The 72089-nt window shown below is 38.5% G+C and overlaps 5 protein-coding genes across 5 annotated transcripts in view; all 5 read left to right on the forward strand.

Annotated features, from left to right (window-relative positions):
- The window catches only part of LOC122731836 (olfactory receptor 5B2-like), a 927-nt gene extending 548 nt beyond the window's left edge, over positions 1-379 (forward strand). The window contains exon 1 of the mRNA XM_043972100.1: positions 1-379. This exon is cut by the window's left edge and continues 548 nt beyond it. Within this exon, the coding sequence (XP_043828035.1) occupies positions 1-379 (379 nt within the window).
- Positions 380-10935: 10556 nt separating this feature from the next.
- LOC122731313 (olfactory receptor 5B12-like) lies at positions 10936-11865 on the forward strand. The gene has a single exon (XM_043971342.1). The coding sequence runs from the start codon at positions 10936-10938 to the stop codon at positions 11863-11865; it is 930 nt and encodes a 309-aa protein (XP_043827277.1).
- Positions 11866-21387: 9522 nt separating this feature from the next.
- On the forward strand, positions 21388-22350 carry LOC122731837 (olfactory receptor 10Q1-like). Its single transcript, XM_043972101.1, has one exon. It carries the CDS (start codon positions 21388-21390, stop codon positions 22348-22350), a length of 963 nt encoding a protein of 320 aa, XP_043828036.1.
- A 6859-nt stretch (positions 22351-29209) lies between these two features.
- On the forward strand, positions 29210-36064 carry LOC122732840 (olfactory receptor 10Q1-like). The gene is made up of 2 exons (XM_043973240.1): positions 29210-29234; positions 35103-36064. The coding sequence occupies exons 1-2, from the start codon at positions 29210-29212 to the stop codon at positions 36062-36064; spliced, it is 987 nt and encodes a 328-aa protein (XP_043829175.1).
- A 23593-nt stretch (positions 36065-59657) lies between these two features.
- Positions 59658-60626, forward strand: LOC122731838 (olfactory receptor 10Q1-like). The gene has a single exon (XM_043972103.1). It carries the CDS (start codon positions 59658-59660, stop codon positions 60624-60626), a length of 969 nt encoding a protein of 322 aa, XP_043828038.1.
- Positions 60627-72089: the final 11463 nt, after the last annotated feature.

A 72089-nucleotide genomic window follows, 5' to 3' on the forward strand; every position in this document is an offset into this window, starting at 1 on the left:
GGCTCTCTCCTGCTCTGATATACATTTTAATGAGTTAGTGGTCTTTATCTTAGGGGGGCTCACTGTCTTTTTCATCCTTCTGGTCATCTTGACTTCCTACCTATTTATTTCCATTGCCATCCTGAGGATGCACTCAGCTGAAAGCCGGCGGAAAGCCTTCTCCACCTGTGCTTCCCACCTCACAGCAGTGTCCATATTCTTTGGAACAATCATCTTCATGTACTTACAGCCCAGTTCTAGTCATTCCATGGACACAGACAAAATGGCATCTGTTTTCTATGCCACGGTCATTCCCATGTTGAACCCTCTGGTATACAGCCTGAGGAACAAGGAGGTCAAGAGTGCTTTCAGAAAAGCAACCTGGTGGAGATTTCATTGAGCTTATTCCTGGGGAGAAAATGCATTATAAATCTTCCTTCTCAGGGTTCTAGGCTCCAGGTCAGTCTATTTTCTTAAGTACTAATTTCAGTTCTGCCTTTTCAGAGGCAGCATTGTACTCTGGATTGAATCCTGCTCATAGAGTAAGAGAGCCCTGGATTTGAATACTGACTGTGCTATTTCCAATATTTGTGATGCTCAAAAAGTCCCCAGTGTTAATTTGTGGGGACCTGAGATAGATGGTCTAGTTTGTTTCGGGAGAGGTCATAAGGATGAGATTGGTAATGGTACTGTGGGAATTCAATATTAAGTGAGCTACAGATTTGGGATTGTGACAAGGTTGGTCCAATCGCACTCACTTCTGCCTGCCACTTTTAGTTTTTGGCCCAGAGATTTAAAGTCACTGGTATAGGAAATTCTCAGTGAGAAAATCCCCACTAATGCAGAAAGGTGGCTACTGAGAGGTTAGATGACTTGCCCAGGATAAAAAAGCTTATATGCATTTGAGAAACTGTGAACTTGTATCTTTCTAACTCTGAGAACAGTTATCCACCTAACTAGCCAGGGCAGCTCCTAAAATATGGGTGACTTCTAGCTGAATGGTCCCCTGAGGCTGAAAAAAACAGGATCTCATGCTTAGAGCTACTTTTCTCTAGCCCAACAAATTGATAAAACAGTTCAGTTAGTTAGTTCTCTCTATCTCTGTCTCTCTTCTGACTTTGGCTCTTTCCGTCTGTCTCTATGCCTATGTCTCTGTTTTTGCCCCTCTGTCTCTTTTTCTCTTTCCCTATCTCTCTCTCTTTCTATCTCTCTGTCTCTATCTCTGCCTCTCTTTCTATATATCTGTCTCTTTATGTCTTTTTAATCTTTCTCTGACTTTCTCTCTCTCTACCTTTGACTATTTATGTCTCTGTTTCTCTTTATCCTTGTCTCATATATCCCCACTTATCCTTCCTTTCTACCTTCAAAAGACAGTGACATCCCATCAAGACCTGCATTAAGACTATGTGGTGGGAAATCTGTGCCCATGTATATCCACCAAGCTCTTCTTACACACCAGTAATAGTTAATGGTCATTTACCACAAAACCACATGGCTCCATGTGCTCAGGCTTCTCCAAGAAGACTTCTTGCACTTCCAATTCCAAATAGCCTTCTGCTTTGTGGTTTCCTTTGGAGAGCCCAACCCATAGATGAGTGATTTAATGATCCTCCACCTTGGCTTCAGAGTTGATACCATCTGAGGCAATGGGAAATGTCCTATAGATTGGGAAGAAAGAAGCGGGCATGTGGTAATCCTTTCAGTCCAGGTTGGAGAGTTCTGAATTCTAGCATTCAGCAAGGAGACCCCTTGGAAAGAGGAAGGGATTTCCTTATGGAATTTTCTCCTTGGACTAAGAGTGGGGTCACCTATGTACTTCCTCTAATATGCTACCTAGAGAGAAAAAATCATTGCTCACTTTAGTAAGAAAAAGATTGTCATTGTAGCCTTTACACAGGTTGCTACTTACAGATCAAAGAGTTACTCAAAAAGGAGAGGTAGCATGGGAAGGGAATTGCTTGTGCAACCACCCTCAAAGGATATTTACCATAGAAGTGATTCTAAACCACAGGGTAGTACTAAGAATCTGAAAAAGACTTTGGGTTGTCTGCAAAGAGAAATAGAAAGAATGGCACTAGAATGCACCCAAATGTTGACCTAAGGTCAGTTCCCATCTAGCAAGGCTACACTAAGTGATTTATGTTTTCTCTGTTCACGGTTTCTGTGATTCTTTTACATCTTTTCCATTTTTTTCTGAAGGGAAAATAAGACTGTCATGTCCATTTGATACTTTGAGGCATTACAGGTAGGGAGCCTTTATTTCAATTTGGGCAGCACTTAGAAATGTTTTCTTGAGACTCTTTGAAGATATCTCTTCCAGTGCCTTAACCTCTACTACAACAGAAGTCTCCCTTTTAAAGTTGTGTAATCATTTTCAGTCATGTCCAAGGCTTCATGATCCCACTTGGGATTTCCTTGGCAGAGAAACTGGAGTGGTTTGTCATTTCCTTCTCCAGCTCATTTTATAGACAAGAAAACTAAGGCAAACAGTGTTAAGTGACTTGCCCGGGGTCACGTGGCTAGTAAATGTCTGAGTCCAGATCTAAACTCAGGAAGATGAGTCTTTCTAACTCCAGGCCCACTAATCTATCCACTGTGCCACCTAGATGTCCTCTGGAATAATAGCCTTCATCAAACAAAGTCTGCTATTACTTCTATATGGGGTATATTAATCTGCTCCTTTCCAACCTGCTGACCATCTCTGGCCACCACTACACTTTGCACATTGCATTCTACCATCAGAATATAATCTCCAATAGAACTTTGCATGGCCATTCTGGAAAGAAATTTGGAATTATTCCCCAAAAGTTACCAAGCTGTACATACTTTTTGACCCAGTAATACTAAGGATTTCAAAGAAAGAGGAAAAGGTACTACATGCATGAAAATGTAGCAGTTCTTTCTCTTGTGGCAAAGGACAGCTAACTAAGGTAGCACCAACTGATTGGAGAATAGTTAAACAAATGATCATATATGAATTTAATGGAAAGCTATTGTGCTAAAAAAATGAAGAGTCACTTTCAGAGAAATATGGGAAAATATATACAGACTGAGATAGAGTGAAATAATCAGAATTGGGAGAATAATTTAAAATATAACATCAACCTTATAAAAAGTATATTTTTAGAACACTTAAGATGTCTGATCAATCACTGTTTCAAAGGACTAATGATGAAGCTTGCTAACTACCTCCTGACAGAAAAGTGATATACTAATATGCAGAATGAGACATGCATTTTGGGACACAATAAATATGGGAATTGGTCTCATTTGACTATGTTTATTTATTTGTTATGAGGGTTTTCTTTTTCTTTTTTTCCAGTGGTGGAATGGAAAGAAAAAAATAAATGCTTAATAATTGAAAAATTGCTGTTGTTCTCTCAGTTGTAAAATGGGGATGATTATAGCACATACCTCTCAGGGCCATTGTGAGGGTCAAATGAGGTAGCATATATAAAGCATTTTGCAAAATTTTATATATATATATATATATATATGTGTGTGTGTGTGTGTCTGTCTGTCTGTCTGTGTGTGTGTGTGTGTGTTGGCTATTCATGATGGTGGTGGTGGTGATGATGATGTCTGAGGCTGGATTTTGAGGTCTTCCTGATTCTTTTTTTTTCCAGGCAATGTGGTTTAAGTGACTTGCCCAGGGTCACACAGCTAGTAAGTGTCATGTGTGAGGTTGGATTCAAACTCAGGTCTTTCTGAATCCAGGGCCGGTGCTTTATCCACTGTGCCACCTAGCTGCCCCTCTTCCTGATTCTAAGACCAGCACTCTATCCATCATTCCACACAAATGCCATCCAAATTCCTAGCTATGCCTCCTAAATTTGTGTCAACAGAAATTTTGATAAGTTTGCCATCTATACTTACATGCAATTCAGCACAACCCCCAGGATATCAAACTGCGGCACTCCCTTTGATTCTGCCATCCAAGTATTATCCACCCATCGGTGACTGATCCTAGATCTTTATATTCAACCAGGTCTGGAATAACCTAATTGTGCTATCATTCAGCCTACTTTTTTCCATCTTTTTGACTTTGTCAAATATTTTGCTAAAAAAGTGGGTTAGAATGAAATCTATTATATTACAAGATCTACAGCCCAGTAGATCTATATGTGTAGTTGTCTTTCAGGAAAAATATTCAATAAACCGAAGGAAACACAGTAAAATGGATGAATGGGACAGTCCCAATAAATAGACTTCTGGGTAGACTAAAAATAGTAGTATCAATGATTAAAAGAACATTAGTGGGGCAGCTAGGTGGCGCAGTGGATAGAGCACTGGCCCTGGAGTCAGGAGTACCTGAGTTCAAATCCGGCCTCAGACACTTAACACTTACTAGCTGTGTGACCCTGGGCAAGTCACTTAACCCCAATTGCCTCACTAAAAAAAAAAAAAAAAAAAAAGAACATTAGCTCACATAGTTATTTATTTACAAAACACTTTTTCTTTCCAATAGTCCCATCAAGTAGGTAGGGAAGTTTTTACAATCACCATTTTATAGGCAAGAAAACTCACTTTCAGACAGGTAATGTTACTTCTTAACTTTTCCAAATTTAGCATTACATTTGATTCTCACAACAGCTCATTAAACTATATATATCTTCAAATTATTATTTCTATTTGACTGATAAGTGTACTAAGTGACTTGGCAAAGTCAAGCAATTAGGAAATGGTTGAATCAAAGCCATAAACCCCATATTCTGATTCTTGTGTCCAAGGCATGCTCTACTCCACCTCACTAACAATGAGCTAAGTATTACAAAACCAAGAGTAGAAAATGAGAAAATGGCTGCCCTGGGCAATTAGGATTGGTCCCTATGGTCAGAGCAAATTTTAATGATTTCCCATGTTCATGAATTGTCTGTGGAGTTCCCAAGTGCCTCCCAGGGAATACTGGAAGTCTTAGGAGACTTTACTCAAAAGTCTAAAGCCTTTAAATGACCGCTGTCTTCAGCCAACAACATCTGAACATAGGTTTCTTAGGGCTTGCTGGTGTGGGACCCACCTGAAGTTAGAAATCCCCTGCCATCCCTATAATAGCGGTAGCCAGAGTTGAACTGTCAGGATCTAGGGATCTTCCACTATACTTAAGTGTAAGGATTAGAAGACAGTTTCTCCAATGAAAATATATGCTTCCCAGCATGGAGCCTTCAGTACCAATGCCTATGTATCAAAGTCCCTGGCCAACTTTCTCTTCTGGAGGTTCATCAGTATTTTTCTCTATATCAGGTAGGTTGTAAGAAATAAAAAATTTGAATCCAGTATGTATTGGGAGGAGGGAAAGAGAAGAATGTAGTTGATAGATCTACAGATAGTTGATAGACTAGCAGATAAAGAAATCTGCATCTGAATCTTGCCCCTAATACTCAATAGCTATGTCACCATGAAGAAACCTCAAATAGTCTCTAATAATTAGTTTTCACATGCATAAAATTAGCAGTAAAAATGCCTCTGGTACCTTCTCCGTAGTGTATCCATGAAGCTGAGAGGTGAACAAAGATCAGCAAACTACTTTGTAAACTTTAAAGGGTATGTATAGATATCAATTATTGTTGCCTTCTAGGGTACAATTTTTGAAACCGTTACAAAGGCCCAAGGACAGGATCCTGGGTCGTTGCTTCAGATTCTGCCTTCAAATAGCATCTATCAGTGATTCATCCTCGAATTTGCCTATTCAATTAGGTCTGAAATAACCTAATTAACCTATCATGGAGCCTCTGTTATTTCATCTTTTAGACTTTGTTAACTGTTCTTGTAAAACGAATCTACACAATTTCCTAGACCTACTAGTCTAGTAGAACTTTCCGTGCAAGTATCCTTCAGGAATATGTCCCTCAGCTGAAGGAGACAGGGTAAGATGGATGAAGGAGACACAATTCCACAGGAAAGACCTCAAAGTAGAATAAAATAAAGAACTACAAAATAAAACATAAAACAAATATAAAATAAAATAACTAAAGTATAATAGGAATAGTAATTATTCAAAGCATAGTAGCTCACATATTGAAGGTTTACTACACTTTGTATAGCACTTTTCTCCCAAGAGCATTATAAATTAGGTAAGGAATATACTCTCAGTATTTCACAGATACGGAAACTGAGATTCAGGGAGGTTTGCCACTTCTCTAAGGTTGTATAGCTAATGAGAAGCACCACACTATCTTTTCCATATTCAGTATCACATATGAACCTCACAAAACCTGAAGTCATTCAAAAATAGGAAAAGATTATTATCCCCATGTTACAGATGAGTAAACTGAGACTTAGAGGATTTCAGGACTTGTCAAAGTTAAACTGTTTGGAAGTCATTGAACTAGTGCTAGAAGGCACGTTTTATGATTTCCACGTCAAAGTGCTATCTACTCCACCGTACGTGAGTTAAGATGAAAATGGAAAATAAAGAAAGGATTTCCTTGAGCAGATTTAGCCCCTATGGTCAGAATAATGCTTAATGACTTGTTATCTTTGTGAGTTGGTTATAGAGCTGTTATTAGAAGATGTTATTAAAAGGTTAGTAATTCTACCACCACCTCTAAAGTAGCAGTGACCAGGGGCGAACTGTTAGGATGTAGAGACCTTTGACCATTTAGTAGGACTAGAAGATAGTTTCTCCAACAGGAATATTCAGTCGCAACACCTACATGTCAAAACACTTGATCAACTTTTGGTTTTTTGGAGTCGCATCATGGTTTCAAAAGATCAAATTCTCCAGTGTTTATCTGAGGTTGAGGGGGTCAAGATGTGGCATGAGGTAATATTATGTGAGTTAGACTGTTGAACTTAGATACAGGATACTGGGATTCAAATACTGCCCCAACATTTACTAGCTGGTTACCATAGGCAAGTTCATAATATTATCTGAGACTCAGTTTCTCCATTAGTAAAACAGAACGAATAATGCTTTACAAAGTACTCTGTAAATTCAACAGTACATAATTCCCACTATCTTCTACTATGTCACAGTTTTTCAAACTGATTATCCTGCAATAATCCTAGCATCATTTTCAGGGATAAGGGAATGGGTCAAATCAGCTCCTTAGAGCCTACCTACATTGATAGAAAGTTTGCACCTGGAACAATCAATTGAGAAAGCTCCATTGGAAGTGCTCCTTAATCCAGTCAGAACTTCAACAATAATATTTTCTTTTAAGCTGATTAAGGGAAACCAACGTGCAGAGTCTCATGTCACACAGTCAGTATAGTTTTTTACTATTCTCATTTATACCCACTTTAGGGATTACAAAAGTTTTCCACACACACATGTGGCAAGTCATAAAAATATTAATATCCCCATTTCATACATAAGAAAAATATCAGAAAGATTTAATTCAACTAGTCAATTAATATTTATTAAGTGCCTACTGTGTGCCATGTACTGGATTGCTAAAGAGGGCAGCTAGGTGGTTTAGTGGATAGAGCACTGGGCTTGGAATCAGGAACTCATCTTCCTGAGTTCAAATTTGGCCTCAGACATACACTAAATGTGTGACCCTAGGCAAGTCATTTAACCCCATTTGTTTCGGTTCTCTCATCTGTAAAATGAGTTGGAGAAGAAACTGGCAAAACACTCTAGTATCTTTGCCAAGAAAATCCCCAAAAGGGATCACAGAGAATCAGGCAGTACTGAAAAAATGACAACAAAAAATCCACCGTTATAATATTTTGCATGACAGGTGGCACAGTGGGTAAAGTGCCAGGCCTGGAGTTATGAAGAGGTAAACCCAACTGAAAAATGACTGAACAAAACACAACAAATATATGTGTACCAGACATATATGTGTGTGTGTGTGTATATGTATATATGTATATATATACACACACATACATATATGTATATGTATATATGTGTGTGTATGTTTTCTAAGTGTGTGTATACTGTTCTCTATTCACGTACCTTCCACCCTTGTACAGTCTCTCAACACCTCACTCCACAACTACTGCAATCATCTTCTAGATGGTCTCCCAGTGTCAAATCTTTCTACTTGAATCTATCCTCCCTTTAACTGCTAAAGTGATTTTCCTAAATTGCTCATTTGAACCCATCAACCCTTTCTTTCCTCAATAAACTCCAAAGGCTCCCTATTATTTCCTTTGTGTGTGTGTGTGTGTGTGTGTGTGTGTGTGTGTGTGGCAATAAAGGTTAAGTTACTTTCCCAGGGTCACACAGCTAGTTAAGTGTCAAGTGTCTGAGGTCAGATTTGAACTCAGGTCCTCCTGAATCCAGGGATGGAGCTCTATCCACTGTGCCACCTAGCTGGCCCTGCTCCCTATTATTTTCAAGATCAAATACAGAATCCTCTTTTTTGTAAAGTCCAAAAGCTCCCTAGTGAATAAAATCCCTCTACAAATGGCTCACCAACTGATCTGTAATTTATACCCTGAGAGAGTTGTGTGAAGAACTAAAATGCAACGTTATTTTTTCAGGATCATACAACCACTGTGGGTCAAAGGTATGGCTTAAATCCAGTCCATCCTGGCTCTGAGGCTAGATGTCTTTCCACAACACCCTATTGCCTCCCTGATTTAGTAACATTTTCACAAAGAGAAGCTTAGTTTATCATGATCTTTTCTTGATATATGAAGGCATATTAAAGTTAAAGTTCATGGACAAAATCAAAATATTTAAAGAAAAAATCAGCCTAATATACATGGGGAAAGGCCTTAGGATATTGCTCCCATCATAGTGGAAGCCAGGTTGACTGACACTTTATGGTTAGAAAGTGAAGTAGCCCCCATGAGAACATATATATTGACCCCTTTATTTTTATTACTTTTTTTTGTCACGAATCAACCTTTTAGTATGTTCTAGAATTTTTTCAAGAATTTAAATCAAGTTCACTTGTCTATTGTCTACATCTTCAGTTTCTTACCTTTTTTTGAAATTCAGAACACTATTTGCTCTTTTTTGTTTCTTGATATTTCTCTAGTTCTCTCCTCTCAAAAGTCCTTAATAATGGTTCAGAAAGCCAATACAGCAATTTTTGAGTACCTAAGTTTGTATTCCATCTTATCCCAGTGATGCTAATGAACCAAGAGCAGCTAGTCCCAACTCCAAGTCTCATGCTCTATCCACTCTTTCTTGTTGGCTTTCAGAACAAGGGAGGATATATTAAGCATTGTATAGCAAACAGAGCACTGGATTTTGAGTCAAGAAGACCCAGGCTCAATTTCCATCTTAGATAATTGCTCTTTAATCTCTCAGATTTAGCTTTCATTTCTTTTTATTGGGAATGGTAAAATCCTCGATTACCTACTTCATGTTGCTATTATGAGAATCAAAGAAGATAATGTATTAAAAATACTTTGAAACCATTAAAGCACTGTATAAATGTCTATTCTTACAATCTCCATATTAGAGATATTTGGTCACTAAAGGCCCAAAGATCATTCTCCTTCTCAGGGAAAATAGAAGCACAATAATGATATTTTTTCCCTTCACTTGGTCCTCAGTTGCTTGATCTGATCTATTCCCAAGACATAGTCCTATCACTTACTCAATCCTCTATATTTACCCAACATGGGTTAAAAAATAAAACCTTTCTAAAATTTTTTGTTTAACTTTTTTTGCCAGCATGAACTCATTCTGAGTGCTGGTATTCTTACAGGACTCTTTCATACTTTTGCAGTCATCCTCTGTTAATCTGTCTTTGACTCTCTTCTGTATACGACTATTTAAAATCTAACTTTTTGGTGAATTTTCTATGAATTCACATTGTTCTTTTTGGGGAATCTTCTTTGTTCCCATCCTCATGAGAATGTTTTTTCTTTCTTTCTTCAGAATTTCATTCTTAAGAACTTTCCATTCCTACTAGGCTTTAGAATTTAAGTCCATATATTCTATGTATCATACTGACTGAACCCTGCTTTCCCCAAATCTAAGCTCATCTTCATACTCTTCCCAGCTTTTGTGTCGTTTAACTTTAAACTTTAAGTTGGATTTATCACTTGTCCCCAGGCACAAATTATTCATGTCCATTAAAGTCTCTCTCCAATGCCTTGTTAGGGAATGGAGGTGACTCTGGAATCTTTAAGACTGTCTAAGTGGAACACAAACTTTACTGTAGCCCAGTGACAAACTATATGTATATTGTCCAAAGTTGAGCTTGTTTTAATGCAAAAAAGGTTCTACACAAGAAAGCTGGCAACCAAGAGAAAAACTTTGGGACATGGCACCCCATGAAGTGGAAAAAATGACCCTTAGTTCTTTGTGCATTTTCTTCTGCTCCCACCAGGGTGTTAATACAGTTTCAAGAAAATTCAATTTAGCTGTACAACAAGATATTTATCAATGATAATCTTGTGATCTTTTTTAATGTCTCAACTTCAATAATTATGAAACTGGCTTAGGTTGGTAGGTTTTATTACTCCCACTACCAAGTGTTGACTGCCACCAACTGTTGTTCAATTAATTCTATGAGCTTCACAATCACATTAGTTTCTGGTCTATGCAGACTTTCACTAGGTCTCTGACCAGCTTTCATTGTTCTTTTCCTCCCTTTTTGTTTCTTAGTATTTCCTTTTTCCTCTTTTCTCTTATCCCATTTAATTGTCTTCTTTTTCAGAGTGAAGCCTATTCACAACTAAGAGCCTAAATATATCATCTTCCACACTAGTTTACCACCCCCCCATACTATTTTTTTTTCTGTAGACAAGGAATACCCTGAATCCTGAGTGAGTATATAGTACTTTGGAAATCTGTGGAAGATAACAAAAAGTTCAGAAGAAGTAAGAAAGGACCTCTCTATCAAGCGGAATTTCAGTTCAACTAATAGAGAATCTTCCTTGACCATAAGCTAGACCCTCCAGGTCCCATAGGCACCTCTCCTACACACAAGATATATCTCTGGCTTTATTTGGCTTGGGAGTAATTCGCTGTATTAATTTAATTATTCTTATGGTTTCTTTCCTGTCACAGGTGAATGACCCAACATTGAAAACATATTGATGGATAACATCACAGAGGTGGATAATTTCATCCTTGTAGGATTAACAGATATCCCAGAGCTCCAATTACCTCTATTCATAATATTCACCCTCATTTACCTCATCACCTTGGTGGGGAACCTAGGTATTGTAGCCTTGATCTTCTGGAATTCTCATCTCCACACGCCCATGTACTTTTTCCTCAGTAACCTCTCACTGGTGGATTTTTGTTACTCATCAGCAATTACACCCAAGGTGATGGCTGGATTCCTCACGGGAGACAATGCCATCTCCTATAATGGATGTGCTACACAAATGTTCTTCTTTGCAGCTTTTGCCACTATTGAAAATTATCTCCTGGCTTCAATGGCTTATGATCGTCATGCAGCCATATGTATGCCTTTACATTATACAAGCACTATGACATCAAGGGCATGTGCTGGTCTAGTGGTAGGTTCCTATGTCTATGGCTATTTGATCTCCTCCATCCAAATAGGAAATACTTTCAGTCTTTCTTACTGTCATTCCAATAAAGTCAATCACTTTTTCTGTGATATTCCCCCACTCCTGGCTCTCTCCTGTTCTGATATCTATAACAATGAGTTGATTCTTTTTATTTTTGCAGGATTCAATGCCTTTTTTGCCCTTCTAGTCATCTTGACCTCTTACCTATTCATTTTTATTACCATACTCAGGATCCCCTCTGCTGAGGGCCGCCAGAAAGCTTTCTCCACTTGTGCATCCCACCTCTCTGTAGTGTCCATATTCTATGGGACAATCATTTTCATGTACTTACAGCCAAGCTCTAATCATTCCATGGATACAGACAAAATTGCATCCGTCTTCTATACCATGATCATTCCCATGTTGAACCCTCTAGTCTATAGTTTACGAAACAAAGAAGTCCATAGTGCTATCAAAAAAGTTACTGGGGGTGGAAATATTCATTAGATATTCTTTTTGTGAGGGAGAGAACACAATCTGAATATTCTTTTTCTGGGATCCAGGCCCCAATTCATGATATTACCTTAAGACCAGAATTATTTTATTTTAATTTAGTCTTAAGAAATAAAACAAGCATTTCCATAGCATAGCTGAATAGAAAAAAAAGATGATTGTACATGAAACAGCAAATCTATTATATTCAATCTGCTATTCCTTTAAAATATATAATAAGGTTATCATATAACTTTCTTTTTTCCCCTTTTTTCTCCCCACCTCTGAAACGGCTATCATTAGACAGAAATACACACACAATGAATATTTCCATCCCCCATGAATAATTAATATTTTTCCAATTATTTAAATTGGATTTTATTTGTATAAAAAGTTTCTTTTTAAAATTTCATTCATATACTTCCTGGGTTTGTTTTGGCAAGTGTACTCCTAGGCATTTTGTGTTGTCTAAAGTTATTTTAAATGGTGTATTGCTTACTATCTCTTCTATCAGGGTTTTGTTGGTGATATATAGAAATGCTGATGATTTATGTGCATTTACTTTATATCCTGTTACTTTGCTAAAATTATTAGCTGTTTCAACTAACTTTTTAGTTGAATATTTGGGATTTTCCAAGTATATCATATGATGAATAAAAATATGAAAGACATAGTTTCTGGATAATTTAATAATTTTTAATAGGTTGGCAGGTTATTAATAAAAAGATGGTCAATGGTCATCTCTCTCAGACCAAAAACCTCTAATAGCAGTGGAGTCACAGTTTACATACCTTTATAACTGTAAAAGTTCCATTGTATAGCAATCAAATCTAATTGGTTGACATGATTGGAGGTGTGTTATGTTAAAATGAAGTGTAGGGATGTGTGACTTAGGTCATTCAAATCTTGGTAAATAAAAGACATCAGAGAAAGAATACATGCCAAACCTGAGCTGATGGATGCACAAAGCTGGTTTAGTGCAGGCTAAATCACATCAGTAAAGTTTTTCAGAAAGAATCTGAAGGACTTAGCAAGAAGGGGGTGGGACATAAAAAAGAAGACAGCACTAAATCCTCCAAGATATTCATTATAATTATTTTTCACAATCATCTTATTGTTTTCAAAATATATAGCTTTATTATCTCATTCCCAATTCTTATGCCTTCTATTTCTTTTTCTTCTTTTATTGCTATTTCTAGAATTTCCAATACAATGTTGAATAAAAAGTAGGCATACTTGTTTCACTCTTACCCTTACTGGGAAGGCTTCTAGCTTATCCCCATTACAAATAATGCTTGTTGATGGTTTTATATAAATGCATCTTATAAATTTAAGGAAAAATACATTTATACCTATGCTTTCAATGTGTTCTAAAATATTTATAGCAGCTCTCTTTTTGGTGGTAAATAACTAGAAGTTGTGGGAATGCCTATAAATTGGGGAGTCACTGAACAAGTTGAGGTATATGATCATAATGGAATACTACTGCGCTATAAGAAATAATGAGCTCAATGACCTTAGAAAAACATGTATAAACGTGTACAAAAAATGGAGTGAAATAACCAGAACCAAGAGAATGTTGTATCCAGCAACAGCAATATTGTTTTAAGAACAACTTTGAACAAATAAGTAATTTTGACTATTATAAATAACCAAATTAACTATAAAGGGTATATTAAGGAAGATGCTATCTGCACCCAAAGAAAGAAGTGATGAATAGAAGTATGTATAGAATGATTTTGACTTTACATATAATATATATATATATATATATATATATTTATGTCTAATGTTAATCATCTCTAGAGTGGAAAGGAAGAAAAAGGAAAAATTTACATGATAACTATATTATATATTTTAAAAGAATAGCGAGTTATACATAATAGACTCATAGTTTCACATGCAATCTTTTTAATACAATGTTATGTATATGGTTGTTTTTTTCCATAAACTAAAAATAATATTTAAAAAAATTTTTAAACCTATTAAGGAGGACTCTGGCAAGAATCTCCCCAGCATTGGCTAAGAAAGAGAGCTCACTGTGCTTGTAATAGGACCGCTTATCTCCATTTTTTAATAGAAAAGGACAATGAAGGCATCTTTGAATTCCTGTGGATGCTCTTCTCTTTCCTTATAACCCAGAAAATTTCAGTCAGCTTTTGTATGAGAATTGGACTAACTGCCTTGTAAATTTCAACTGGAATAGAATCAGCAACAGGTGCTTTGCCACACAAAAGGAGCCAAATGGCATTCAAAACCTTTTCATCAGTTGGAAATTTGACTAGAGGGAGATTGACTTCAGTTCACCCCATCTTTCCAGAATCAAGTCCTTGTCACTAATCAGTGTGACTCCATCAGCACTGAGTAGAGATGCACCAAAGTCTTTGGTTCAAAAGTAGCCTCCTTGGCATTATAAAAACACTTTGGATTGTCACTATTAGTATAAAACTGAATTTCTACTGTCTTCTTCCTGAGGCAAGAATCCTGCATCTCTCCAAGTTTTGCTTGCACTTTACCTTTTTTTGCACTTTACTTTTGATGGAGTTAAATGTTGCCTTCACAGAGACCAATCAATTATCCTGCTGGCAAACCCTGTGGAGTTCTTGGTTCTTGTTTAGCAACTTCTGAATTTCCCTTAAATTTTTGTAAAATCAATCTTGATATTAGCTAGTGTTCTGACCCAGATAAGTACATGCAGTGCTGTATACCAAGTCTCTGAAAGCTGCCCACTCTTTTTTTGTTTCACTATGGCTAATCGTGTGGTGGCTTGGCTTTCCCTCCAAGTTAGCAATGAACTGTTCCCACTCAGAGAACCACTCCAATCTGTTGACATTAAGTCTTCTGCTAATTGCCTCTCCTTGGAGCTGCCACTTTTGTTGAATTTAAATGTTTAGGTTGGAGAGGATAAGTCTATAATCAGTCCAGCACTCCATACCACACATCACTTTCATAACTCTCATATCCTGTCTGTCTCTTCTCCTTACAATGGAATATGCTATTAAATGTCAATGTTTGCTGAAAGGGTACATCCACAAAATTTTACTGTGTTTAGTTAAACAGAACACAGTATTGATGATAAAAGGTCATGAGATGCACAACTTTTCAGTCATGACTATTACTATTTCTGATTCTGTTCTTTCCAGGGACACCCTGTCATGTCTTATAGTATGTGGCTACTATGGCATTAAATATAATACATACAATAGAGATGAGCAAAGGTTTGTCAAATTGTTTTTTTTAATTATAAATGAAAAGAGAAAAACTTGAGAAGGAACTTGATTTGCTCATGGACCTAAGAGTTGGCCTTTGACAACAAGGCTAGAGTTCTTTCCACCTGGTCTCAGGAAAGAGCAACTTTTCCAAATGCATAAGGGATCAATATAATCTTCATCTATATGCCTATCAAATCTTGTGCAAATAACCTTGAATCTTGGCCACTGATAGATACACAGACACCATTTAGATTGTGCTCTGGGATGCCAGGGGGGAAACCCCAAAAAGACCAACAAAAAAAAACAAGGTCTTTATACAAGTAGAGAGTGAGATGATGATTACTAGTGACTGTTTAATGTGCCTACTATATTTAAATGTTAGCAGCATGACCACTGTTACCTTGTAATGAGCAGTGATAGATGCTAAGAGTTGGTTGAGTACCAGCCACAAGCATAGGTGTGCTACAGCAAGTTGATATGAATCATGAGAAATGATTGTTAAAATGTTATTGCGGGGGCAGCTAGGTGGTGCAGTGGATAAAGCATCAGCCTTGGATTCAGGAGTACCTGAGTTCAAATCCAGCCTCAGACACTTGACACTTACTAGCTGTGTGACCCTGGGCAAGTCACTTAACCCCCATTGCCCCGCAAAAAAAAAAAAAAAGTTATTGTGGCATTTACATTTCAAAAATCAACAAGTGCTACAGATCAGGGATTGTTTTATTGTTTTGTTGTCTGCACCTTAGAAAGTTATGGTTAAAATGTTAATAATGGAGATGAAACTTAAAAGTATGTCATGTAGGGGTGTGGAGGTATTCAGGAAAGACTAGTACTGGTGTGAGAGCTACAAAGCCCTTTTCAGATTTTTGGTGTCCACCTGATCCACTCAACTCCAAGAAGCTGTAGTATGTGTATGTTCAATGGCCGCACCATGGCAAACCATCTTGGCAGATGACTAAACCACGTTGATGGTGGCTGATGCAGTGAGCTAAGGGGTATCTACCCCAAGCGTATGAAGACTTCCCCCAATGGAATGGGTAAATGAGAACAATTTGTTCCAAGAATCATAAAGGCCACTAAAGTAGGTGCTATGGTTAAGCTTAAAGCTTGGTTAAACATTGAAGACACCAAGATCATCTCCTGCAACCTATGTCATCATCACTTGTCTTGGCTTTGTTTTGTCACTCGACTTTGATGACTCTGGAAGAGTGAGGCCAAGGACTTCTCCCAACTCTGACTTATTTAAGTCCAATTTATGCACAAATCAAAAGTAACCATTTTACCAAGTTTACCTATAAAAGTCATGTGGCAACAGGCAAGTCACAAAATAGCAGGTGCAGATACACTGGGAGCTGTATTCACAATCTTGAAGACAGGTGGCCCAGGCACTAGATTTGTTTTCCCACTGGAAGCAACAGTGGGGTTTGATAGCCTCCTGGGTGACTGAGCTGTCTTTTTTTTTTTTTAGTGAGGCAATTGGGGCTAAGTGACTTGCCAAGGGTCACACAGCTAGTAAGTGTTAAGTGTCTGAGGCCGGATTTGAACTCAGGTACTCCTGACTCCAGGGCCGGTACTCTATCCACTGTACCACCTAGCTTCCCCTGAGCTGTCTTTTTTAAGGACCACACTGGTCCCCTACCTATGTAAGGAAGGGACTAGAAAAAATGCCCTAAAAATGATGTTTTGCCTAAATATGGCCTGCTTACCACAGCAGGCAGGGATCCCTCCTGCATTCAAATACACACACACAAATGTAAAAAAACTTTTGCAAAGATGATTCCATTCACCATTTGTAGATTGAATTTGCACACACTTATGGACAACCCAAAATCCAGTAGACCTAAAAGAAAAACAGCTTCTATTGCAAGAAAACATAGCAGGTACTATGAAAGAAGGTGTTGTGTTCTATGAGCAAAGTATTATTACAGTAGCTCAAAATAAATATGAGATGTGCAAATTTAGAGACATCTCCACTCCAACTGTTTATATGGACTATTTGTGCCTGACCTGTGGTAGAGACTTCTGAGCTTGGACTGGTCTGATCAGCCATTGTACCTTAACTCCAACATAGTGGTACCATTTTGGTCCTCTTCAAGAATGAAGTACAGGGCAGCTAGGTGGCACAGGCCCTGGATTCAGGAGGACCTGAGTTCAAATCCGGCCTCAGACACTTGATACTTACTAGCTTGTGTGACCCTGGGCAAGTCACTTAACCTCAATTGCCTCACCAAAAAAAGAAAAAAAGAAAAAGAATGAAGGACAACAACAAATGCAGATTATTCTTGGAAGTGTGTCATATTTTGCAGAAAGCCAGTTGTTAATTGTTTACTAGCACATTCTGTCATAATGGTCAAGTAAGTCAAAGAATCACAGGATTATGGGATATAAAACTGGAAGGAATAGTAGAGATCATCTTCCAACTTCTTCATTTAACAAATGAGGAAACTGAAGCATATAGACTAATTAGGTCATAAGTAAAACTTCAACCCATTGCCACCAAGAGAGTTGAATGTCTTGCTCAAAATCCTAGGATGTATTAATGATGAATATGAGATTAGAACTCAGGTCTTCTGATACATAAGCCGGGCCTCTTCCTATCATATTATAAGCTTCCCAAGAATATTATTTTGGCACAAACATGTGTCTTCATCATTTTCCACTGCTGAGATTTTCTGGAACATACCATGTGCAAGTCCCTAATGGGCAATTAGAGGGCATGAAAGCACAATTCTTTCCAAATGGTCTCATGACACCATCATGTAGCAAAGCCAAAATCTGACTTTCCATTTTCTTTGTCTTTGTTGTCTTCAACTCACATTTTTTATTCTTCCAGATCTCTAGTCAGATCAACCTGGGAGAAGGGCGAGTGCTGAAAAATCCCCTTTCCCCTGAGAAAGATCTCAGGAAGTTTGATAGCAAACCTATCTGGAGTAAACATGACTAGACTGTTAATAGAGAAACCAGGGAATAATCCTGCAGCCTTTAATGATGCTTTGGAGACTCTGAGACTGCTGGTCTAAGAGGCTTCTGTGGTACCCTCCACCAACATAGCCTAAAGATGACTCCTCTCCAAGCCTCTTACATAGTGTAGGGCTCCACGATCTTTTCACACTTTCAGTTGAAAGAGGTCCAGCCAGAGAGCAGACTGAAGATTACTCACCAGCTTGGGCTTCTCCTTTCTTGGAGACCATAGCATGATGAAAGGTCAGAGATCCTCATTCCATGTTACTAAAAGAGAAAAGGAAAGCCCGGGTTTGTAACTTTTCAGATGGCCTTCCCCAGGAGTGTGTCAGCACAAAGTCAATTTGTCAATTCAAGCTTTTCCCCAGATGCCTGATGGAAACTGAGGCATGAGAATGTGGTAAGGGGATTCCATTTCTCTTGTTTCTTTTTATTTCTTTATCTAACCTGGCATCCTAGAAAGATTGATAAAGAAAATCTAATTGTCTGGCCTCATTTTAGAAAAAAAAAAAGAAGCTAGGGTCAAGAGAGAAATAACTTGCCCAAAGTCTCACCTAGGGGATCAGAGCTTTTTATAGTTCTAGAGATAGAATAGACTTTAGACCTCATCCTTCATTTGATAGATGTGGAAACTAGAGCCAGATGTTTAAGTGACAAGGTCGCAAAGTCAGCTCCTGACAGTGCTGAGCCCCTGGGCTCCTGATTTGTTTTTTCTGCTATCCTGTGCTCTAATTGCTTTATGTGTGTTAATCCATTCTTATCATGTGCACAGTAATGAACGATACACCAGCTGATGGATGCAGAGAAAATTTGTCTGATCTGGGAGTCAGGAGATGTGATTTCTCCTCCTGGTTCAGAAGCTAGCTTCCCATGTGAGCTGAACAAGTAACCTGGACTATCTGGACCTTAGGTTTCTCATATGTAAAAGATAATTATGTACTTGGTGATTACTAATGTCCTTTATATTTCTAGACAGTCTATAGTCTATGTTCTAAGTTCCCTTCTAATTCATATTTTTATATTTTAAAGTTATCCTCAACTCTGACATTAACTCTAACCAGCTAAGTTTGTGTGATGTTGAGAAAATCAGTTTATCCTTCTAGGTCTCCATTTTTTCATTTGTACAGAGAAGAGGTCAGACCCAACTAGTAAGTTCTCCCTTCCATTCTAATGCTTTGTCTTGTAAGATTAGCTTGTATTTATTGAGGATGTATCTTGGGAGTCAGGAATTCTGAGTTTGAGTAGCTGTGTCATCTCAAAAAATAATAACTATACATCTCAGGTAGGCAGTCAATGAGCATTTATTAAACATCCACGATATACTAAATATAGTGCTAAGCACTGGGGGAAAAAAGACAAAAAATCCAGCTTCAAGGAATCTACACTATAATGAGTGTGGGGAAGAATATTCAATGTTGTACAAAAAGATATATGCAAGATAAATCGAAGATGATCTCAGAGAAAAAACACTAACATTAAGGGAAAAAGAGAAAAGCTACTTGGAGAATAAGAAAAATGTTAACTGAAACTTGAAGGAACCCGGGGAAGCCAGGAAGTCTCTCTCAGTCTTTCTCCTGGGTCTCCTTGAGCTCATATGCTCTCTGTGGGAGACAGTATGGGTCTTTTGGGGTTTTTCTTCTGCTTACACTAACTGGTAAGCTGAAGCTCTCCCTGCCTCCACTACTACTACACAGCCTTAGACCATGAGAAGTTAGGGAGCCACGTGGTCAATCCATAACTGGTATAATATTAATAATATAAATGAATATCTTTCCCTCTCCCCACAAAAAAAAGCGTATTTGACTTGGAGTCAGGAAGACTTGTGTTCAAATATTGTCCCTGATGTTTACTAACTGTGTGACCTTGGATAGGTTACCTATAATGCTTTAAACTACTCCCTAGGATTCATCTGCTAAGGTGGATATTTCAGACAATCTTTAATGATTTCCTACAACAGGAATGACCACAACTGAACAAAAACCAGATCCTTTGTGTACAATATTTGGCATAGTATAATAATAAGGTAGAGACAAAATGAATCATGTACTTAAAAGGAAAAGAATCCAAAGTGTTATTTTGTGGTAGGGGATATCACCTGGATATGAGAGAAGAGAAAGAAATAGAGTGAGAGTAAATCGTGAGAGGACTAGAAGGAAGCCATTTTAGCTGTGTCTATAATAACAAAACACTTAGATTCTAAAACAGTTCATGATGTCAATAATTAGTCATTTTGTCAATATGGACCTTCTTGTCCCTGGTGCAGATTGCAGCCTTTCAGAGTATTAGTAAATATTCTCCAAGAGCTCTTCTACTAAAAATCCATCACCAGGAAGTTTAACAGATAATGAGCCTCTCTCCACTCCAATTAGACTGATCCTCAGAAGAGCATACTATCCATGACTGGCCTTTGTGTCATTGGTATAGCCTATGAGAAGACAATGGCAATTCCATGTCATGAAGAAGCCTTGAAGGACATTGGTAGAATTTTATTCTATCAAATATGGAGCTATTCTTGTAGAAACTTTAGAGGGAAAATCAGAAATTCCTGTATTACATTATGGAGGCATTTTATTCCATAGAAAAATGTCTAATTTTTTTTAAGTGGTCACTTCCTGTTAATTAGTTCTTTCCAAGTTACAGGAGTCCTAAGTAAAATTTACAGATTCTCAGCATTAATTAACCCAGGGACAGGGCGAAATCAAAAATACCACCATCCAGTTCAACTTTCAACTCCGGAACTGCTTCCTGACAGCTAACTGGGGGGCAAGAGACAGTTCTACCTCCAGGCCAAGAAAAGTTCATATGTTAGGTCTTAGATTTAGACTTTGGAGCTACATTGAGGAGCATCTAAAGTGACTGACACAGAAAGGTGCCTGCCTCTCTAAGATCTCTATGAAATGTCATTTCACAATCTCTATTGATAATTCCTTCTGATCTCTTCAATTTGGGAATTTCCCAAAGTAGTTATACCCATAACCACCAATAAAATCATGGGCTAGAAAATGAATATTTATAGAATCTCAGACATGAAAGGGACCTTACAATATAGACTATATTATGTCAGAGTTGGAAGGGACTTTGGAACAAAAACACCAGAATCATAAATGACTTTAGGATTTAATATATAGAAGACCAATAAGTACATGGAAGATTATTAATGGAAAGTACATTTGCATCCATCTACTGTACTTCCCTCTTCATATGAATGACAATTCTGAGGCCCAGGAATGAAGAGTGACTTGCTCAAGGTTATTGGTAAAGGTCCTTGGAACTCTAATTTTTATGATTCTATCATTCTAGAAGAAATAGCATTCCTATTATTATCTAGATAATTCATTAACTGGACACGATTTTGGCAGGTGACATGTCTTCTCTCAACATTCTCCATTTCAACCAGTCTGGCCCAACTGAGTTTGTGTTCCGGGTGTTCACCACTTCCCCCAAGATCCAAGCCCTACTCTTCTGTTTCTTCCTTCTCCTCTATGTGATGATATTATGTGCCAACACTGCTATCATCTCTGTTGTGTGTACCCACAGCTCCTTGCGCACCCCCATGTACTTCTTCCTATCTAACCTATCCTTCCTGGAGATCTGTTACACCACTACTGTGGTACCATTGATGCTTTCTAACATCTTTGGGGCTCAGAAGCCCATCCCACTGGCTGGCTGCTCAGCCCAGATGTTCATCTTTCTCACTCTTGGTGGTGCTGACTGTTTTCTATTGGCTATCATGGCATATGACCGCTATGTGGCCATCTGCCATCCCTTACACTATACCCTCATCATGACCCAGAGGCGATGCATCCAACTGGTGGTTGGTTCCATGAGCCTAGCTATTCTCCTTGAACTTCAGCTCACAGCACTTATCTGCACTCTTCCATTCTGCGGACATATCCTGGAAATCAACCACTTCTTGTGTGATGCCCCACCTGTCCTACGCCTGGCCTGTGGAGATATCAAAATGCAACAAGCTATTCTATTTATGGTGGGTACCCTTGTGCTCACTGTCCCCTTCCTGCTCATCTCCATCTCATACATTTTCATTGCCAACACCATTCTCCGCATCCGGTCTGCTGAGGGACGTCAGCGTGCCTTTTCAACCTGCTCTTCACATCTGTTGGTGGTTCTACTGCAATATGGATGTGCTACTCTGGTCTACATGCGTCCACGATCCAGTACTTCTGAGGATGAGGATCGACAACTTGCTTTGGTTTATACCTTTGTCATTCCTCTGCTCAACCCCCTCATTTATACCCTAAGAAACAAAGATGTGAAAGATGCACTGAAAAAATCCATGAGCTGCAAAGGAGCCTCTGAAATTCAATAAAAGTATGGGGTAGAAACTTTATGGCTGTTAAGAAAATGGGACTTTTGAAAAATACTTCTCAAATAAAGTTTCTCACTCACACTTCATACATTGTACCCTTCTGCAACTTTTATGCATCAAATAGAAACGTTAGGTTCATATTAACATTATTTATTGTAAACTTTTCCCAAGAGAACATGTGATAATGAAACTACATATTCACACTTCTTCCATAGAGTTGTATTTCCCTCCTACATATCCCCCATTCATATGCTTGTCCTTTCTATTATCACAAAATGAAAATACAAGATCACAGATGGAGTAGAAATGGAACTTAGAGCTTAATTGTCAAGACCCCTCATTTTTGTAGTTAATTGATGTGATCAACATCATCCAAGTTCTAGAGCTTGAAGCCAAGTTTTCTGAATCAAAACAACCCCTGTCTCTTATGAAAGAGGGGGCAGGGGATGAGCATTTATTAAGCACCTACTATGTCCTAACCTTTACATGTGTGTAACATGGGTTTTTCTTTCTGTCTCAGTTGGGAAGGGGGGAGAGAGGAAGAGAGAGTGTGGACTTGAAAACAGAATAAAATTGAATTTTAAATGATAAAACATAATAAGAAAGATAGATGTGAATGGAACATATAGCATTTTTAGAGTTGTCTCTTGAGAAAGGAGTGGAATAATTTTTCCATATAAGATGCCAGAAGTGGGAAAAGTCCATCATGACAACTTTATTTTTATTATGGTTTTTTCCTTTCCCATTATTGGTTTAAAAAAAAACTGACCACTTCCCAGGAAAGCACAATAGAGGAAGGGTTACTACATGTTTGCTGTACTTTTATCTCACATTTGCAGTGTGGTAATCTCTTATAACTCTAAGTCAATAGTGAAAAGTGAGAGAAAGTCCATAGGCACCCAGGTACCTGGAGAGGAGGAATAGTGCCTTGGTGCCTATGTACTTTTTTTTGGCATGGCAATGAGGGTTAAGTGACTTGCCCAGGGTCACACAGTTAGTGTCAAGTGTCTGAGGCTGGATTTGAACTCAGGTGCTCCTGAATCCAAGTCCAGTGCTTTATCCACTGAGCCAACTAGCTGCCCCTGCCTATATACTTTTTTTTTATAGGTCAATGAGGGTTAAGTGACTTGCCCAGGGTCACAAAGCTAGTAAGTGTCAAGTGTCTGAGGCTGGATTTGAACTCAGGTCCTCCTGAATCCAAGGCTGGTACTTTATCCACTGCACCACCTAGCTTCCCCTGCCTATGTACTTTTTATGGATAGATTATTACACCTCCCTTCTCAAGAGCCAACTCTAAAAGTGGCAAACATTCCATTCACACACTTTATTATCATTGCTATATGAGGTCTCCATGTTGCTTTGGGTTTCTAGAGATGCAGCAGTATAGTCAGGGATCCCAGGCAAACAAATCTGCCTATAATTTTCTTGGATATTTCTTGATAACTCAGGACAAGTAAAGTTCCTGGGACTTCATACAGAGGTTGTTGGAGATTTAATAAACACATGAGACAAGAATGAGCAATATATCTTTGAGCATATCAATAATGAATGGGCCAGATATTAATAGTATTTACAGATCACTGAGGCTTTTAAAATGACCACACATATATCATCATATTTCAGCCTCACAACATCCCCATGAAGGAGGGTCTATCATAATTATTTCCTCATTTTATAGATGCTCCATATTAAATATGCTCCACAGGATAAATATTAGAGAAAGTGGTGGAGACTTTTTTTCAGATGAGAACTCAATTTAATTGACACAACTGCAAAGAAAAGAGAGAGTAAGAATCAGAAAGCACCATGCTTCCACTTTTAGAATTCTTGCCAGAAAGAATGATAAACCACAACTTTGATTACAAGACCTTAGATTATATATTCCGAACCTGTCCTGTGTGCGAATATAGTATATAGTTTAATATGGGCTATATAATATGGCAAATAAATGCTACAGTATAAAATAATGCAATGTTATGGAATCTGTTAATATTATAAATATATAACATGTACATATATATTTATTTATTTAGCTAGTTATTTTATTAATTTAAAAACATTATTCGAAGAAAAGGCTTTACCAGATTGCCCAAGGGGATTCATGACACACAAAAAATGTTAAGAACTTTTGCCTTAGACTATTTCACTCCTCACTTCCTTGCTTCTTTGGCACCCAATGATTTGGAAAAATGTAGAGGAAAGTAGGCACTTGTCAGAAAGGAGGAGATAACAAGGCATGTACTAACATGGGACCTCCTAGCTCATTATGAAATACCGGCATACAAAATGTGAACATGCTGATAGAGTTTTTGTCTTAGTTCCTGCTCTGGAACCAAGAGAATAAAACCATTATCTACTTCATTCCTGACTGCACAGCCTTTCAGTTTATTCCACTTATTGAAGAAACTCATTTATTTTGCATTTAAGCTATTGAGAATATTGTCCAAAGACAAAAGAGTCTCAATGCTGTCCACTTGTTCATTCTTTTCCACCTTTCATTTTATGTTAAAAAAATGTGGATACCTTCCTTCATATCTACCATTACTCAGGGAAGACTGGAGGATAGACATTGGTCAAATTGAGTCCATCAATAGATAAGGCCAGTAAGAAGAGACACTAACAGTGTTGGTATTCTAATGCTAAACCCATTCTTCCCTCTTGGCCCTACAACAGCTCCTTTACTTTCAGCCATGGTTCCTTCTTCGCCATATCCACCACTACATTATCAGAAGTTGTCAGAGGAGGGATATAATCCTTTACCAATATGGTGTCATAAGTTCCATCATTCAATGAAGCCCACTATTTCATCCTGAACAACACCCAAACATAGTTGTTTTTTGACACTCAGATCTCCAATAAAGTATGGTCTGTCCCCTATTCTGAGGTATCCAGAGATGGGCCCAATATATAAGAGTCAAAGTGATCATCAACCCCTGCCCAATGCCAAGATTTCTCCAGATCCTTGGTCTGGGAAAAGATAGTTGGTAGTCTATCAGATCACTTTGTATTGTGTGACCAAACTCCAGGAGGAACACTTGGTTGATTTGGCTCTGTGTGTAGAAGTCCTTCTATGGGAAACACTTTGCCAGGTTCTTCACCAGTTTAGCTTACATTAACCAGTGTAGAGATACAATTGATTGTTCCTCTGTGTGTGCTTAATGTGACTGTCTCCATGATTTATCATCTAGTTTTTCAAACTTAATGACTTTGGTAAACTCCTCTATTGTTTATTATGCTCTTTGATCCTTATCCTTGCTTTTTTGTAAGGAACTCAGGAAAGACAAGTAGCAAATTCATATTAGCCCAATGGAACCACCTGTTTGGATATGAATGCTAGGACTGGAAATACCTTTGGTTGATGCTTGGAAGAGATTGAGAAAGAAAAAAAAAACTTCAGAATTGACATGGTCCTCAAAGGCTATTTGTACAAGCCATATTTCAACAGAGGTACTCTCTACAACAGAGGTTCTCAAAATGTGGTCTAAGGTCTCTTGTGGATGCCTGAGACAATCTTAGGGCATCTGAGAGATTAAAACTACTTTTTTATTAATACTAAGATAGCATTTGCTTGTGAAAATGATCCACTCTTTTCCAGCTCCATTTCTGTTTGAGTCTAGATTTTTTTCATGTACTTCAACCAAAATACCACATCACAATAGATTGAATGCAGAAGCAGATATGAAAACCCATCTCTCTCTTTAACTTAGACATTAAAGAGATTTGAAAATTATGCAAATCAATGCCACTCTTCTCACTATATTTTTGTTTTGAGAAATAGCTATTTTTCATTAAATGTTATATTAAAATTCAATAGGTATATTAGTTTTTAATGAATTAATGAACAAATATTTTAAATGAGTTTCAATTTCTAATATGACAATTTTTAATAAAAATAACCCACAGAAAACAAAGCTCTTTGGGGTTCTCAACAATTTTAAGGAGTACAAAAGGGTCCAGAGATCAAGAACTTTGGAAACCACTGCTCTACAATATCTGCGAACAAATGGACACCTAACCCTTATTAAAGATCATTTAATGGAAAAAATGCTCACAAAGCAACCCATTCTCCTTTGGGGCAGCTCATCACTTGGAAATTTTTACTCATATTGTACTTAAATTTCTGTCTTTGCAACTTCCAAAAATTTCTGATAGAATCATAGATATGGAATTGTAAGGCAATTTAGAGGTCATCACATTGGATTTTCTCATTTTAATCTTAAGGAAAGTAAAGTTGAGAGGGACTAAGTCATTTGTCCAAGATCAGACAGCTAAGTGTCTTGAGGAGGATTTGAACTTGGGTCTTCCTTACATACCAGTGTTCTATCTATTATGCCACCTACCTTCTTTTTCTGTCCTGTGGGGTCAAGTAGGGAAAATATAATCCCTCTTCCATGTGAAGTCTTTCATGGAATTGAAAAAGAGTGAGTATGTTGCCTTATTTTCCTTCTCTCAACCTATATATCAAGCATGTCCCAAGGCTAATTTTTCCTTCTCCCAGTTTATTGCCTCCAGTTCCTTCAGCTGAAGTTCATAGATCATGGTCTTGAGTAATCTTTTCTTGGTTCTCTTCTGGACCCCTCTGGTGGTCAGTGTCCTTCCTAAAAATGGAGGCCCAGAGGGAACAGCTAGGTGGTGCAGTGGATAAAGCACTGGCCCTGGATTCAGGAGGATCTGAGTTCAAATTTGGCCTCAGACACTTAACACTTACTGTGTGACCTTGGGCAAGTCACTTAATCCTCTTTGCCCCGCAAAAAAAAAAAAATGGAGGCCCAGGAATTCCTATTAAGAGCACTGAGTCTTCTTCTCAAACATGAGCTTCAGCAAGAACCAGAAAATAGTGGCAGATCAAATAATATCAAGAAATACAAAGACAATCTACAGTAAATGTTTTCATGCAGCCCAAACCTATACAAAAGATACCCAGAAACCTTCTGAGGCAGCTAGGTAGCACAATGGTTAAAATACTAGACTTGGAGTCAGGAAGATCTGAATTCAAATCTAACCTCAGACACATACTGACTGTGTGACCTTTGGCAAGTCACTTAATTTCTCTTCACCTCACTTTCCTCAACTGTAAACTGAGGACAACAATAGCATCTATTTCATCGTGTTGTTGTGAGAATCAAGTAAGATAATATTTGTAAATCACTTAGCTCAACGTTTGGCCCATAGTAGGCACTTAAAATGTTTGTTTCCATCGTAATCAACAATTTGTCACAGCCAAACTTCTATTCGATTCAAATCAAACCCTCATCAACCTCCTTCAGTGTGCTAGGTAGGGACTGTTTACTGATGAGTAGGTACTGGAGGAATACAGGTAGTGAAATTATAGATTGTTAAAAGAAATCTTGGAGATCTTCTAGTTCTCCCCCTTTATATTCCAGAAAAGGCAACCGACACCCAGAAAAGGGTTTTCACTTTTTAAATTCCTTACAAAATAATAGTGGGTAATATAGTGCTTGCTATGTGACAGGCACCATGTTAAGCACTTTACAATTATGTAATTTTATCCTCTCAATAACCCTAGTAGGGAGTGCTATATTATTATATAGGTCAAGAACCTTTTACAGATGAGGAAACTGAGGCTAAATGATTTGCCCAAGGACACAGAGCCAGTAAGTATCTAAAGCTATATTTGAACTCAGGTCTTCCTGACTTCAGACCCACCACTCTATCTACTACACCACCTAGTTGTTCCAAACCCCAAAGGTTAGTGTTGGAAAAGTAGACTATGGAGAAGCTGACCAAAGCCAATATAAGATTTAAAATGGATTCTAAATGGTGGAGAAACTCATTCATATTAAAACATACAGAGATATGTAACTCTCCTTTTGTATTGACCAATTTGAGATAAACATCATTTTCAATACATAAGTAATATTAAGACACTAAGACTAAAGAAAACTAGATGGTATGTTTCTTGAGGTCAAGAACAGCAACATTTTATTTTTGATTATCTAGAGCTTAATTAATGTTTGTTGCATTTGTTGCATTAAGGAAGTGTTTGAACCAGGTTGCATCTGCATCCCAATTCCACTAAAACAGTTAAGTGGTTTCCCTAGGGTCTCCCAAATTGTCCATGGAAGAACTGGGGCTGGAATCCAGGTCTCCTGACTCCCAATTCAGAGCTCTGCCTACTACTTCAAAAGTCTTCCATGAGTACTATATTGGCATGTATTAACTTCTCAATCATTTACCACTGCTGAGAATTTCTGGAACAAAGGTTAATTCCAAGATGGGGGCAGAAGAAAAATATTTTCTTCTGGTGCCCCCAGACATGAACTTTGATCTTTACCAGCATACTTGAGATGATCTGGTGCTGAAAAGATCTGCTGAACCATTTAGTTTGTCTTTGTTTTTCTTAACTCAAAAAATTGCACCAATTCTCTAGTCAAGTCCAATTAGAAAGAACTACTGGGAAAACCCTTTACTCCAGGGACCCATTCCATTGAGAGAGATCTCATAGAGTTTTCTAATAAACTGGCTGGTGGTTAATAGAGATACCATAGACTTTCATTGCTAGTTTTCCTGTTGCTTAGCAGATACCCATGACCCAGGTCTAGGAACCCCCAATGGTGCCCCTGAGTTCAATACCCTCAAAATGTCTCATTTACAAGATTCTCAAGTAGTAAGAGATAACAAAGGCAATCCCAACATTCATCTATATGAGGTCCAACTTGAAAGCAGAGATAAAGAGTGTGTCCACTGGTCAGGGTCTCTCCTTTCTGGGGAACTCCATACTTTGCAGTTAACCCAAAGTAAAGAAGGAGAGAGTAGGTGATTTCTCCAGAAGAACTACAAAGGGAGGATCTCAAAACAAAAGTCAAACTTCCGATCAGAGCTTTTCCCTAAATGGTTGATGGAGTCAGATGCACTGGAAGATGGTAAGGATATGCCATTTGACTCTTTTCATTTAGTCATCTAGATCAAGATCCAGGGGGTTAGTAATCTAATGAAACAGCAATATGAAAGACTTATTGCCTCTCATTTTGCCAAAGAGTAAACTGATTCCCAGTGAGAGGAAATTAATTTCCCAAAGTCACAGAGATCATAGGATCATGGATCATAGATTTAGATGTGTCAGGGATCTTACATATTGTATGATTCTGATTTCCTAAAAGAAAAGTCCAGATCTTCCTATTCCCTTTATTTCTCATAGTACAATGCCAAGTGCTGACCAAGATATAGCAAGATGCAATGTATCCTTCCTGATCAATTATTTTTGAGTTCTTGGGTTGACCCAGGCAGACTATCTTGAGAAAACTTTAAATTGGTTTAATGCATCAAGCTGTAATTCCATCAAATACTAGAGAGACAGTTAGTAAACTATATGTAAGTCCTTATCATTCCCCTCTGTAGTTAACCCCCTTCATCTTTGCAGTCCACAATCTCAGCAAATGCCATTGAGTCTGGCTGCCATGAGAGAGGGCACATCCAAGTCATAAATCCATAAAAATATTTCCCTCATAACTAGGCTTTAAAGCATTTCCATACCCTTAATTTGCAGAAAATTCATCTTTTTATGTCATTAAGGCCAGATTACAGAATCCTTCTCCTAAAAGGTTCTTTTAATAAATCCTTGATCTTTTGGATAGGTGATCTTATCTGTACAGGTATAAATGACAAGCCCATCAATACCTTTTGATCCTGGGTGTTCTTTCCCATGTCTTCCCATTAACCCTTTGTAGAGGAACTCCCAGTGACCCTGGGGATATTCTACTATATCAGAGGTTATTAAGCTGGTGTCTATAAACTTCTAAATATATCTTGATAAATGTATTGTAATATAATTATTTTTCTTTATAATCAAAAATATTTTTCTCTTATGCATTTGAAAATATTCTGAGAAGTAATTCATTGAATTCACCAGACTGCCCAATAGGTCCTATGTCTTCTCAAGAGCCAGATAGGTGGCTCAATGGATAGAGCACTTGGCCTGGAGTCGGGAAGACCTGAGTTCAAATATGGCCTCAGATACTTAATATCTGTGTGACCCTGGTAGGTCACTTAAACTCTGTTTGCCTTAATCCACTGGAGAAAGAAATGGCAAACCATTCTAGCATCTTTGCTTAGAAATCCCTGTGGACAGTATGGTCCATGGGTTCACAAAGAATAAGACATAACCAAACAAATTCTCACATTTGGGTAATACCAGTGAAGCTCTCAGAGTGGTCATCTATTAATAAGTACTGGGTAAGGGGCTTAAGTGATGATTTTAAAAAAACACAAACAAACACGGGAACTAGTAGGAAGGGTATAGAATCCCATGATCTATACAATGTTCATTTTATGGAAGTCATTGTTCTCCTATAGGCAGAGCATATCTGTCACACCTAAGCTTCTATTCAGCTCAATTCAAGCATTAATGAAGCACCAACAATGTGCCAGAAATCATCTGTTCTGTTTATATTGTTGATTGGTAGGCAGAGCAGAAGGAATATGGGTGAGGAAATTTTTAAAAATTTTAGAATATTATTCCTTCTATATTACAGGCAAGGAAACTGAGGGCCAGAAAAGAGGAATTGTTCGTCTAAGTTCACAAAGCTAATTAGTAAAAGAATTAGAATTACAACCCTGTCTTCCTGACTCCATAATCTTTCCACAGAGAAACAGCTACCTCCCAAAGAAGAAGGGAATTCCTATGTAGTGGGTTTTTTTTTCCTTTTCTGATGAATATAAATGCGTTTGATTAGTGGAGATAAATGTCTGCCTTTCAAGTCTCATGTAGTTTATGAAAGAAAGCCTACTTTTCCCTCTTGCCCAAAGGAATTATCTAGTCCATGTCTTTTATTCTATAGGTGGGGAAACTGAGGGAAACACTTTGTCTAAATTCATCCAGCTAGTTAATAACAGAATTGGAATCATAAACCTGTTTTCCTGTTCAATGTTCTTTCCACAAAGAGACAGAGCTGCCTCCCATTATGATCAACTGCAAGCAGCCCATTGACTGTGTATTATGTGACCTAGGTTTAAATCATCATCGCAAAACTAATTAGTCCTGTGGCCTCAGGATAAGGACTACACATATCTGGACTTCGCTTTCTTCATCTTTGAAGTAAAGGAGTAGAAGCCAATGATGTAGAAGGGCTTTCCATAGTTCTATGATTCTATGCATTTGCTAGGCTATTTCAAACCAGGAATAAACATACCATTACTTCTTTTTTGTTCTTTGAGCTCGTCATTACCTCATAGAATCACAGAGACATTTGGGCAGAAAGGGATGTAGAAATCTTCTTAGTCAGCATGTATGTAAGCAGAAATCTTCTTGAAAAGATTTCTCAAAATGGTCACAAACCTCTGGTGTATCATTTAACATTGAAATGACTCATTTCTAGGAAGTTTTTCTGAACTCCTAAATAGCTTAGTGGATGAAACATTTGACTTAACCTCAGGTAGACCTGGGTTCAAATCTGGATTCAGATACTTACCAGCCATATGACCCTGGGCAAGTCCCTTGACCTCTGTTATCCTTAATCCTCTGGAGAAGGAAATGGCAAACCACTCCAGTATCTTTACTAGGAAAACCTCACGGACAGTATTGGTGTGTTATGGTTGATGGGGTCACAAAGAGTCAGACACAATTGAACCACTGCACAACAAGCTCACCAAACTCAAATCTCTCACTCTCTCCAATTTCACAACATAAATCTGAGGTCTCCTTCTGTGATAAACTGGAATAAATCAAATCTATCTTCCATGCAACAGACCTTCAAATACTTGAAAGTCTTACCCCACTTAAGTATGTTTTGTTATTCTTTGTTCGCATCTATCCAGCAACCTTATACTTAAGAGTTCAGTGTGTTGTCACAATGTCAATTTCTCATTTCTCTTGGTTCACAACCCACTTCTGAGAGTCATATCCATGTATTCCAGTGTGTGGAGTCTCAAAAAAGACTGTTTAGTCCTCAATAAGAGTACCTCCCCGTCCATCATTTGCAGATTCTATAGAGGGGGAAGAGGCAATGAGAATAGGCAGAAATTAGAGCTACGAGACATATTAGCTTGACCCTCACTTTACTGAGGAGATAACTGAATCTCATGGATGAGAACCAGCTTGTTCAAAGTCACAGAGATGGTGAGTAGCATAATGCCTACCCAAAGCCAATTTTATAACTCTAGGTAAATACTTTTTTCCATATTTTAAAGAAATAGGAGAGGTGTGATAGCTATCTTCAAGTATTAAAAAGACTATTCTTTGAAGAAAAACAATAGACTTGTTTGGCCTGAGAGCAGAAAAGAAGCAATAAGTGGAAACTAGAGAAAAACTGATTTCATCTCCATGTGAGCAGAAGTTGTGCCAAAGTTGAAGGAAGAGCTCATTCAGGAAGTGGTAGGTTCCTGAGCATTAAAGAGCTTTAAGCAAAAACTAGAGGACCTCTAGTGGAGAATGTTGCAGATGGGATTCAAATTCCAATATGGGTGGTACTAGATAGCTCCTGCCTTCCTTTCCTACTCTGAGCTTCTATTATATTTTCAGTTTGATGATGGCCATCAGAGCTTTAATGAAAAGAATATACTTATTGGGAAAAGTGACAATTACTAGTAATTATTTTTACTAACTGCTCTTCTATTCCTTTCATATCTTTTCCCCCTTTCCTCCTTTTCTTCATCTTGCCCTTCTTACTATTATTCAGGTTTGTGGATTCTATACCAGCTGCTCTTCCAGACTCATGTGATCTACTATTTTCATTAGTCCTAAAATTGTTTCAATCTTACAGAAAAGTCTTTTCCAGGTAAGAGCTAATTTAACCTTGGTCATTAAAACATCATGTTGCACTCCCAAAGGAGGTGATAAATTTTAAGGAAAAGTAACATTTTGTTTTTGATAAAAACAAAACAAAACTTGAGCATTGTCTAGAAAATATTTTTGTCCACTTGAGTTCTCTTCTCCTGTAAGTGCTGGGAGCAAAAGCTTGTCATGGTAGAAAGAGTAAGGAAACAGATTTAAATCTGAGGTTCAATACTTATTATGTACGTGATCTTGGTCAGGTTAATTACTTTTCCGAATTTTTATTTCATCATCTGTAAAAATTAACAGTCGATAACAAACATTTTCATTCATTTTAACACATGAGTACCAAGATAGTTTCTTTTGGATACCCATGGAACTCATAGAGAAATCCATAGAGTATTCTGAGTCATAAAAAAGGAGTGTGATATCAGCCACTTATAGGGACATCTCAAGGATTTCACTATCTGTGGGGAATTCCTCTTCAATTTCTACTCTAAACAGACAGGTTTTGTTTGTTTGTTTTGGGGGGTTTGGAGGTTCTTTGCAGGGCAATGAGGGTTAAGTGACTTGCCCAGGTCACACAGCTAGTAAGTGTCAAAGTGTCAAAGGCTGGATTTGAACTCAGATCCTCCTGAATCCAAGGCCAGTGCTTTATCCAATGCACCACCTAGCTGTTCCTTCAATTTCTACTCTGAACTGGGCATCCCATACAATTGAATTGTCATTTCATTGTTAATTCGGTTTGGGTCTGTCTCTCTATCTTGTGTGTGTGTGTGTGTGTGTGTGTGTGTGTGTGTGTGTGTGTGTGTGTGTGTGGCAATTGGGATTAAGTGACTTGCCCAAGGTCAGACAGCTAGTAAGTGTTAAGTGACTGAGGCCGGATTTGAACTCAGGTACTCCTGGCTCCAGGGCTGGTGCTCTATCCACTGTGCCACCTAGCTGCCCCTGTCTCTCTATCTTGAGAACTACTGCATATGGACAATGGCTCTTCCCCAGCCTGACTTAAAGGAAGAGAAGAAGGCAAAATTTGTTTGAATTTAGAAAACCTAGCAATGTTTTCAATAATCCCAAGCTTTTTTCACATGACTTTGACCCCAGTATTCTCCCAGTACATTTCCACATGTCTATGAGTTATAGAACCCCGCAATCTCAAAAAACATTAAAGTTGAGGGTAATTCAAGAGGCAATAGAGACACTTGGTAATACAAAACTGTGTAATACAAAAATAACAATAACTAGATTTCAGGAATACATGTGAAAATTGGCATCCAAGGGATGTGTGATAGGAAAAAAATGGGCTGGTCACATCATGAGAACAAGGGGCAACAAGCAGATCACCTAATTCCACCAAGCCCCATAAACTATTCAAAAACCAAGGAGAAGACCTCTAACACCTTGTGTGGATCTTCTATAAGATATCCATGGGAGGTCATAGACAAAAGGCACACAGCGTGAGAAGGAACCTCCCAGCTTCCCTGACTTTATTTAAGTCTCAGCTAAAGTCCCACCTTCTACATGAAGACTTTTCTTGTCCTCCTTAATTTCATGCCTTCCTTCTGAGATTATCACCAATTTATCCTGCATGTATCATGTATACATAAAGCTGCTTTCATGTTGTTTCCCATTATAAATTGTGAGTTCTTTGAGAAAAGAAGTGTCTTTGTCTTTCTCTGTATCCCCAGATTTTAACACAGTATCTGACATATAAGGGGCAATTAATAAATACCAGGTAACTGACCTTAGAACAAAAACATAGAATATCAGTATTGCAAAAGACTATAGAACATAGAATGAAGATTGTTAGTATTGGAGGAGGTCTTAGACATTAGTTCAATCCTATCATTATGTAGATGAGAATACCAAAGAAATATAGAGATGAAGAGACTTGCCAAAGGTGATCTTTAAAGACCATTGAATCTCCATATTTCCATTATTCTATCATTCTAAGACTAAAGCAGAGTCTCTTATTTTATCTAAGTTATTTCATTAGTGGTCTTGACTTTGTATTTCTCCTTGGCAGATGAAATGTCTTCTCTCATCGCTTTCCATCTTAACCAGTCTGGCCCCACTGAGTTTGTGTTCCGAGTACTCACCACTTCCCCCAAGATCCAGGCCCTCCTCTTCTGCTTCTTCCTATTCCTTTACATATTGATCCTCTGTGGTAACACTGCCATCATCTGGGCTGTGTACACCCACACCTCCCTACACACACCTATGTACTTCTTCCTGTCCAACCTGTCCTTCCTGGAAATCTGTTACACCACGACTGTGGTGCCACTGATGCTCTCCAACATCTTTGGGGCTCAAAGGCCTATCCCACTGGCTGGTTGTGCAGCTCAGATGTTCCTATTTTGTGCCCTTGGAGGTACTGACTGTTTCTTATTGGCTGTCATGGCATATGATCGCTATGTGGCCATCTGCCATCCCCTGCACTACACCCTCATCATGACCCGGAAGCGTTGTATCCAGCTTGTGGGTGCTTCCCTGGGCCTGGCTTCTTGCCTTAATCTTCAGCTCACAGCATTGATCTTCACCCTCCCCTTCTGCGGGCACCGCCTGGAGATCAACCACTTCCTGTGTGATGTTCCACCCGTCTTACGCCTGGCCTGTGGGGACACTCGATTGCATCAAGCTGTCCTATTTGTTGTGGGTATCCTTGTGCTGACCATTCCCTTTGTGCTCATCTCCATTTCCTATATCTTTATTGCCAATAGCATTCTCCGCATCCGTTCTGCAGAAGGGCGCAGGCGAGCCTTCTCTACCTGCTCCTCCCATCTCTCTGTGGTTCTATTGCAATATGGCTGTTGTACCCTGGTCTATATGTGTCCCAGGTCCTCAGAGGATGAGGACCGACAGCTTGCTTTGATTTATACCTTTGTCACACCTCTGCTCAACCCCCTCATTTACACTCTACGAAATAAGGATGTCAAAGAAGCACTGAAAAAATCCATGACCTGCAAAATAGCCTGTGAAACTCCATGAAGACTTGGGGTAGAGAGTTGTTAAGGAAGTGGAAATAACTGATTCCAACATGTAATTTCCCACACTTTGTAATTTTCTACAATTTGCACTGCTGTTCTAAAATACTATGTGCCTAACAATATCATTTACTGTGATGAATTTGAAGGGAGATCAGATGGTCGCTTGTAAGAGATATTATAAAGAGAATATCTGTTCAGGTATGGACTGTATTAAATATTCTTTGAGTTTCCTTCAGCCTCTGAGATTATAGAATCTGCTCTCAAATATCTACATGAGATCTGTTCCCCACCTGGCACTAATATACTGTACCCACTTTCATACACATGAGTTCTGTTAGAGTATCTTGACCTTGCCTCTTCTCCATTTTTTTGAGTTCTTCACACACCACACACAGAGCAAAACTGTGCTGTTGTCATATAAGAAATTTTAAATCTATCTTTCTAGGCTATTTGGGAAGATAACTCCCTTGAGGGAAGGATCTCTTCCTTAATTTTTTATTACATAGAGCTTAGTAAATGCTCTTTGTACTAAAGATTTTGGGTCAGTAGTGAGTCCATTAGTCAATAAGCATTTATTCAGCATCAACTATGTGCCAGGCAGTATGCTGAAATCTCTGGAGATACTAAAAAAAAGCCAAAAGACATTCTCTGCTGACAAAGAGTTCACAATCTAGAGATAGACAATAAGGAAACAAATATATACAGAACAAATAGGAAATAATTAAAAGAGAGAAGGCACTAGAATTAAGAGGGATTGTAAAAACTTCCTTCAAAACTAAAGTGTCCAAAATAAAGTAGCAAATAGCAGAAAACACTTCCAAGTGATGTCAAACTAGATTAAAATGTAATTAGGGTGGGGGGCAGAGTCAAGATGGCAGAGGAAAGACATTAAACTCACAGAGTTCCAGATACAATCACCCAAAAATAGCAATAAAAGAACCCCTGGAGCAGAAAAACCACAAAAATACAGGATGAGATTATTCTCCAGCTATAGATAGATTTCAGGGGGCTGTGCCAGGCCACAAGAAAAGTCTAACCACATGATCGCATTGGTAGACACACCAGATACGCTGCCAGAGGAATTTACCCCAGAGCCTCTGAATCAGCTATAGCACCAACGTCTTCTAGAACTATGCATGCAATCGGGTGAGAGGGCTGATTGGCTGGCAGGGACTTAAAGTACAGGGGTACCAGTGGGACTGGGGGAGGAAATTGGCTGTCCCACCCCAGCGGGGAACCAGGAAGAAATCCTGAGCTGGGGGGAGGCCCAGGTGGGGGAGGAGCACAGGCTCATTGAAGCTAAGAACCACACCACAGAAAGCTTTGCTGGTTGGTTGTTTAGTAAGTAGGCTTGAGGTTATCTCCAGACCAGAGAACAGGCCAGGTGAGAGCAAAACCAGTCCTCCCTCAAACCAAAACACCTGGGACCCTCTGAAGCTGGGAATAGGAGCGGAGCCTAGAAGCAGGCCCCATCCACCCCCACCCCCCACTGAAGAGTTTAAAATCAAGTAAAAGATGAGCAAGCAAAGAAAGTTCAGAAGTATAGAAAACTTTTTCAATGACAAGGAAGATCAAGGTGCAGCCTCAGATGAAGAAATCAACCACAAGACCCCTATATCCAAAGCTTCCAAGAAAAAGTCTCAAAAGAGACTTTGAAGAGAAAGTAGGAGAGAGAGAGGGAAGATTTAGAGAGAGAGAAGAAAGAATGGAAAGAGAAATAAGAGCAATGCAGCAGAATCATGAGAAAAAAGTCAACAGTTTGAAAAGCCAAATGGAAAAGGAGATTAAAAAACTGTCTGATGAAAATAATTCCCTGAGAATTAGGATTGAACAAATGGAAGCTAGTGACCTTATGAAAAACCAAGACACAGTAAAGCAAATCCAATTGAATGAAAAAATAGAGGGAAATGTGAAATATCTCCTTGGAAAAACAGCTGACCTGGAAAATAAATCCAGGAGAGATCATTTGAAAATCATTGGACTACCTGAAAACCATGACCAAAACAAGAGCTTAGACACCATCCTCCAAGAGATTGTGAGGGAAAATTGCCCTGATATTCTAGAAGTAGAAGCTAAAATAGAAATTGAAATAATCCACCGATCACCTCCTGAAAGAGATCCCAAAAGGAAAGCCTCCAGGAAAAATTTTTGTTAAAAATAAAAAGAAAATGTAATGTTAGGAAGCATTTAACAAAAGAAATTAAAATATAATAAAACATAATGTTAATTTGTGGTTTTCTTAGTGCATATGCAGCCTTTAGGCATCCTTATGTATGGTTAATTCCCCCCCCCCTTTTGTTTTGAATTTGATGCCACTGCTGTAGAAGTTGATATTTTAGTTGGGACTTAAAAGAAACCAGGGAAGCAAGTAGGCAGAAATGAGGAGTGACAGCATTCCAGGCATGCAAGCCAAGAGATGGAATGTCTTGATCATAAAACTGACAGGAGGCCAGAGTCACTAGATCAAAGAATACCTGAATCGGTGTAATGTGTAAGACTAGAAAGGTAGAGGGGTCCTTGATTATGGAGGGCTTTGAATGCTAAACAGAGGATTTTGCATCTGATCTTGTAGGCAATAGGGCTTCATTGGAGTTCATTGAAGTGGGGTGGGGGAAGAGGTGACATAGATCTGTGCTTAGGAAAATCATTTTGGTGGCTGAAGAGAGGATGAATTGGAGGGGGAGAAGACTTGTGATAGTCATACCTACCAGCTTGCTATTTCAGTAGTCTAGGTGAGAGGTGATGAAAGCCTATACACTAGTGTTGATAGTGTTGGAAGAGAGAAGAGGGTATATTTGAGAGATGTTGCAAAGGTAAAATTGACAGATTGCCAACACATTGGCTACAGGGAATGGGTGAGAAATGGTGGAGAGTTGAGGATGATATGGAGGTTGTGAGTGCGAGGGACTGGAAGGATAGAGTCGTCCTCTATAGTAATAAAGAAGTTTGGAGGGAAGCAGGGTTTGGGAAAAGATAATTAGTTCCATTTGGGTCATGTTGAGTTTAAGATATTTACTGTTGGGGCAGCTAGGTGACGTAGTGGATAGAAAGCAGGCCCTGAAGTCAGGAAGACCTGAGTTCAAATCCAGCCTCAGACACTTAACACTTACTAGCTGTGTGACCCTAGGCAAGTCACTTAACCCAAATTGCCTCACCAAACAAACAAATAACAACAACAAAAAGATATTTACTGTTAATTCAAGATGTTGCAAAAGGATCCCACTTCAGCCCAATCCTCCCAATGCAGGTGAGTGACTTGCCCAGGGTTGCACAGCTTAAGTAACATAGTTAGGACTAGAGCCCAGACATCCTGACTTTCCAGGACCCAGCACCCTTCCCACTATGTCATATGCCTTCTAAGACTCTATATTGTTATGATGTTATTTCTCTTTTTTCTATAATATAGCATATATAAATCCCTAATGCAGGAAAGGAAAAGGAAATGAGAACATAGTTCCCGTTTACCAGTCACAGAGTCCTACTATGAGCTATACCTCACACAGCTGAGGCAATTTGACTGCCCATTTGCCATGTTTTTGTTAGCCTCAATTCAGAATTGTTTTTCTCTGATTCTCTCATAAGATCCAGTTCAAGAGAGCCAATGGGAAAGTCTCTCTCTTCCAGGGAACCATTCCCTTAAGAGTCTTCAGAGAGAACTCTCATGATATGAGAGAAGCAATCATAAGTAGTTTGTTCATGGAAACACTAGGGATCAATTCTGTTGACTTTAATGATTTTTGGGAAATACCCAAAGTCTGGTATATGAAACCTCTGTGGTTTCTTCCACTATCACTTCTGCAAAGTGTTAGTTCTTCAAGACCCTCCAGCAGTATAGAAATGTATGAGGTCCATCCAGAGAGCAGAGACAAGGAGCCCATGAACTAGCTTCCTTTTGAGCAGATTCCAGCTACTTTGAAGGTCATGGAACACTATTTCACTTAACCTAAAATGAAGAGGAAGGAGAGCAAGCAAACTTTCCAGGCTTGGGGGTGGAGTGGGGAGCTGTGCCAGCAGAACAAAGGCATCCTATGTATCACCACGTTTTTCCATGTGGATGATAGGGTCAAAATAGGAAGTTGGTAAGAGGATGTCTTTTTATTTTTCATTTTGTTTGGCTTGGGACTTTAGGTTTGAGAGCTGGAAAGGATATTTTAGATAATCTATTAAACCTTCTCAATTTACAAAGAAAGAGATATGTTTAGACAAAGAAAATTATGTCCCCCAAGTTCACACAAGTCATAATTCACTAATACAGTAGACTAAGATCCATAAGGCCCTTTAGAGATCATCTGGTTGAAGTCCTTTCTTTGATAGAGAAAAATATCATGTAAATGGCTTTCACAAAGTCACACGGAGGGCACAGGACAAAACTGGGCTCCAGGACTCCTGACCTACTTCCTGTTGCAACATATCACAATTGTTTTATATGTATTAAAATTCTATCACCAAATGCACAAAATCGGGTGTATGCCAAATGACTGATGGAAAGGAAAGGGACTTGAAATGAAGGTCAGGAGAAGAAGGCTCTATTCTCAGCACCACTGTCAACTCTCTGAGGGGCTTGGAGCAAGTCATTTGACTCCCCTGGATCAAAGATTTATCATCTACTAAGAGGAGTTTGAGCTCAGTGGTCAATAAGGTCCCCTCTACTGCTGTAATTTTGTGTTTCATATTTTAAGACCCCTCTGATTGAAACATTCTATTTTTATCTTCTAAGTCAGGGAATCTAAAACCTTTTCAATCATTGTATGCTTTGTTTAAACCTTTGGGGATGATCTGAACCAGCTCCAACCTCTAAATGTTAAATTTTTAGTGGAAGTCTTTATCCCGCAGAAATTCACCCTGTAACCTCCCTCAATTTCTGGTATCTTCTCATTCTGGAAGATTCCTCTTTATTTCTGTTCCCCTTTTCTCACTAGGGAGTTCCTCCCAATGCCCTCATTTAGGTAAGGTACCCATTCCAACCAACCTTCATTCCCTTCCTAGCTCTGCCTCTGACTCTCTGGACTTTACCAACATGTCTTCATGTTGGAACCTTCCTTCTCCACTCTCTGGCCAGCTTTTCAACACCCTTTTATGTCTTGTCTTCCCATTAGAATGTAATCTCCTTGAGGGTAGAGAGTCTTTCATTGTGTCTACCTTTGTATCCTAAGAATTTAATGCAATACCTGGAACATAGGAAGCATTTAATAAGTACTTATTACTTGTCTGCAAATGCCATTAGTAGAAAGTCACCTCAAAGTACTCCCTACAATTTATCTGCTAAATCATAGAAGGGTGAGATTTAATTTGTTAAAAAAAACAGTTCCCACAACAGTCTGTCCTCAAAGTCTTTCTACCATGTTGAGATCCTGCAGAGTTTATCCTCCACTGGCATGGTCTTTCAGAAGTTCAGGCCATATCCATGATATTATAAGGCATTTGAGGATCACTTAAGCAGAGTCCCAATCTATTAACTAACAATATTGTCATTATTGAGTTTGTGCACATCCATAACTCCCTCAACACATTCATGTACTTCTTCCTATCCAAACTGTTCTTACTTGAAATTTCTTATACCACAATCAGAGTGTCTTTCTTCTCAACATCTTTGGCCCCCAGAAGGCCTTCTCAGTTGGCTGACTGTAGAGTCCAAATGTTCTTTTTTCCACACTTGGTGGCACTGACTGTTTTATATTTGCCATCATGGCATATGATCACTATGTGACCATTTTTCATCCTCTCCACTATACCCCCATCATGACACTGTAACAAAAAGTTTATTAATAAAGAAAACAACAAGTTGGGTTTTTTTGAAGGGGAAAAACAATAAAATAAACAAATCATTAGTCAATTTGAATCTGAAAAAAACACAAATCCAAGTGACTAGCATAAAATGTTTAAAAGAATAAATGTAAAACAGTGAAGAAATAAAGGAAAGAACAGATTGTGTCCAATTGTAAATATAAATAAGATTGTTGGTAAAACTGGCAATTTAAGTGAAATGGATAAATATTTACAAAAATTTACAAAAATACCTCAATTATCAGAACAAGAAATAGAAATTTTAAGTAATTGAATCTTTTAAAAATGGAAGTCAAAAATAAAATTCTAAATCAAAAACAGCAGATGAATTTGCAAGCAAATTGTGTCAAACACTCAAAGAACAATTACTTCCAATATTAAATAAACTGAGAGAATTGGAATAAAAGGAGTCCTACTAAATTATTTCTATAAGACAACAATTATCTTGATACCTAAACTAGGGAGAAATGAAACAGAGAAAGAGAACTATAGACAAATATGTCTAATGAATATTAATTCAAATTTTTAAAATGAAATATTAGCAAAGAGGCTAGAGCAACACATTAAAAAATTAAATACACTGACCAGGTTGAATTTACAACAGAAATGCAAATTTGGCTCGATCTCATCATATAAATAGATGAAAAAACAAGCTCTTAAAAAATCAAAACCCACTCCTGCCCTAAAAAAATAAACATAAGAAAGCATAGGAAATAGACCTTTCTTTAATATAGTAAGTATTCTTGTTGTTTTTATTGTTCAGTCATATCTGACTCTTTTTATCCCATTTGGAGTTTTCCTGGCAAAATACTGAAGTACTTTGCCATTTTCTTCTCCACCTCATTTTACAGATGAGGAAACTGAGGTAAATAGGCCTAAGTTAATTGCCCAGGGTCACAGTTAGTAAGTATCTGAGGCCTGATTTGACTCAAGAAAATGAATCTTCTTGACTCTAGGCCAGGCACTTTATACACTGTGACACCTGTCTCTCCAATATATTAAATACTACCTGTCTAAAACCAAGAATAAACATTATATATAATGAGGATAAACTTGAGACCTTTCTAGTAAGATAAGGGCTAAAGCAAAGATATTCATTATCACCATTATTATTTTGTATAGTTCTAGAACAGCAATAAGAAAAATAAAATAACAAGCATCATCAAGAAGAAGCAAAATTATCACTTTTGCAGATTATTAGAGAACCCTACAGAGCCAACTAAGAAATAATTGAAGCAATAATTTCAGGAAAATTGTAAAACAGAAATCAAATTCACATGAACTATTAGTATATTGGTTTATTACCAACAAAACCCAGCAAGAAGAAATAAAGAAATCCATTAAAATGACTATAGGATATGTAAAATGTTTAGGAATTTACCTATGCCTGTCCTATGTAGAAAACCCCTCTTTCAAGGTCATCCTATTTATAAATGGTACAATGGTGTTGAATGTTCCGTTGATGCTCATCTGCATCTTCTACATCTTCAACACCTATGAATCCCTTATGCTAAAGGATACCCATTTGCTTTCCCTACTTGATCTTCATATTTCTCTGTAATCAAACTTCAGTATGATTGCATAAATATGGTCTATCTTTCTTCCTGGTTGAGTGCCTCAGAGGATGAGAATTGGTATCTCACCTTGGTTTATACCTTTGTCATACCTCTACTCAACCCACTCATTGACACTCTATGAAAGAAGGAAATCAAATGTACTCTAAGAAAAGCCATGAGAAGCAAAAAAAAAAAAAAACCCAAGTCTCTCAAAACACTAAGGGAAGGGGAAATTAAATACAAATGGTCAGCAGGAAAATAGGACCCTTTAAATAGCATGGTCTTAATATACCATGGTTCCAATATACCACTAATATGTCTACTTTAAATTTTTTTCAATTTGCACTTGTTTCTCTGAATAGATTCTAATCCACAACATTTTCTATGACAAGAAGTCACAGTTTTTAATACCAACTTATACAGACGAGCCTTATTTTATTATGCTTCATATTATTGTGCTTCACAGATAGTGAGTTATTTGTATTGGGGGGTTTGGGAGTTTTTTACAAACTGAAAGTTTGTGTCAACACTGTGTTGAACAACTCTGTCTGCACCATTTTTCCAACCGCATCTACTCACACCATGTCTCTATCACATTTTGGTAACTCTCATAATATTACAAACTTTTCCATCGTTATTCTATTTGGTATGTTGATCTAGGATCATCAGTCTTTGCTGCTACCGTGTGATGTGTTTTGGGATGCCACAAAGCATGCCGCTATAAGACAACAAACTTAATTGATAAATATTATGTGTGTTCTGACTGCTCCACTGACTGACCATTCCCCTATCTCTCTCCTTCTTCTCAGCTCTCCCTATTCCCTGAGACACAATCATATTGAAGAATAATACATAAACTTAGTTAGTCAAGTAGGGCCAGGGTTTGAGAGGATTTACTTTAATTTTGAAGAAATTTTACTATAGGTAAAACAGCATCTCATGCTATAGAGAAATCTTTCATGAATAGAAGTCAATTAATATGACAAACTGCATTGTTGTCTCATTTCAAGAAATTGCTCCAGCCACCCCAGCCTTCAGTAACCATAAACATCAAGACAAGACCTTCCACCAGCAAAACAGATTATGACTTACTGAAGGCAAACATGAGTCAAACATGACTGAAGTGACTCAACAACAGCATATATATGTGTACACTATAAAGTATTCATAGCATATAAAAAATACTCCAAATTATTAATAATAAGAGAATCAAATATCAAAAGAATCCTAAGATTTTACTTCATGCCCTAAAAACGGGAAAAAAAGACAAATAATGGCAACAATTAATTTGGGAGGGATTGTGGGAATGAGGGCATACCAATACATTATTGGTGAAGCTCTTAAGTTGTGTGACCATTATAGAAGACAATTTAGAATTATGCAAATAAAGTAACTAAAATGTCTTTACCACTGAATCAGAGTCTCCATTACTGGGCTTTTACCCCAAGAAAGACATTGATAAGAAAAAAAAAGTCGGCGTCGACTCCAAAATATTTATAGCAGCATTTTTGGAGTCAGCTATGAGTTGGAAGCTATGTATATGCACATCAATTGGGGATTGGCTAAACAAACTGTAATACATGGATGTCATGGAATACTACTCTGTTGTAAGAAAATATGTATGTGATGAATACAGAGAAGCATGAAATGATCTGTAAGAACTAATTGAGTGAAGTAATCAGTCAAGAAAACAATATACACAGTAACTACAACAATGTAAAAAAAATAAAACCACATGCCAAAAAAATCAAAAGTAAATGTAATAAAATTGTAAAGATCAAGTGGAACTCAAAAAAGAGATATGAGAAGAGAACCCTAACCTAACCCTTCATAGAGGTGAGAGGCCCACAGGTGTTACACATTGCACATATTTTTTAACTTTTTCAATGTATCAATCAGTTTGTCTGGCTTTTTTTTCCTCTAAAAATATACTCTCTGTCATATGAGATAACCCCCATGGAGGGGGAAGAAGAGCAATATATGTGATACTGTGGGGATGTAAGAAACAGAAAATATTATATATATATATATATATATATATATATATATATATATATATATATATATATATATATATATATATATATATATATATATATATGGAATAGCAGGAGGCCAGAGTGGATGGAGGAGATTAAGGTCCTTCTTAAGGCTACAGAGAGATATAAAGGACTTTAAAAACCAAACAGAGGATCTTCTATTTGGCAGGTGCTCCTATGCTAACAGAGTTTCTTAAACTCTTTTCTATCATGGATCCCTATGAGTCCTTTATAAAAGTAATCGTTTTAAATGTATAAAATGAAATATATTTATTTACTTTCAGTCATGCTGACTGTGATCCCATTTGGGGGTTTCTTGGCAAAGATACTGACGTGGTTTGCCATTTCCTCTTCCAGCTCATTTTACAGAAGAACTAAGGTAAACAGGGTTAAGCGACTTGCCCAGGGTCATGCAGATAATAAGTATCTGAGGTTGGACTTGAACTCAGGTCCTCTGAACTCCAGGGCTGGCACTCTATCCACTGTACCACCTAGCTACCCTCAAAATAAAATATGTAGTAGTTTGAAGGAAACCAGTTACATTGAAACAAAGATGTAATTTTTCCTAACCACATTCAAGTACCCCATAAAATCAATATATTATATATAAGGGCATGATCCCTACTCCCCCACAACTGGTTACTTCAGTTTACTCTTCAAGCTTCTCAATGACATTGGACCCTACCCTTTGCTTGACCCCCTGACCATCTTTTCTCTATTCTATCCAACTTTTTGTTTCTTAGTCTTTCCTCTCACCACTTTCTCTCTCCTGATGTCCATTTCAGTGGGGTTTTTTCTGCTTTCTCCTTCAATGAAGCATGATCATAAGAAAGGGACTAACTCTCCCAATCTCTTCATCAACACACTTCAACCACTTGCTGATAATCACAGAAAACAAAGCATCTAGTAATAATAAATTGGTGGTAATTATGAGCTTGACCATCCTGTCTCTTCAGGCTCCCATATCCCACTCTATCCTCCCCCCTACCCCAGACAAGCACAAGGTATCTTCTTTTCTTCTGTAGTTCTCATGTGATCCATCATTTTTCCATGCTCCTATTTTGGTTCTCTTCTGTTATCTGCATCAGTGATGTGCTGCTCTTCTTTTTGGTTGCCTCCAATGTCTTTTTGTCCTTCTAGTCATCTTGACCAACTTAACATCAGGACTTACTCAAGTCAAAGAAAGCCTTTAATGCCTGTGCTTCCCATTTCATAACAGTGCCTATCTTCAAGTCCTCTTCATGTACTTTCATCCCACTGCCAATCATTCATGGATACAAAGTAGCATTTGTGTTCTGCACCATGGTCATTGCTCTGATGAACCCTAAACTCTGATGGGCAGTCAAATGTTTTCAAGGAAGCTATTAGAGGTGGTTAAGAATATGTTAAGTTTATCTTTTAGGTCAGCTAGATGGCAAATTGGATAGAGCACTTGACTTGGAGTTAGGAAGACCTGAGTGTAAATTCAGCCTCAGATATTTACTAGGTGTGTTACCCTGGGCAAGCCACTTAACCCTATTTGCCTCAGTTCATCATCTATAAGATGAGTTTGAGAAGGAAATGGCAAGCCAATTGAGTGTCTTTATTAAAAAACAAAACAAAAAACAAATCTGGTCACCAAGAGTTGGAAATGATAGAAACAACTAAATAATAAGAATCTTTTTTGTGGTTTAAAAAAAAGCATACAATCTGAATTTTCTTTTTCTTTTCTCTGACCCTCATTCAAAGTATTTTCTTATGTGAAGAGCAGTGTAGTTCTACTCTTTTACAGATAAAGTAAGAGCCCCTTTTTTGCTATCAGGAGAGAACTGAATTTGAACACTAACATTGTCACTTACTTGCTTTGTGACCTTTGATGAGTTCTGTCTGAGTCACATGTCCTCATCTGTAAAATTATTATATCCATTAAGCCACCTAATAAGAATTAGTAACTGGACAAGTGGCACCTCCTTGAGGAGAAATACTGAAGAAATATCAAACTATCTATAATTGTCAGAAAGTAAACAATCTTCTATTTCCCAAGTGGACTTCATCCTTACTAGTTACATAGACTCCTTGGTTTGAGTGATGGAATTAGTGTCAATTTTTCCTGATTAATAGCTCAAATCCCCCACCTACTGGTTTTTTCCCTGCCTCCTCCTATAACAATGTTATATTTCAGTTTGTATTTCATTTGTATTTATATTTCAATTTTCAAACAATTGCTTCCATTTTGGGCAGAAACCCTAAGGGCCTTCACCTCCTGGACCTCTCTCTCCCTCCCTCCCTTCCTTCCTTCCTTCCTTCCTTTCTTCCTTCCTTCCTTCCTTCCTTCCTTCCTTCCTTCCTTCCTTTCTTCCTTTCTCCATCTATCTATCTGTCTATCTATCTATCATCCATTTATCTATATCTATATCTATCTATCTCTCTACCTCTCTCTCTATCTATCTATCATCTATCTATCTATTATTGAGACCTGGGAAAGACCTTAGCTTAAAAGGCCAAGGTCTCCTACTACATCCAGGGCCATCTCCAGTCATCCTGATTTATATCTTGCCACTGGATGCAGATGGCTCTGGAGGAAAGAGTGAGACTGATTACTTTGCACAGTCCTCCCTCACTTAAATCCAACTCACAGCAAGTGATGACATCACCTCCTGATGTCATGGTCTTCTTTGAGAAGAAAGGACAAATAACAACAACAACATTTCAGCAAATCCTATTTGAGTGAGATTGGCATAATGCATCTGCCTATCCCCAAGAACAGACAGAATAAGATTGATGAGGTGAGGCCAAAGTGCAAAAGAGATGCTTCTCTAATGCCAGAACTGCCTCACTTGAATGGCTATTGGGAGGGTGAAATGAGAGATCAGAGGCTTTACAGGTGTAAAGCATCACATAAAAATGATCATATTGATTTTTCTCTATGCCATTTCTTCTCCCAGGAGGAAGCCTCTCTCCTATTGGTTGGAAGTAGCTTTGGACTTATAGAAATAATAGTGGTAGTGGTGGTGGTGGGAGAAAGAGGAGGAGAAGCCCCATTTCAGAGTTTGTTCTACTTCTGTTCAGTCTAGATCACTGGCTGTTTGATTGCCCTTCCTTTCTCTTCTCTATATTTTCACACGAGTCATACTCTATACTTGGTAAGGACTCCTCTTTTGATATTGTCTCTTTCTTCACATCAAGTGCTGCTCTTCCTCAATGCAGCCTTTCTTGATTTCCTCAGCTTGAAATTGACTTATCCTAAGGGGGCAACTAGGTGGCACAGTGGATAAAGCACCAGCCTTGGATTCAGGAAGACAGGAGTTCAAATCTGGCCTCAGACACTTGACACTTACTAGCTGTGTGACCCTGGGCAATTCACTTAACCCCTATTGTCCTGCAAAAAAAAAAAAAAAAAGGAAATTGACTTATCCTTCCTCAGTTTTTCCTAAAGCCCATGGTTAGGAGCTAATATTTGTAAAAGCACTTATCACAGAGCCTGGCCCATAGTAGGAAATATAAAAATGTGTATTCCCTTCTCCTGTGTGTCATACTTGCTTGAGAACATGTCATGTCTCCCCAGTAAACAAGAAGTTTCATAAGAGTAGAAATTGTGACACTTTGACCTTGCTATGCTCAGTGCCTAGCACAGGGTCATGTTGAATTACAAATGAAACAACCGAAACTCAGAGAGATAAACTTATTTACCCAAGATCACACAACTATTAACTATTGGAGCTAGTGTTCAGTCCCTTGTCACTTAATTCCAAGTTACACTTGAGGCTCAAGCAGGAGCAATACTGAAGCTTCCATAGTTTTAGAAGGAGACAGACAGGATCATATTCTTTCCCATTGTATGTAGGGTAAATGACCTTTAACCTTGGTTACTCCCAGATATTCAGATACCACTGAAGCTCTGTGGTGCCAGAATATCTGGAAGTAACCAAGTAGTGAACCACAAACTGGATGTTGAATGTTGTGGCCAAAAAGTCAGACACAATCCTAGGCCACCTTGAGGGAGACAGAATGTCTAAACTGAAGGAGGTAAAAGTATTTCTGCATTCTCTTCTGGTAAAAAGGCATCTAGGGGATTCTGTTCATTTCTGGGCACCTCGTTTCAGGAAGGACATTGAAAATTGTAACCAGTCCAAAGGAGAATGCCCAAGAGGAACCCAAAGACCATGTCATAGGAAGATCAGTTAAGGAATGTGAAACTGACATCTTAAAGAGAAGAAAGTCATGACTGCTATCTTCAAGCACTTGAAGGGTGGTTACATGGAAGGAGGATAAGACTTTTTCTATTGGTCCCAGAAGAAAGAATGGGGAGAAATGGGTTAAGAATGCAACTATTGAGGGCAGCTAGGTGATGCAATGGATAAAGCACTGGCCCTGGATTCAGGAGAACCTGAGTTCAAATCTGACCTCAGACATTTGGCACTTACTAGCTGTGTGATACTGGGCATCGCTTAACCCTCATTGCCCTGAAAAAAATGAAAAAAAAAACCCTTAAAGTACAATACAAAAATTAATTATTATAAACCTTCATGTGTGTATATACATACATGCATATATGTATTTTAATTTTTTTGCAGGGCAATGGGGGTTAAGTGACTTGCCCAGGGTCACACAGCTAGTTAAGGGTCAAGTGTCTGAGGCCGGATTTGAACTCACGTCCTTCTGAATCCAGGGCCTGTGCTTTATCCACTGTGCCACCTAGCTGCCCCCCATGCATATATGTATTGAGCAATGTGACTTAAGCTTCCTTCTTGGTTCACACATAATTTTAAAAGTCTTAGACATCTGAAATTACTGGAACACAAACTAATATAGGTCAGGATTTCTGCCTTGTTTCATCTTTGCTTACTCAGTGTTTGCCATTTGTCCCACTGAAGATGTCCCAAGGGGTTGCCTAAACTATGTGTCCACTTTTAGTGGCAAAGCTGAGACCCAAACTCGGGTCTCCTCATTCCCAATCCAGGGCTCTGTGCATCATATCACAGACCTTCCATGAGTCTTGAATTATTTTAAACTCATTTTCTCCATTTCCCACTGTACAATTTATTGTCACATGGTCTAAGTCCCTGATCATAGGTGAACAAGAGAAGACTATTTTCTCCTACTCATCCCCAGATATCAGCTCTGATTTCCACTCATCAAACCCCAGAGGATTTGGCTGCCCATTAACCTTTCCTTTGTCATCCCTGACTTAGAAATTTTTCTATTTTTAGTCAGATCCAGTTAGAGGGAGTTACTAGAAAAATCTCCATGCTCCAGGGATCCATTCCCCTGAAAGAGAGAGCTCAGGGAGGACACTAATAACCTGGCTGCAGCAGGAATGCCTAGACTATGAGTAGAGATAACAGGAACTGTCGTCACTGAGTTTATGAGCCTGGGGAGACACCAGGCTCCTAGATCTAGGAAGCTCCTGGGCTACCCTTGGCCACACCCCAAGGCTTCTCTTGATCCCTTTTCAGTTACATGGTCTCCAACCAGAGACCAGAGGCAGGGAGCCCACTCAGGCCCTTCCCTTTATAGGACACCATGTGTCATTTGAAAGTCATAGACTCCATCCTATTAAATCCAAGCAGATGAAGAAGGAGAGAATAACTGAGCCCAGGAGAAACTCAGGACAAAAACAGCTTGTGGAGAAGAGCTTCTCCTTAAATGGCTCATGGAGTCTGCAACACTGGAAGGTAGTAAGGAGATGCTATTTCATTTATTTATTTAATCATTTCCTAAAGCCCGTGGTTAGGAGCTAATATTTGTAAAATTGCTATTTCATTTATTTAAGTTTCAGAACTCAGAGATCATCTAGTCTATTGCTTTTTGTTTTACATAGGAAATTACCTAGCCATTCTCACACATAGTTTCAGAACAAAAAGGGACCTTAGAGGTAATTTAATCCATGCCCATCATTTTACAGATAAAGAAACTGAGGCTAGAAAAGTTCAATGATTTGTGCATGGTTACAGTTGCCTAATTACTAAGCTAGTCTTTTTTTCTAAATATTGATAACTGTTTTTACCTTATCTTCATTTTTATGTGTCTTTAATGCCTCCTTCCCTCAATCAGTCATCCCATGGAAGAACATTTTTGAAAAGGGGGAAGAAAAAATGAAGTTAGCAAAACTAACATCAAGCAAGTCTGATAGTATATACCCCCCCGCCCCGACACATTCTTCAAAGAAGGGAGGAAGACAAATGTTTTTGTCTTTTATTTGGGGGAAGGTTAAACTGCTCTTCAGAATGTGCTACCCTTTTCACCTGTATGTTAATCTTGTCTTACCAAATATGCAACAATAAAAGATATGCCAGGTGAATGCTTTAGAGGAAAGAGTTCTGAAATGGGAATCAGGATATCCGGGGCTTAATTCTGGCCCTGCTGCTAATTTGCTACATGACCTTGGGCAAGCTGATGTTCTTATCCAGATCTGAATTTGAGGACTTGTAAAAATAAGGCTTTGGGTTCAGTCTCTAAGGTGCTGTGCAGTGTGATTCAGTGTAAAAGGTACTCAATTTGGAATCAAAAGACCAAGGTTCAGATGCCGTCTCTGCCACTTACCACACCTATGGCCATGGGGAAATCACTTAGTCTCTCTAGAACCCAGTTTCCTCATCTGTAAAATCAGGGTGCTGAGCTAGGTGACGGGTAAATTGACTTCTACCTCTAAACCTACAATCTTCCAGTTCTGAAAGCTTGCATTCTCTGTCCTAAGATTCAAATTAGCTCTGACGTTCCCTACTTCCAATTCCTTAAAGGCAGGGTGCACATCTTCCACTTCTCTACATTCCCTAGTTTCTGGGCAAGTAGAGAATGTTCATTATAGATAGGTCTTCAATTGATTGAGAGCTCTCAGGTTAGCCCAGGCAGGCTGCCTTGAGAGAGCACCAAGCCAGGGTCCTGACTCTAGTCATCCCTTTCCTCACATCCTAGACAGAATGGGAGCAAAGTATCTCCAAATCCAGCCTATACAATTCTAGGTTAAATTGCCAGTAGCTCTAGAGTCCACAGCCCCAGCAAATGTCTTTGATTCTAGCTTTCTTGGGAGAGGGAACAGCCTGGGCTTTGCCCTGACAGGATAAAGCTGCTCCCCTCGGGGCATGTTCCCTGCAGGATGTGTTCATCACCTTAATTCACAGAAACAAGGAGCTCCTTAAAACCAGATTCCAGGGTTCTTCATCTGAGGGTTCCTTTTGGTATTTTGATGGATCCTTGATCTCTTACCTGGAAGACCACACCTGTAACAGGTAGAGATTGCCACCCATTCAAACATTCTTGCTCTTTTTCTGCCCTAAACCATCCATAGTGGAGATAACCAACACCCTAGGGAAGTATCTCCAAGTTTTCTAACATTCCATTGGCACCAGAGCTTTGGCCAAGTTGGCCATCTGTTATCTCTCACTAAGCCCCAAGGGGTTTCCCTTCTATGAAAATCCCAGACACTAATAAAAGATTCTAGGGTCTCATAGAATTTTCATTTCAAGGCAGTAGTGTCAAGTCAGGGTGTCTCTGCCACAGCTAAAGTTCCATTTGGTTCAGTTCAAACAGTCATCATGCACCTGCTCCATGCCTGGCTCTATTTTTTTTTCACTTATAATTGCTGGTTTTAGGCAGAACAGAAGGAATATGGGTCATGAAATGAGATTTAGAAAAGGTCTTAGGAATCATTGAATCCATCTTCCTCATTTTATAGGCAAGGAAACTGAGTTCAAGGGAGGTACTGTAACTTGCCTAAACTAAGGTCACCTAGTTAATATTAGAGTTGTAACTAAGCTCAGCTAGCTAGAGTTAGTGCTAAACTTCCTAACGCATTCTCTTTCCAGAATGACACAGTTGACTTTCATGGAAGTAGATAACTTCTGTAGTATATCATTTTCTTTTATGATGAAGATAATGCTCTGCTCAAAGAAAGTAAGTGAGGATCCATAGTCTGAGCTGTCCCCATAGCATAATGAACTCTGGGATCAGGTGATCTGGGCTCAAATTGCACCAGTGACAGTTAAAAACTGTGTGAAGTGGGAAAAGTCATGTGACCTCTTGGGTCCAATTTTCCCACCTGTAAAATGAGAGAGTGGATCCATATGACTGACTTCTGAGGTCCTTTTCAGCTCTAGGTGAATGAACATTTCATTTCTCAGGTGCTCTATGAAGGGAAGGCAGCTTTTGTTTTGTTTTTTCCTCTTTCCTGAAGGGACCACAAAGTCTGTTCTAGCATACAGACCACTTGACTGGAGATTTGGAGAGTGGCCTTGAAGGTCATATCCATAACAGTGTGTCTGAAGAATAGGGGCAGCTAAGTAGTGCAGTGGATAGAGCACTAGCTCTGAAGTTGGGAGGACCTAAGTTCAAATCTCACCTCAGATACTTACTAGCTGTATAACCATGGGCAAATCACTTAACCCCAATTGCCTTATATATATATATATATATATATATATATATATATATCTTGCTACTGGGCCCAGTGGAGGAGAGATTGAGGCTCATGATCTTGCACAGCCCTCCCTCACTTAAATCCAGTTCAGTGTAAGTCATGACTATCACCTCCCAGGAAGAAGGACAAACAACAACAACAATCTAAAGAATGGTCATGAAGATTCTGCTTAAAGATCTCCAGTAATGGGGATATCCCTCCCTCTGGAAGCAGCCCACGCCAAACTAGAGAATATTCTCATTATTAGAAAGTCATTTTGTTTCCCTTCTACAAGCTGAAGCCTGCTTCTCTGTTGACCCTCCCACCCCCAAGATCACCTTCCCCATTGTTTCCCATTCTGCCTCGAGGAACCAAGAACAAGCCAAAGCAGTAGAAAAATCATTATTCTGGAGTCAGAGAACCTGGTTTCAAATTCTACGTCTGACACTCAATACCCATGGGACCTTGGGTGAATCCCTTCATTTTCTAAGGCTCCAGCTTCTTCAAGGGTAAAATAAGGTGGGGGAGTGGGGGGAAGGGAGGAAACTAGATGGCCTCTGAGGTCCTCTCCATCACAAGGTCTGTGATCCTACAAGCCCATAATTCCCTTAATAATCTGTAGCAGCCTTCAAAATACTAGAAGCCAGAAATCATGTCCCTGTCTCCCTCTTCAAACCTTCCCGAAAACTAGGTACTTTATGAATGGAATGATACTCTCAGCAGTTGGCAGTGTTTGTCAGTTTTGTGGTTCTCAATTCACAATCCCCTTATCAAGTAGTGGCCTCTACAGAGACAGCTAGGTAGTGCATTAGACACAAAACTGGGCCTGGAGCCAGGAGGACCTGAATTCAAACATAGACTCAGACACTTATTGACTGTGTGACTCTGGGCAAGTCACTGAATCCCAATTTCCTCAAATGTAAAATGGGAATAATAACCGCATTTACCTCACTGGGTTCTTGGGAGGATCAAATGAATATTTGTACAGTTCTTGTCATAGTGTCTGGCACATAATTCGGTTGTTCTTTCATTGTTTGTCCTTTGTTCTTGAAGAGGACCATGACATTGGGGATTTGACGTTATGACTTGCAAGTGAATTGGATTTAAGGATTTCAGTGAAGCTTCGCTCTCTCCTCCAGAGCCATCTGGTAAGATAGAGATCAGGTCGACTGGAGAAGGCCCTGGATGCAGTGTGAGAGCTTGGCCTTTTTAAGGTAAGGTCTTTCCCAGATCTCAGTTTGTCTGAGGCAACACCCATTCAATGATTAAGTCTAAGTAAGAAATGAGGCAAAGAAAGGCCTCTTTTACCTAGTTAGAAAAAAATCAATCTGGAAGACCCCCCAAGTTTCCAGCCCAAGTGTGGTAAGGATAGATTTTAAAACAAAGCAATGACATAACCTTTCAGACATATTTTTTTTTTTTAGTGAGGCAATTGGGGTTAAGTGACTTGCCCAGGGTCACACAGCCAGTAAGTATCAAGTGTCTGAGGCCGGATCCGAACTCAGGCACTCCTGACTCCAGGGCCGGTGCTCCATCCACTGCGCCATCCAGCTGCCCCCAGACATATTTTAATGTGATAGGTGCTCATTTGTCAAGACATGTGTCTGCGATCTCCATAAATGTCCAGAATGTATAATTTCAACACTTGCCCATCACTGCCCCAGTCACCATGTAGTAGGTGCTCAATAAATGCTTATTCCCTCCCTCTTCTTTGTTCCTTCAACCCCAGATGGTCCACTGAGTGAGATCTCATTGAAAGGAGTTCTACTGGGTTGACAATTGAGACAGTGGTTTTGATATCCATTGTTAGTACACAATAGATGCCTAATAAAGTTTTATTGACCAATTGATTCATAGAGTAAGGAATGGGTATTTCCTGGGATCACAGGAATTAGAGCTAGAATTAAAGCCAGATCATCAGACATCAACTAGTCTAATCTACTTTTTTTTTTTTTACCAAAAAACAGTCCTAGAAGAAAAGTGTTATACCCAATATCTTGTAGTTATCAGTGATAGTTCAAAGTCCAAGAACAAAACCAATATTTGGGGGGAGGTTTTGCTCCTGGTTATGGACTTTTAAAAAACTTAAAACATGACTTAGGGAAGGCAGGAGAGTCATCTTCAAGTATTCCAAATGTTAGCATGTACTAGAGGGATTTGAGTTCTTCTCCTTGGCCCCAGAGAACAAACCTAAGAGTAAAGAGAAGTCACAGAGAAATTGAATTGAACTTCATACAAAAACTACTGACCAGAGTTATCCCAAAAGCCAATGGGCTACTGTCTCAGGAAATAATTTAACAAGATAATAAATTAAGGTAATAAGATCCTTAGGCAGACCACCAATATAGAGAAGGTTTTATTAAGTTATAAACAAGACTAGATGACTTCTGGGTTCCAAGTCTTTGATCCTATTAAATTTAACAATCAAAATAACACGAATTGTACTTGCACCTCTATTCTCTCCTCATTTTCTCCCTCTCCCACTTCTGCTTTGCTCCCTTCTTCATCTTCACTTCCTTCCTCTCCCACTTCTGCTTTGCTCAGTTCTTTTTTCTCTATTCCTTCCTCTCTTCTTCTTCCCTTTCTCCTTCTTCCATCTCCTCTTCCTGCTATTCCTCTATTAATAACTTTGTGGAATTATTGGAAGGCAGCTTTGTAAATCATAAGCATTATGCAAATGTGAGCAATTATAATTATAAGGTCCAGAAAATTGGATCTCTGAGTTTTATGATAATTAAGCATTTTATTAAAATTACCACTATATATAATTATTACTTAGAATAACACATTTATAGGATATTTGGAAGTTACAGAGCAATTTCCATCAATTCCCTGGATCAATTCTTATTGCTACACTCGTAAGCAGGTAAAATTTTCTTTATTTTACCTATCAGGACATTGAGATGAGAGTGAAAGTGATTTGCCTAAAGTCACCAGTGATAGAACTGGGACTGTAACCCAGACCTTCAACTCTGTATAAACAACTCTTTGCATTTCACCATGCTGGTAAATAAAGTAAGATTGTTCAATGAGAAAAGACAGTAAGTGTCATGAGAGGGGAGACATTAGCTCCAGAAAAGGAAGGTAAAGAGGGAGAAAACAGCTGGAATTTTAGTGTTCAAGGCAGAGGTAGCATGAATAGTGAACTGGTCTTGGAGTGAAGAAGACATGGGTTCAAAAGGTACCTATCATTCTTAGTAGCTCTGTGATCCTTAGCAAGTCACTTGGAAGTTGTTGTTGAGTCATTTCATTTGTTTCCAACTATCCAGTGACCCCATTTTGGGGAAAGTACCTTTGGTGATTCCCTCAGGTTTATCTATTAAGTCACACTTGGGTTAAGCTTTGCGTTAGTAAAAGGAATATCCTCACTAGGCATTACCACAACTAATGAAAATATAGATTCTCCATGTATCTGTGTAATAGAAGACCAAGTTGGAGAGGAAATGAGTTGTATGCTTATAGGGAAAGATTCTATGGTGTTTCTCTATTGAGGGCGAACAGGTAGATTTTACAGGATGAGATAGAGAAGAAGTGTATATCATAAGAAAATCAAGAAGGAGGGTATATGCCTAGGTCTATGTGATGATAAAATATCTCTTAACTCCAACATAATATTAATGCAAGGATCTATGATTTGGGGAGCATGAGCTTTCTTTCCACAAGTTCAGTGGCTCATACCTCATCAAACAGTCTTTGAGACTTGGTGGGCCTGAAAATGTTGGCTGAGGCCAACACAATGAAGAATTGCTTTATACTTGGGCTGGTCATCAGACAATGAGCATACAGACCATCACAGTACTGTCCTCAAAGCTTCTGTTTTGTTTTGGGATCATCTGTGTTTTTTCTTTACACTGCTATACCTCTGAGAAGTCACAGTCATGTGCATAACATGGTGAAGCCATGGAGGAAGCAAAAACACAAAAACCATCTATGCCTCCAAAGAGCTCACGTTCTAATGGGGAAGAAAAGATACATGCAGAGTGGAAAAGAAGTTAAGTTCAGAGGAGAATGCTTAAGGTCCTGGGGAGATAAAGAAGGCCACCAGGAGAGAGTGGCACTTGAGTTGAATCTAGAACAAAACCAAGGGATGTCAAGAGCATGTGAACATAGAGAGAGGGTGGGAGAGAATTCCAGGTAAATGGGAAAGCCTGTGCAAAAACATCTAAGATGTGAAAATGACTTTTAATGGAGTTTTAGTGGACAAGAACTACTGTAAGACAATATCTATCTAGGACAGTCAGATGATGTGAGTTTTTTTTAAGGACTGGAAAAATTTTAGTGAGTGTCATCTTTCCCCACCAATTATAGAAACATAATGATAGAATATTAGAGGCATTAAAATATAGGGCAAAAAAATCTTAGATTATATTCAAGAAGACCTGGGTTCAAATCCTTCCTCAGATATTTACTAGTTGTGTAACCTTGGGCAAGTCACAACTTCTCTCAGTCTTAATTTCTTCATCAGTTAAATGGTTTTAATAAGTTTTAAATGAGGTAATACAAGTGCTTTGTAAATGTTAAAAGAAAAACACTTTAATAGTGCTGACAAAGAAGCTTATTCAAGAGATTTCAGATTCAGACTACTAAGAATATAAGGAGACTTCCAGTATTCTCTATTCTTCAGAATTAGAAAATTTGTGTTTTTTTAGAGTAACTGCTTCCTGGAATGTTTTACCTGGCTTAGACAAATGGGTATCTATCCATCAAAAAACAATGCCCTCTACTTTCATTCCCCTACTCTTACTATTCAGCTCTCTTTTTCATAGTAACAAATAAGCTACTTAGGGGTAGGTACTGACTTTCTTTTTCCTTTCATTTGGATTTTCAGCACAAAGCACAGGGAGTGGCACAGAGTAAGCATTTAATAAACATGTATTTCCTATCTTCCTCCTTCTTCCTTTTTTCCTTCCTCCTTTCTTTCCTTTGTCCCTTCCTTCCTTCTGTCCTTTTAAATATCACCACAAAAATGTTATTTCATATCCTTTCTGGTTTATTCATTCTGGTGCCTTCTAATTAGAAAGTTCTCCAATGGATTATTCTCATAACCATCTGTAAAATTATGTCTTAAATCGTAGACTCATAGATTCAAAGATGAAAGAGAATTTAGAGGCCTTCATGCCTAACTCTTTCATTTTACAGATGAGGAAAATGAAGTTGATAAGCAAATAAGCATGTGAGGCAGGATGAACCCCATCTTCCCTGACTTCAAATCCAATGTACTACTCATTCTATAATACTACCCCTTGCAGAGAACCAGATAGAATCAGACTCGTGAAATCTAAGAGTTGAAAGGGACCTTTGAACATAGAGTATGGAATTTTGCAGCTGGGAGCCAAAAGAATGTCAGAGCTAGAAGCATTGGATCATAAAACATGGAATATGTGGACTGGGAGAGGACTTAAAAATATAATCTAGTACGTTGGAAGGAAAATTCGAGTTCATCTCGCGCTACACCTACCTCATCACTTATCTGTCTGACAACTGTGGGCTAGTTACTTAACTTTCCTCAGCCTCAGTTTCTTCATCAGTAAAATGGAGACTACAATAAAATATAAAACAAAATGGGGAGAATAATAGCAACTACTTCACAGGGGAATGGTAAAGATTAAATGAGATAACCTATGTAGAGCAGTTTATAAACCTTGAAGTGATACAGAAATGCTAGTAATTATTATTGTTCTTATCATATTATAGTTGGAAATATTGAGCTCTAGAGAAGGCAATGACTTATCTAAGATGGTCTTTAAAGTGCCATCAACTTCTCAAGTTCCATGAACCTAAGATAATTTTTAGGTAATACAATAACCTTTTCTGACTCTCTATTTCTCTTGGGCAGGTAAGATGTCTTCTCCCAATACTCTCCATCTCAACCAGTCTGGTCCCACCGAGTTTGTGTTCCAAGTATTAACTGCTTCTCACAAGATCCAGGTCCTTCTTTTCTGTTTCTTCCTTCTCCTCTACATAATGATCCTCTGTGGTAACAGTGCCATCATTGCAGTTGTGTGTGCTTACAGTTCCCTCCACACTCCCATGTACTTCTTCCTCTCCAACCTGTCTTCCCTAGAAATCTGTTACACCACTACTACTGTGCCCCTGATGCTCTCCAACATCTTTGGAGCTCAGAAGCCCATTTCATTGGCTGGTTGTGGGGCCCAGATGTTATTCTTTCTCACATTTGGTGGTGCTGATTGTTTCCTACTGGCTGTCATAGCCTATGACCGTTATGTGGCCATTTGTCATCCTTTGCATTATACCCTTATCATGACCAAAGAGTTGTGTATGCAGATGGTGGTTGGCTCCCTGGGCCTGTCTATTGTCTTTACACTGCCACTCACAGCACTGGTTTGCTCCCTACCCTTCTGTGGACATCGCCAAGAGATCAATCACTTCCTCTGTGATGCCCCACCTGTCCTAAGGTTAGCCTGTGGGGACACCCACATACACCAGGCTGTTCTATATGTAGTAAGTATCTTTGTATTGACCATTCCCTTCCTACTCATCTGTATCTCCTATATTTTCATTGCTATTACTATCTTGCGCATCCACTCAGCAGAAGGGCGCCAGAGGGCCTTCTCCACTTGCTCCTCCCATCTCACTGTGGTCCTGCTGCAATATGGCTGCTGTAGTCTAGTCTACTTGCGTCCCAGGTCCAGCACCTCAGAGGATGAGGACCGGCAGCTTGCCTTGGTTTATACCTTTGTCATACCTCTGCTTAATCCCCTCATTTATACCCTACGGAACAAGGATGTCAAAGAAGCTCTGAAAAAATCTGTGAGCCGCAAAGACACCTCTAAAACTATGAAGGTATAGAGTGGATGTCTTATGGTGGTTAAGCCAGTGGAACTCTTTTCAAAACATGAGTCCCAGACATAATTTCCTATACTTTGTAGGTTTCTTTGATTTGTACATATTCAACATGGTTTACTATTGCATGAAACTACCACCAGGAGAGCAAATATGGCATCTAAGAAAAGTTATTGCTTGCTTTTGTTTTTAATTTATACCTAGATCCTTTTAATAGATAGACTACCTTCTTTACATAGTCCCAATTCTTGCACTTGCCCATTCAGGGCTCATAGGATAACTGAATCACCAACTTAAAGATAAAGAAAAAAACCATTTTAGTCCAACCTCTAAACAACCTGGTTAATGTCATATAAATAATAATTGGTCAAGCTAGAATTTGAATCCAGCCCTCTTTTTAATGCATGATGGTCTTCCCACTGAGAGGGGTACAAAAATAAGGCAAGTATTTATTAAAAGTTTATTATTAGGGGCAGCTAGGTGGCACAGTGGATAGAGCACCAGCCCTGGAGTCAGGAGTACCTGAGTTCAAATCTGGCCTCAGATACTTAACACTTACTAGCTGTATGACCCTGGGCAAGTCACTTAACCCCAATTGCCTCACTAAAAAAAATTTAAAAAAGAAGTTTATTATTTGGGGGACAGCTAGGTGGCTCAGTGGATAAAGTACTGGCACTAGATTCAGGAGGACCTGAGTTCAAATCTGACCTCAGACACTTGACACTTACTAGCTGTGTGACCCTGGGCAAGTCACTTAACCCTCATTGTCCTACACCACCCCCAAAAAAAGTTGATTACTTGTCAGGTGTTGTGCTAAGTGTCAGGGATACAAAGAAAGGCAAAAGACAGTCTGTGCTCCAAGGGATCTCACAATCTAATGGAGAGACAACATGCAAACAAATATAGAATAAACACATAGACAAGCTATATGGAGAAGAAATTAGAAATAATCAACAGAGGGAGGGCACGAGCATTAAGTGGGGTTGGTTAAGGCTTCTTGCATAAGATGGGACTCTATCTGTGAAGGAAGCCATGGAAACCAGGAGGCAGAGATGAACAAAAAGAGAATGCCAGGTATGAGGGACACCCAGTGAAAATGCATTGTTAGAAGTTAAAATGACCTTCAAGAGGAACACCAAAGAGGTCAGTGTCACTGGACTCAACCAAAGTTCATTGCAAGGGAGTAAAGTGTATGGAGACTGAAAAACTAATGGGCAGGTTTTGGAGGACTTTAAATGCCCAAACACAGAATTTTCTATTTAGTACTAGAGGTCATGGTCTAGTAGAAGATAGAAATATTTACCACTTTTGAGATTTTCCTCTGCATAAGGAAGCTGCAATTATCTCTCCTTAAATGGTGTCTGAGTGGAGAAAGTCTATTATGACTTTATTATAAACAATAAAGTGTGATAATTAATGTTCTAGTTAACTCTAATATCCCTGTAATTAAGCTTTTCACTATTGACAATGACACCAATTAGTTCCCAGTGAAGTGGTTACCTCTACAATGCAGGGAAGGAAATATTATTTGTCATGTCCTCTACAGGAGTAAATTTGGTCATTATAATTATGAAGCATTTGGTTGAATGTTCTTTTTCTTTCCATTTAAATTGTTATAGTATGTATGAGTGTGAGTTTATGTGTATAAGTGGGCATATATATGTATATGTATGTGCCTATGTATATACGTGCAATATATATGCAAAATGAGGTCAACTATGTTGTATGTTTAACTCACATTTACATTGTGCTAAGTATCCTTGTAATAACAAAGCCAAAATTTTAGGATTATAATGTATATTATAATAGTATATTAATGATGTAGCATTATATTATAATGTATTGTAATATGTTACATGTATCAAGTTTAAATTTGTTCTATATGGGTTATATTTTGAAGAACTCTCACTGTTTAATTTGATCACTGACAATGCTGTACTAAAGATTGATGGAAATCCAGAAATTAAACAGCTAAAGAAGTAAAAGTATCCAGAGACAACCAGAATCCAGACTCCCTGATGTCGTCTTAACACTCAACGAAGGCAAGATTTCAAGGACTCCATTTGAACATTTTTGTTTTTTCCTTCTGTTACTATATACCCCATCTGTAATATATACCTTCTGCAGAGGTTTTCCCTCTGTAGACATTGTCAGAGCACAAGTCCATGAAGAACTGCCACTCTGGACAAAATTTTCCTTTTCTCCCTTTCCTATATTGTTATCAGCATATTGTTTGTTAGCATAAATTATGATATCCTGTTATTTTTACTGCTTCATCAAGGAAATACCCCATGTTTCTTAACAAAGCTCAAGGGGGAATGTAAGGAATTAATTGTGATTTGGGGTTTCTATGACACCATCTTTGGTTAAAACTAGAAACCTCGATGCATGCCCATGCACACTGACCTCATGCTGGACACCCACACACCTACTTGGGCCTGGCCAAATTATAATGGTGGCGAGCCAGCCAGGAGTTAACTAACCTGGTGGATCTCTTTAACCTTCCCCTCCCCCACTGCCTCCCTTATTTGGCCAATCCCCCTTACTTTTAAAAGCCTCTGAAAGCCTTACATCAAGTACTAGCATTTATCTTGCTGGTCAGAGAAAAGCCAGCCCATTTTAAACTGCACCATGATTGAATTTTTTTTACCTCATGCCTCTTCTCATTGGAATATTTTTGGACTGCATAATGTCCCAGTTCAAACTGATAACTTCCTCAGTATCTCATCATAGTTTTATGGGTTTTCTCCTCATCCATACAGTATCAAACCTTTGGAATAATGGAGTGGGAAAGCCTGTGCCCCTCACCAAACACATGACTAATACTATTGGAAGCATTATAGTTAAATTTGGCCCTTACAGTATATAATTGTAGGATTCTATGTACATTATATGCACTATTAATGACATATACCCAATGCCCCTGCCAGTACCTTTATAACAGTGTGGTGGCATAGTATAAAAAACGCTGACTTTGGACTCTGAGGACCTGAGTTCGAATCTTGATTCTTTTCTTTATTCCTTGTGTGAACTTAAAAAAATTACTTTCTCTTTCTAGGCCTAGTTTCTCCACATGTAAAAGAATGGATTTGCCATCTCTGAAGCCCCTTTCGGTGCTAAATCCTATGATCATAGTATCATAGCCTGATTGCCACTTGGAGTCTGAATATTAGTTCTGGTTTTGGAGAGCCCAGGTGGTCCCAGACAGGCTACCCTGCTGAGACCTTTTCATGCTGGTTTGTGTAGCTCAGAGAATTGTGTCTATATAGTTTTATACTGAAATAGATAGAAAAAACTGAAGCTTTAGACCAGCTGAGAGAAAGCAGATCTCAAGTGCCTTTGAATACACCAATCTTAAGTAGGACAAATAATAGTATCTGACATTTATATAGCAGGTTTAGAAAATATTGTTATCATTTCACAGAATTGAGATTTAGAGCTACAAGGGACCTTAAAGACTATCAAGTCCAATCCTCCACCCCCCATTGTACAGATGAGAACATTGAGGTTAGAAAGGGTTCATTATTGTCTCAGCATCACACACCCAATACACACACACACACACTCTCTCTCTCTCTCTCTCTCTCTCATATATATATATAAGGTAATTTGAGGGACTCAAAGTATTTTCATACATTATTTCATGTAAGGCTCATAACAACTATTTGAGGTAGATGCCATGGGTATTATTATCCCTATTTTAACCACTGAGGCAAAGAGATATTGAATGACTTGCCTTTGATGACATAGTTGGTGCAGAGGCAGTGTTTGAATCCATGTCTTCCAGGGTCTAAGCTGAGTATTACATCCAGTATGCCATGCAGAGTAAACACAAGGCTTGCTGGGATGCCTCTCATTCCATAGGTTACATACCATGACTGATGAACCACAAATTCCCTATTCCCCGAACCCGACATTCAAAGAAATCTTGGCATCAGACACAGTTAGATGATTACCTAGAGGATGCAAATCAGATGCCAGTCCCTCCTATAGATATTCCAGGAGAGAGAACAGGCCATATAATTGACTAATCAGTGATTCCAGCTGGGTTTATCTACATAGCCTCATCCCTTCTCCCCTATGGGGAAAGGTGTCTTGGCTCACAAAAGGTGTGACCACTGAGCCTCCTCAAAAGCAGATGCCATTGGTTCTTCCAAAAGCTACCAACCACTCATCTTCTAGTTCCCACTGCCTACTCCCACAAACCAAACATGAAATCATATCAATAAAACAGATTTGCCTGTCCTCCTTCATGAAGATGGTGTTTCCACAAGAATCAGGGGGCTAAACCTTTAAGCGGGTGCACAACACCACTAAGTTTTGCTGGAAGTTCATAATGTTGTTTCATTTACATCCATGTGGGTGCAGAGACAAGACCTTTTTTTTTCCAACCTTCATTGGGTCCCGGGGCTCTGTATTCCAATCTGGGCAAATAGTTTCTCATTTTTCTAGTTTCATGAGTTCCTACCCTCTTGGATCCCAATCTTACTTCTCTCTTCCAGCAGTAGATGGGTAATCATTTTGTGAACTGTCATAGCATCTATTTTTAATATTTTTCCAATTATAAGTAAAAGCAATTTTTGAAATTCATTTTTAAATATTGAGTTCAATATTCTTTCCCTCTCTCCCTGCTTCCCCTTCTCCCTCCTTGAGAAGGCAACCAATTGGATATAAGTTATTCATGTGCACTTATGAAAAGCACATTTCCATATTAGTCAGATTGTAATAGAAAACAAAGCAAAAAAAGTTTTTAAAAGTATGCTTAAATCTGCATTCGGACTCCAGCAGATCTTTCCCTTGATGGGGATAGCATTTTTAATTACAAGTCCTTTGAATTGTCTCAGATTATTGTATTGTTGTGAATAGCTAAGTTGTTCACACTTGATGATTCTAAAATATTGCTTACTATGTACAATGTTATCATTCTCATTTCTCTTTGTATCAATTCATATAAGTCTTTCCAGGTTTTTCTGAGAACATCCTGCTCCTCATTTTATGTCACAATATAATAGTATTCCATCACAATCATATACCCCAACTTGTTCAGATATTCCCCAATTGATGGGCATCCCCTCAATTTGCAATTCCCAGCCACAACAAAAAGAGCTACTATAAATATTTTGTACATATAGGTCCTTTTTCTCTTTCTTACAGTAGTGGTATTAATATGTCAAAGGATATGCATGGTTTTATAGCCCTTTGGGAAGAATTACAAATTGCACTCCAGAATGGTGTATTGGTTCACAACTCCACCAATGGTGCATTAGTTTCTCAATTTTTCCACATGCTCTTCAACATTTGTCATTTTTCCTTTTTTCTTAGTTTAGTCAATCTGGTAGGTGGGGGTGGTACCTCAGAGTTCTTTTAATGTGAACTTCTCTAGTCAATAGTGATTAAGACCATGTTTCAGGTGACTATTGATAGCTTTATTTTCTTTATCTGAAAACTGTTCTATTTATCAATTCAGGAATAACTTGTATTCTTATAAATTTGACACAGTTCTCTATATATTTGGGAAATGAGACCTTTATCAGAGAAACTTGCTATGAACAGTTTTTCAAAGTTGTGATGGCTAAATATGTATTCTCTCCACCCTCTTCCCCCTGTTTATCCTACTCTCTTTCACCTTTTATCCTGTCCATCTTTAAAAGTGTTTTACTTCTGACTTCCATCTTGCCTTTTATCAGCTCCCTTTGTCTTTTATCCCTTTACAATCTGACCTTCTTGTAGGGTAAGATAGATTTCTAAATCAAGCACGTATGTATGTTATTCTCTCTTTGAGTCAATTCCAATGAGTAAAGTTTAAGCACTTTTAGACCAACTCCTTCATCTTCCCCTCTTCTATAAAGGCTCTTTCATGCCTCTTTTATATGATATAATTTATCCTATTCTCCTCCCTCCATCTCCCCGTACATTCATGTTTCTTACCACTTAAGTTTATTTTTTAGATATCACCCCCATCTTATTGAACTTGCGCCCATGTGTTCTGACTATATATACTCCTTCTAACTGCTTTAAATGACAAAGTTTTTAGGAGTTACAAGTATCACCTTCCCATATAGGAATGTAAATACCTTATGATTTCTCTTTCCTGTTTATCTTGATATGCTTCTCTTCAGTCTTGCATTTGAAAATGAAATTTTCAATTTAGCTCTGGACTTTTCATCAGGAATGCTTGAAAGTCCTCAATTTCATTAAATACCATTATTTCCCTGAAATGCCATATGGTTTTTCTTGGTAAATGATTCTTGACTGTAATCCTAGCTCCTTTGCCCACTGGAATATCATATTCCAAGGTAATAACTGCTAAATCTTGTATTATCCTGAATGTGGCTCCTCAATATTTGAATTGTTTCTTTCTGGCTGCTTGCAGTATACTTGCTTTGACCTATGAGTTCTGAAATCTGGCTGTAATATTCATAGTTATCATTTTTCAATCTCTTTTAGGAGTTGATCAGTGAATTCTTTCAATTTCTATTTTACTCTCTGGTTCTAGAATATCAGGCCAATTTTTCTTGATGATTTCTTAAAAGATGAAATCTAGACTCTTTTTTGATCATGTCTTTCAGGTAGTCAAATAATTCTTAAGTTACCTTTCCTCAACCTGTTTTCCTTGTCAGTTGTTTTTTCAAAGCAATATTATACATTTTCTTCTATTTTTTCATTCTTCTGATTTTGTTTTATTGTTTTTTCTGTCTCATAGAGTCATTACCATCCACTTGCCAAACTCTAATTTGTAATGAATTATTTTCTTCAGTGAGGTTTTGTACCTCCTTTTCCACTTGGACAATTCTAATTTTTTGAGCAGTTCTTTCCTTCCATGAATTTTTGTACATCTTTTTCCATTTGGTCAAATCTGCTTTTTTGTTTGTTTGTTTGTTTTGTTTTGTTTTGCGGGGCAATGGAGGTTAAGTGACTTGCCCAGGGTCACACAGTCAGTAAGTGTCAAGTGTCTGAGGCCAGACCCGAACTCAGGTACTCCTGAATCCAGGGCCGGTGCTCCATCCACTGCTCCACCCAGCTGCCCCCAAATTTGCTTTTTAAAGAGCTCTTTTCTTTAGTGATTTTTCATGCCTCTTTTGGAAAAAATAAACATTTTTATTTAAAGTTTTGAATTCCAAATTTTCTCTCTTCTTCTCTCCTTCCCCATCCCCCTTTCCTGACACAGTAAGCAATCAGATATAGGTTATGAATGTACAATTACGTAAAATATTACCATATTAGTCATGTTGTATAAGAAAATGAATAAAAGAAAAAATCAAAGTGAAAACTACCATGCTTCAGTCTGTGTTCAATCAGTATCAGTTCTTTCTTTGGAGGTGGATAGTATGCTTCATCATTAGTCCTTTGGGATTCTCTTGGATCATTTTATTGCTGATAATAGTTGTCATTCACAGGTTTTCTTCAAACAATATTACTGTCATTGCAAAACAGTGTCCTATTTCTGCTCATTTCACTATACATCAGTTCAAACAAGTCTTTCCAGGCCTTTCTGAAATCATCCTGCTTGTCATTTCTTATAGCACAATAATGTTCCATCACCTTCATATACCACAGCTTGTTTAACCATTCCCCAATTGATGGGCATTCCTTTGGTTTCCAATTCTTAGCCATCACAAAAAGAGCTGCTATAAATATTTTGTACAAAGAGGTCTTTTTCTCTTTTTGGGATATCTTTGGGAAATAAACCTAGCAGTGGTGTTGCTGTATCAATGTTGTATGCACAGTTCTATAGCCCTTTGGGCATAGTTCCTAGTTGCTCTCCAGAATGGTTGGATCCATTCTTTTGTGCTTCTTTTATAGTTTGGCAAATTCTATTTTATATGGTATTATTTTATTCAGTGATTTTTATGCCTCCTTTACCAAGCTGTGACTCTTTCTTAATTATTTTCTTGCATTACTCTCATTTCATTTTTCAATTTTTCCTCTGTCTTTTTCATTTAATTTTTTTAATCCTTTTTGAGCTCTTCCAGGAATTCTCTTAGGACCTGAAACCAATTCACATTTTTCTTTAAGGCTTTGTGTGGCAATTTGAGTTTGTTGTCTTCTTCTGAGTTTGTGTTTTGATCTTCCCTGTCACCACCATAACTTTCTATATTAAGGGTGAGGGATGCTATTTGCTCATTTTTCTAGCCTATTTCTTGACCTTTAATTTCATGTTAAAGTTAAGCTCTGGCAGAAAGGGTACTGTCCCAAGCTTGAGGTTTCTTGTGTAGCTGTTTACAGAGCTACTTTTGGGGGGTCTTTAAGTTTTTAGTTCTTCCAAAGTGGCATGAACTAATGAAAAATGTGTGACCTACTACTGTCATCCCAAGGTGTTGCCTACTCTGGGATTCACTTTACTCACACCCTGATGTAACAAACCTTTCCTACTGACCTTCTAAGTTATCTTTGGTTTTGGGGGTTTTTTGCAGGGCAATGGGGGTTAAGTGACTTGCCCAGGGTCACACAGCTAGTAAGTGTCAAGTGTCTGAGGCTGGATTTGAACTCAGGTACTCCTGAATCCAGGGCTGGTGCTTTATCCACTGTGCCACCTAGTCACCCCCCTAAGTTATCTTTGGCTGGAAAACTGTTTCAACCTGACTTCTTACTGGTTCTCTCACTCCAGGATTTGTTTTGCAGCATTATTTTAAGTTGTTTGGAAGGAAATTTGGGACAGAACAGGTGAGTCCCTGCCTTTTCTGTGCTATCTTGGCTCTATTCCACTGCATCAGCTGTAGAATCCAGTCTTACTAAAGTATATATAATCTGAAGAATTCCCATCCAACTATAAGATAATGGTGTAGGTTGATAGCATTCTACATTACTTTACTATAAAAGATAACTATATGCATAGTAATAAATAGCTGAGTTGGGGGGGGCGTTCCACCAATTGTATCCAACTCTTTATGACTACATTTGAGGTTTTCTTGGCAAAGATTCTGGAATGATTTCCAATTTCCTTCTCCAAATCATTTTACACATAAGGAACTAAGGCAAAAAAGGTTAAGCAACTTATCGCAGGGCCACACAGATAGTAAGTATATGATGCCAGATTTGAATTCTGAAAGATGGTTCTTCCTGACTTCTGGCCTGGCACTCTATCCACTATACCCCCTACCTGCCTAGGAGATTATCTACTCCAGAGGAGTTGAACACACAACCTACCTAGCCCAATAATACTGAATACAACTCAAAGCAGATTAAAATGTAATTGGGAAATATTTAGAAAATAAATTAAAATACAATATAACATAGCTAATATTATTATATAATTTTCTAAGTCAAGATACAGCTCTCAGGGATCCTATAGAACATTTTAGTCGCCCCACATCTATTTCAATTTGACACCACTGATCTAGTCCAAACTTCTCATTTTACAGATGAAGAAATTAGGGACAAGAGAAGTTAAGGACTTTACTCAAGATCACCTAGAAAAATCAGATAGTGAACTAATATTAATTAAATACCTACTATGTTTCAGGCACTGTGCTAAGCACTGGCAATCAAAAAAGGCAAAAAAACAGTTGCTGCTCTCAAGGAATTCATAATCTAATGGAGATAAAAATATTCAAAGAACTATGGATAAATAAGAAACATACAGGATAAATTTGGGCTAATAAGAGAAAGCACTAAGATTAAGGAGACCTGGGAAAGGCTTCTTGCAGAAGATGGTACTTTAACTGAGACCTGAAGGAAAGTCAGGGATGACAGAGAACCCAGAAGGCAGAGATGACAAGGGAGGGCATTCCAGGCAGGCATGTGAGACAACCCATGAAGATGCTTGAAGTTGGGAGATGAATTGTCATATGTGAAGAACAACAAGGAGACCACTTTCACTAAACTGAAGAGTAGATTGAAGGGTATAAAGAAGGTGTAAGGTGACTGGAAAGGTTGGGGGAGAGGGGAAGGTTGGGAAGGACATTGAATACCATAGAGAAGATTCTTTATTGCATCCTGGCGGTCATAGGGAGCTATTGGAGTTTATGAAAAGGGGATAGGAATGTGACATCAGATCTGCACTTTAGGAAGATCAATTTCACAGCTGAATGAGGGATAGATGGAGAAAGTGAATGGTAGGCAGGATATGAACCCAAGTCCCCTAACTCCAAATCTGATGTGTTGGGGTTTTTAGTTTGTTTTGTTTTACCATTATTGCCTTCTGCCACCCTCATGGTATCATAATCCTTAGAGCTAGGAGTCACTTTAGGAATCATCTGGTCCAAATGCCTCATTTCCCAGGTAAAGAAGTTGAGAAGTGAAGTATATCTGTGATGGTCCCCTAATTCGACTCTACCTTAATTCTACTCTACAACTCCCTTGGGAGTTGGAATTTTCACTAAAAAAAAAAAAAAATCAAGCAGCCCCTCCCTGTTGAAAAGTGAAATGAGCTTAATCTGGCATGACATAAGACTGTAAATTCCTTGAAGACAGCATTTGAGCTTTACTTTGTCTGGATCTCCAATAATAGATGTTTAATACATGTGTGTTGAAAAAAGATGGTCAATTGAGTACCTATACCTGGGAACTATTCCATCTACATCCAACCAGAAGAGATGAGCAACTTACCCCAGCGTCACCCAGTTTGTTCTATGGTTGAGCTGGGACTTTAGGCCCAGGCTCCTAATTCCCAATAAGGGCCTCTTGCCACTGCTGGAATAAATCCATGCTTTAACTACTTCCTACTAGTAAGAAATCCTGGAACATGGCCTCAGGAAGACCCTGGTGGAAAGGAGGGGAGGACAGAAGAGTAAGAGTCCCTCCTCTGGGTCCCTAGGTATCAGTTGTGGTTCCACACCATAAACAAAGAGGATCTGAGTGCCCATTAAGCTTGTCTTTGATTCACTTAGAGAGACCTATTGAGTCTGAGCTTCAGCAAACCATTCCTCAGAGGGAGTATTCAAAGAAGACACTAGATAACCCTGCCAAAGTAGCCAAGGCAACACTAAGAATGGGCATGAGAACTTGGACTATTTAGGGTACTTAATTTGGGGGCACCCTGGATCTAGGAAGACTGTGATACCCCTGACGACCCTCCATACACCAAAGGTGTCTACTCTAAGGTCCTCAGGTAATGAAGGGCACCTAAGTCTTTCCTCACCTTCAGCTGAATGAGATCCAGCCAGAAAGCAGAGGCATGGAACTGAAGCACCAGCCAAGCTTTCTCCTTTCCAGAAAACCCAGCACCCTTGGAAAGCCATGGGACCTCATTACACTGAGCTCAAAGCAAAGAGGTGGAAGGGAATAGGTGTATTTCCCTGAAAGAACTGAGGCCAAAGCATTGCATGTCCAAGACAGTCTTTGGACAGCCTTTTGCTAGATGGCTCATGGAGTCAGAGACCTTGGATGGTGGTAAGAAATATGACTTTTTTTCTTTATTTTCATTTAATTGTCTAGCTAAGGATCATAGTTCATAGCTGAGTGGGACCTTAGAGATGCTCTAGCCAAGGAGTTCTTACCCTATTTTTAGTGTCATAGACTCCTTAACAG

The sequence above is a fragment of the Dromiciops gliroides genome, chromosome 6 (assembly GCF_019393635.1).
Source record: "Dromiciops gliroides isolate mDroGli1 chromosome 6, mDroGli1.pri, whole genome shotgun sequence".
In the NCBI taxonomy this organism is placed as follows: domain Eukaryota; kingdom Metazoa; phylum Chordata; class Mammalia; order Microbiotheria; family Microbiotheriidae; genus Dromiciops; species Dromiciops gliroides.

Coding starts and splice junctions, on each gene's coding strand:
- LOC122731313 (XM_043971342.1), top strand. CDS start 10,936: ATGGATAACATCACAGAGGTGGATAATTTCATCCTTGTAGGATTAACA.
- LOC122731837 (XM_043972101.1), top strand. CDS start 21,388: ATGTCTTCTCTCAACATTCTCCATTTCAACCAGTCTGGCCCAACTGAG.
- LOC122732840 (XM_043973240.1), top strand. CDS start 29,210: ATGGAGTCAGATGCACTGGAAGATG. Junction 29,235..35,102: donor GTCAGATGCACTGGAAGATG/GTAAGGATATGC, acceptor TCTCCTTGGCAG/ATGAAATGTCTTCTCTCATC.
- LOC122731838 (XM_043972103.1), top strand. CDS start 59,658: ATGTCTTCTCCCAATACTCTCCATCTCAACCAGTCTGGTCCCACCGAG.